Genomic DNA, 61,236 nt, shown 5'->3' with positions numbered 1-61,236 from the left:
CAAGTACAGGGTAAAAGTACATGAAAAAAATTATTTAAGTTAAAAATACTTATGTAGCTTAGAGCCGCATGCAACATCCAACTACATCATAACCTTTTTATAGTCTGTTTAATACAGGAATAGTACAGACTCTGTCATATTAATAAAGAATTCTGCAGATGATGCTTCTGAAAACCCTCTGCTATCTCAATATTTGTAAATGGCCGAGTCTCTGTGGTGGCGTGTTCTGAAGCTTTTTGAAGGGGTTTCTTCTTCAGTTATGATGCTGCTGCTGCAAGAGGCGGGGTCTAATGTTGTCATATTTTTCCTGTCCACTCTTGTTGGATCATCCGACCATCTCCCCTCCCATTATTTATTACTTTTGAAAATATCAAAAAAACAAAAAACAATTACAACTTGTAGATGCATTGCATTGTAAAGAGAATGTAGTGTAGTAAAAAGTACAGATATTTTTTTTTAGGGAGGATTATGTACTGTATGTGTATTGGCAATGTTACTTGGTAAAATGATCAGTAATAATCAATCTTATAATGAAAGCTATTACCTACTTAAAAGTCCCCCATCTAATTTCTGTGATATTTGAGTCATGAATTTTAGTTTAACAGATTTTTTGCTGTGATCATGTTATTCAAACCTCATCACTTCACTCTGGTAAAGTAATGAGTATCCTTCCCCCTTTGTGCATGTGGTACCCATACACTCGATGGTGGTACCGTCATTGTAGGAAGCAGGATATAGGAGGAAAGTTTACATTAGGAAGATGAAAGCAACTCTGAGACCCAATGCTGCCACCTACTGGTTAGTGTGAACAAGGGCCAAGGCATGGAAGTAAATCTGCGTCATCGGGATTTGAAACCAAAAAGACATTGAATTTCTAGCACTGAATATTTATGCATGGAAATTATGTATTTGAATGTTTTTCAACGTTTAAAATTCAACCGCAAAAAATTCAACCTCAAAAAATTCAACCGCAAAAAATTCAACCTCAAAAATTCAACCGCAAAAAAATAAACCTCAAAAATTCAACCGCAAAAAATTCAACTGCAACATCCGGGGATCCAAGGAGGAGCAATCGATTCCAGATTCAAGATCGGGAGCGTGCGTGAGGTGCTTCGGTGAGTGTTTAAACTCTTCTATATGCCATCGGTGTAGTTTGTTTCTGTAAGATGTAGTAATAGACAGCTGACATGTGTACATTCACGGACTTTATTGGACATAAACTAAGTGGAACTTAAACGAGATGACGTTCGGATTTTTTTTCCCGAACGGGCCAGTGACTGGCATGGGTAACCCAGGATTTCAATTTTGGATGGGCCACTATTTAATAGGAAAAATAATACTTATTATATGATCCCTGCCTGACTTGTTTGTGTTTATCTGCTGTAGACAAGCTTTAACAGCGCGGTGCGCCGCTCTCTCTCCCGTTAAAAGTGAATGTCGCTCACCCAGCTCTCTCAATATTGAAAAGGAGTGAGTGTATTTTATTTAACGTATTATCAGTTAGCATAAAATAAAAAAATATAAAAGTTAACTTCACCATCCGATCCCAGATGAAAGTTACCAGGTTTTTTTTATGAGCAACATAGTACATTAACTATGTAGAAGACAACTACATAGCACCTGCAGAAACCCTGTGCAATTCAGAGCCTGATGCTGTGCTTCATTATGTGAATGAATGAATTTAAAGTCTGTTACAATTCTTCGTTAAAATGTTGACTAGTATACCTATATTATTCAAAATGTTACCTGCAATGTTCAAACCCAAAGAAATTCTGAATTTTATTAAAGGTATTAGGATGCTTTATTTCTGTGTCCTTTTAGTGTTGTGTTGTATCTGCTCTACCTTTGGCCTTGCCTTTCTCTGCAGTAACTCCAGAACGATGTATGACGAAGGAAAATCACACAGTTGGCCAGTTAGTCAGTTGGTTGTTTTTTCCTTCAGCTGTTTCTATTGGTCACTCGTACTGGATCTGGAATATTCATTGTAGTTTGCTGCATAGATGTCCATTCACAATGGTGTAGAAGACAACAACTCACATGATGCCGTTGCCTCACAACAAACTGTCTTTTATTATTGTTATGATTAAGAAACATCTTGTGGCCAAAGTTATATATTGAACGTTTAATAAGAAAATAATTATTGTAAATGGTCCTTTTCATGGCAAACATGTTTCTCGAATTAGCCTTAGCCATGACAACGTGTTATGAATAACAAATTAATTCTGTTCCCTATATTTTTAAGTTGTTTTACTTAATACTACAATCGCTTTTCACAGTTATCTTTTAGTAGGAATTATTGATATTTAGGCAACATTTTTCATATTTCTTGATTTCCCTCAGTTGCACTTCTGGTGACTTTGTTAATCGTTTCACGGTCAATTCCCTCCATCTGATGCTGGTGTCAGTCAAAGAAGGATCCGTAGAATTGCGTGAAGCGAGGAGAACACTGGCAGTCAGTCATTTCTCAGAAAACCAAAATTAACATGCAAATGCACATAAAGACTCCAAGGTTGAGATTTTCCCACATTTGTTCACATTTAGCATGTATAGACGCCTGTAACGGAAACATGCGCATGCTGAGGGTAATTGGCTCCTCAAGCTATCGTGAGAACAACATTTGGCTTAATGCTTTAATCCTTATTTGCTGCATTAAGAAATATAAAGCTCCATTCAGTCTGAGTGCCGACTGCGCCGCTCTGTGTGGGTTTACTGAGAATAATCTTATATAAATGCATGCGTCATGCTTCCATGAGATTTGAGATGCCCCAGTAAAGCTCAGGGAGGATCAGAGTGTGGGAGAGAGGGCTGTCTGACCCTGACCGGGGTCACGTCACACAGGGGAACGGGTTGTGAAAGTCAGTGACAGCCCACAGCGCACCATAATCTGCCAGATCAGATGCTGCTCGACTCAGCTTGTTCCACAGTGCGACTCGTAGCTTAATTATCCCTTTCTGTGGGATATGAGCCCTTATCCATTTACCATGGTTATCATGGAGATATTGTGATGCCTAATTGACTGCTGGGTTGTGTACGAGAAATAATTGCGACTATTTATCCATCTGATTTTGGCTAAAAATAATCTTGGATCTTTGAAAAGAGAAGCTGATTCTTTAGGAGATCAGACAGTTTTTCAGTTGGTTCTTCTCAGACACGATAAATGTCTGTCTTTCTTTCTGGGCTGGATGTGTCTGAAGTTTGTTTTCATGTTTTTCAACTCTGCATATACATCACCATAGTGTACTCTCCGCCTTATAAGATGTATGTTTAGCAAAATGTCAAGTATGTATTTGCAGCTTTCACTTTCATTGCGCCAGGCTCAGGTATTTGAGCACTTTTAAACTCCACTAAAGAGGTTTCACTTTCACCCCAGTCCAAATGTCTGTTTGTTGGTTGCTTTGTATTGATTGTAAGAAAGATTACATGAAGACTACTGGAAAGATTACTACCAAACAGATGGATGCGCCGAGGAAGAACCCATTCAATGTTGGTTTGGAACCGGATCATGCGGCAGATCCAGAATGTTTTATGTCAATTTGTTTAACATTATGTTTTTCAATAATTGCATTGAGAATAATTAATGGGTGGAAAATCTGGTATATTTAGTATACTGATATCTGGTGTTGAATTTGGTGAGGCGGATTTTACCAGCAGAGCTGTTAAAGTTTGTCTTTAAAGAGGGAACTTTGATTTCAAACTTTGTTTTATTTACCAAATCGAAATCAATATGTTTTTTTATTTTTCTCTTCTAGACGAATGCTTCTGAACCACATGATACATAAATCCCCAAATAGTTAAATTATTTAATTCCATCACAGCAGTGGCTTATACAGAGGGTCCTCCTTGGGCAAATGCTGGCCCTGATGGATGTGCTGTCAGTGCAGACATGTATGTGAATGGGTGAATGCAACTTGTGGGCTGTAAAATTCATTGAGTAGTTAATCGGAATTGAAAAGTGTTATATAAATAATGTCCATTTGACCATTTCCATTCACACTCTCTCTTTCTCTCTAAACCAGATGTGCTCTCAGGAACCAACATTTAATTTCAAATGGAATCGGCCCTCTGTAATGTCAAAGCTATTTAGTTCTGAGTTTAAGTTCCAAACGAATTTAACTTGTGAGCAGTAGTGTCAAAGGCCTTTAAAAATTGAAAGAGACCTTATCTTCCTCTTCATATTGCAGGCGATTTTTACTCTGCTGCCTTTATTAGTTCCAAAATTCCATGTCTCGCTATTTGCTCCAAAGGCATTTTGGTCATTGTCCAGGAAGTTATAACCTCCTGCTCAATAAACATTAAAACACCCTTTAGTTATATTTTTAAATGTATTCAAACTTGTCTGCAGGATATTTAAATTGGGGCGTTATCGTTTTTTATTTAATCTCAATTTATTTGAGTTTATTTACATTTATCTTTCTCTTTAACAATCTTTTATTAAATCTTCACCACGTTTGAAAAATATAGTTTTTATATCAGTCCACCAAAGATGACAGTCCTCCTGAGGTGACAGGCAAAATCTATTAAAGTGCATATTTTGTAATTGTTTGCACAATTATTATAAACCACATGTACAGAGGCTGTAGGCAGAATTCCTCGTCTTAATGGTCTGGGGGGCAAAACTTTTTCTCTACGTGTGGAACTTGTGACTAATGAGGCGATTGTGTGAGTGAGAGTAGTATAGGGTGGAATAGTTCACTGCAGAGGTGGTGAGGATCCCTCATAATCCCACTGGCTCTGGCTCTGCTCGTTCTGATACCGAGGTCGGGGAGAGTGGTTGCATTCAGTTGGGGGTATAAGCCCATTACTGAGACGCCTGCACAGGACACTGAATGCACACTCCTGCTTTGGCCTCCAGGCTTCTCCTTGTTCCCAGGCGATTCGTACCAGACAGGGGTCTCTCACAAGCTTCAGAGTTCTATTTGAAGGGGGGTCACAAATAACTACTCACCTCTCCTCGCCTATTTTTCCTCCACATTTACATAGAAAGGAGAGCACACTGCTGTTCTGGTGGAGGATGAAAAGCACTGAGCCGCAGAGACTTCCCACTTCTCAGATGGTTCCAGCCCTTATACACTGTGGTTCCAGCACATAATTTAACCTCCTTGGTTTGAGGAAGCTTACATCTGCCTGCACGCTTCTTTCTGTGATAGCAGCCTGCATAGGACCCACATAGTCCTATATATGTTAGCAATATCTTACATGCAGCTCAGTGGAAGCCCTGCATATGTGTTAAGTGCGTAAAGTTTGCAGACTGACTCATCAAAGATTCCTTTCCTGTGGGACAGGTACTGTGGGCGTTTTTATTACCGCACTGATGAAGTTAATTCCTTAATTATACCAGCTACAAGCTTAGATGAGCCAGGATCTTTCGATAGACTGTATTCAACCTTCAAAATGAAATATGTTGTGCTTTTTTTACAGATTCTTTGCACCACACATTTGGAAAGAGCTACAACATACTCTCAAGCTTGATACCCTGACTCCAAAGGGTAAGGTTAAGAATCTAGCAACAAACGTGACAAGTTTTAACTGTCATTTTTTTAAACTTGTATTACCATTCTTTTTATTCTTATTGTGCTGTAAGGATATATATCTTCCTGGAAAATGAGCTCTTGATCTCAATGGGACTTATCTGTTAAAATAAAGGTTTGAATGGAAACAGAGCGGAAGTAGTTTGTTACTTGCGTCATCTGTTTAATTGTACATTGAACAGAAGCGTAGCGTGCCCTTACTGTCTTCGCCTCAGGGTGGCGCTCTCACTCACACACACACACACACACACACACACACACACACACACACACACACACACACACACACACACACCTGTACTACCTGACCTGAAGATGGTGGGAAAACGCAACAGAGACATAAACAGAGGAAGAACAAGCCAACTACTGCCGAGGAGGATGGAGGAAACACCCGGGGAACCAGAGGGAGCAAATACGCGCAGTGACCTGGAGTCATGGAGCTTCTTTGACCATGCTAACACATGAGGAGACACTACAGAAGTAAGAAGCTAGCTTAACTTGACTTGAGTTCACCAAGTAAACTTCAGACTGCTCAGAGGGAAGGCAAAGAAGCAGCAGCTGGAGGGAGGTAAGACAGTTTCCTCTGCTGTCTGCTAACCTGTGTGTCTTCACACCCTGTCTTTGGTACATGTTGTATTAGCATTAAACCGGTTGTTTGGCCAGTGTCAGTTCGTGTCAGGTTTGGATTCTAAACATCAATTTTAATCTCAGCTGACCTGATTCTCCCCTAAAAGCTCCTGTCTGGTCTTATTTTGAAATAAACCAGTCCCTTAGATACAATACTAACAATAAATATTTATGCAGAGGTTTTGTTTAATAAGCTTTTTTTATGCTTGCACAAGAAACAATTTTCTAAATACATGTGATGCTCGGTTTTCCCTCAAAGCTACAGAGCTAACAGTAAGCAAGGATTGACTTAAATGTGCACCTTTCTGAATCAGGAAATGTGCATGGAGGTTGGACATACAATTGGCAACTTAAAGTGGCCCTTTGTGGCCCCTGACTTAGAAGAACTCCTGACCACTTGCTCCTGTTAATTATTATTTAAAAAAATCCTTAAGAGGTGACAAAGAATTTTCACCTCACTCTTTGTCCATGTAAACTCCCACTGTTTCTATGTAAAGTTTAAAGAGATTTTACTGTAGAAAATGCAAGGGAAAGTCAGGTCATTTTTCATTATAGCTCTCAAATATTAATTATTATTTATTTTTTAATCAGTGGAGTTCCAGATACTGGGGTCACCATGAAAATCCAGATTAACCTTTCAAGGATTATTTTAAAATAACATTTTATATGAGCAGGTGTTATAATGCAAAAGTAGCTGACCTTCCCTTTTAAGTCTCTTTAAAAAAGTTATTGCTGGAAAATAGCATAAATTGTCCACAGGCTAGTGAGGCTACTGGCATCATGTGTTCTATGGACGTCTTTCATCTGTTGTTGAACACACCTCTCAAATCCACCTCTAAGAGGAAGTGGACATTAGAGGAGCTGAGGTTTGTGTGTTTCTGCTGTAGCTGTGTGAAGAAGCAGACCCTCCTGCTTGGATTAGACTGATTAGCAAATACACTTTGTTGAGAAGAGCTATATGAGCATCAGTGTGGGTCACTGAGAGACTGGATTCGTTTGTCACAAGCATTGAGTATGGCAATGAAGTTGTCAACTCCGAAAGACAAGAGTTGAGAAATTTTGGGCGACGCCAGTGTGGAAAAGTCTAAGTATTTGTACGTGGGGGGGGGGGGAGAAGTTCGTATTCGACCTGTAAAGACTAGTAAAAATTCTAAATAAACAGTCTAGTGGTGCATCAGACCATCTGAAGTAGTTTGTCTCCTGATCCAGCAAAGGGCGATCACTGTCATCTTGACCTATTGTATGTCCTCTTGACCTATCAGTAAAGCTGCTACAAAAATGGAGGACGTTAGCAAGCCAAGTCAACAACAGCGTACATAGAACAGTAACGATCAAAAGTGACGTATTAGTCGTCTTTGTATCATGTAGCTGCCGCATCACAAATCTGTGGGTTCACCTGTTAGCAGCAGTTGGAGGCAACTCAGACAAGCGGAGCAACGTCAAGTGGTCAACCTTGTGTGACTGCGTTGTGTGTGTTTGTGTGGGAGGGGTTATTTGAATATATTCAAACTAGAAATGGTGTGTCAGAGAAAAACTCACAGCCCTATTATTCACACAATTCTTCACCACATAACGATTCCATCAAAGATAGGGAAAAGAGAGACTGGGCTGTAGGTTCAGTCTGCCACCGCTGGTACCTGCCAAGCCACCGGTTAATGGCTCCTCGAGTCATTTGGTTTAAAACACTGACATAGCAGTCATAGCTTCAACTTGGATAAAGTAACTTCTTAACAATACCTTCCGTTATATTCTTGAATATATATTTCTCTGACATACATTTCCACCACTTAGAGCTCATTAGGTGACTGCTAAAGAAAGAGAATGGACAAATAGATGATTAATAGCATCTTAACATTAGAGGGAACTAATACAAAATCTTTAAATAAATCTGAAAAAGAAGTCAAAAAATGGGCACGGCTTACAATCATACAAATATATGTTATTTTATTGAATAATATTCCAGAATAAGACTTCTCCCTTCAATTCATGTAGGAGGTATCGTAGAAATGTACACAGGTCTGATGGCAAACACAGAGCCAGGGTGAATCCAGGGCTTGATACTGAGAGGGAATGGTCCTTAAAGAGCCAAATGACGTTGACGTATGCATGCTCTGCAAAAAAATAAATCCCCATGTTAGTCCAGACGATTATTGCGGCCATTGATTGCCTTTGTGGCCTGCAAATCCTGATTGTAGTTCGTTAACCTTGCGGAATTTGTCTCTACTCCTTGAGCGCTGCAGGCCGTTAGCTCTCATTGCATATTGCAGGTCTTCTTTACCTGCTGTGCTGCTGTGGTCAAAAAAAGTCATTATGTTGTCTCTTTTTGTAAGGAGTCCAGCATACGTCCAAACCCCTGGTAACACTCGGGAGCTGCCTGAGGATTCAGGCCTTCTCTCTGTGGCTCTTCAGTGCCAGGGCCCATTTTTATTTATGGCTTCTTTTTTTTTTTTCAAAGTTTCTTTCTTTTTTTTTTCGGAAGACAAGAAGATTGGCTTGAAAGAAATCCAAGTCCTTAACAGTGAGAGACAGAGAGAGAGAGAGAGGTTGGGGGGAACTTTCTGGAAGACTTGCGTGACCGTAACTCGAGAGACCACCAAGGTCAGTGTGTGGGTATGAGAGGACACATGTTGGCTGTAGATGCTGCTGATGTCCTGCCGTTTCCACTCCAATGCATCGCATCTTTCACAAACAAAAAACTCAGGGGCACAGTGGGATTCCGTTTCGCGTGAAGTTCACTCCACCAAAGGAAAAAAACGTACACACCAAAGGGAGGAACATTCATGGAGGAGGCATGACATGGCAGAATTAAAATACAATACAAAAACATCAACAACGATTATTTAAGTACATTTCTGAGCAAAATAAAATAGATCTGACATCCGATATACAGCGTATTATTGACACAACACACATGTTAACTGGTAGCATTTAACATTTAGGTCCTCCACATCAACAGGAGAAATATCAGCCCGCAGGAGCAAAACATACACATACAAATTAAATGGCTTCTGCGGAATGCCCTTTAAAAAAAAGCGGCTGCTTATTTGATTAGACATATTCAAACAGACAAGTTGCAGCCAAGACTCAACCTGGTCAGGCAGTATTTAATCAGTATCTAAAATTGAACAACAGTGAGCATTGCACATTTACATTTAGCAATGTGATTTAAGGACATATTAATACTCTATATTTTGATGGGGTTTGCAATAATCGGTTGTCATAGAATTAGATTTATATATTTTGACCTTTTTTTTTTTTTACCCTTGATTAAGTGAGTTACCTTTTTAGCTCCCAACTTCTTCCATTAGAGGGAGCTAGTTATACATAGATTTTCCCTGTTTGATGACACACCTTTCAGTAGACATGTTGTAATTACTAATAATAAAACAAATAAAAGCAGTGATAGAAAGCTGTTAATCACATTTGTCTGCAGTTCAGCTCTTTTTTAAAAAATCTGAAATAATTCAAAATTCATTCATATTCCTACGACAGAAACAAAAGGCTCCATAGAAAATAACTTGAGATGCATAGCTCAGAATGGTTGCATTTCACAGATGCTACTGTGTGGTAGTGTTGCTGCGCTCAGTGCGATCAAAATGTGTTATTGGTTCTTAATATTACAACTGAAAACAAATGGTACCAGTATTTTTTCCAGAGATGTACCCTGGATGTTGGTTCCTTGTGCAGTGCAATAGAAGCTTAAACACAGATGGCCGCTGAGCTGCAGTTGAATATTCATTATTGCCTGTTAGTCCCACTAATGGGGATGAATTGATTCCCTGGTTGTATACGACCATAACCTTTATAAGAACCTCCTTGTGACTTCACATTGAAATGCATTAGGCAATGCCCAGTGCTTGTAAGGTGCAACGTGCCTCCAGTTTTCCAATGAGGTAAGGTCTACTCTTTGCAGAACAAGTCTGTGTTTTTCATGCATTTTTTAAATCTGTCATCCAGTAAAGATCGTCACGCACAGGACAAAGAAAATGTCATATTAAAACGAATTAAACAAATTTCTGTGATTGAATTAATCCCGAACACATAAAACAAAGTCCCTGGAAACGCTTTTGACAGATGCAAAAATTCCGGCAAAGTGAATCAGTTCCAAAAACTTGAACGACTGCCAAAAGGTGTATTTGTATTTATTTTTGAATGTGCAACAAATTGAGAAGAAACAATTTGGACTTGATGTGCAAAGACCTTTACTCTCCTCAAAGTCTTTTATTTGGGGAGATGGTTCATGTTTATGCACCTGCACTACCTTTACGGACCTGTATGGACAGTGTGGCTGCTGCAATTCACAGCGTTTCAAACAAGAGGAAGCTATTTGTCCACGGCCCAGTGTCAAGGCCTCAAGAAAAAAGCAAAACCCTTTCCCTCTGTTGTCGTCAAGTTGGCGTCTCAATTTTTTTGTTTTTAGTTTACAGATCCTTATCAAACAACAGCTCTCCGAGTTCATTATGAAGAAATAGATTTCCCTGTCTCTGGCTGACCTTGGGGAGATTTCCGCACCTATCCCAGGGTGGCTGTTCTCTCGTTTATGTTTTATTGAGTCTATCGATCAGTGTTTCAGTCTCATGCCCTTTCTTTTTCTCCTTGGCTCTGTCTTGTCTTACCTGACTCTTAATCACAGATACACACACACACACACACACAGACCTTATAAACACCCTGTAAGTATACACCTACGCAGGCGACAGTGTTTAAAAGAGAGTTGAAATAAAATATGGGGATGTGGGTAAAGAGATGTGTGTAGGATAGGGATAACGACTTTAAATCTCTTACGTGTGGGCACACATAATACAACTGCTTTTTTATGCTCCATGGTAACACCTCGCTGTCAAGACCTGACGTCACATACATGTTTTCCCACTGGCAAAGTGGAGGACTTTCTGACTCCTTCAATCAGCAAAAACAAAGGTCATTTTAGTTGCTGTTCTACTCCTTCGCTATCTCTCTCTTTGTGGACCTGCGGCTTCCATCTTCTCACATGACTTTTACATTCAAGAGCGTCACTTAACGACTGCATTCTGTTTGCTTTCATTGCACCTACTTGCTTTCTCAGTTTCTCTAACATTCATTGTACAAACTCTGTTTACCACCTCCTGTTTACATTCTACCTCTACTTTAATTTTTCACATTCAATGTCAGACTACTTCAACTCATCAGACTACTTGACGTTACTGTAATCTCGGTTCTACTTGCAGTATCACTGTCCGACAACCTACTGTGGCATTCTTTAGCATCAGTACAGAAAAGACTGTCTCTTTTTTGGAGGATTTAAAAGGTCTATGGAGGAATTTTGATCTATCTTATATGTACACAAAACCAAGACACGAATTTCTATTAAACGAGGTGGAATAGGTCAGGAAAGTATCCATTCATTTCTTTCTTTAACATTGTGAGATGGGGCATTTTTCAATATTTTCTTTGACTATGCAGAGAAGGATTTTATGAATCTTGAGGGAAAACAACCAGGCATGTTTAGGGGACTTATATTTTCTTAATGTCCAGATCTAAATAAACATATGGATCTAGTGAATTTAAATGTGGTTTCATTTAGTTCAGGGGTACAGTTAATTATATAAATATTCTAGAGATGAAAAACAAAAGTGAAAGTAAGAATTAGTCATAGCCCAAAGGAAAAAATGCCATGATGTCTTATTTTGGCTTGCAAAATTCCCTTGCTGTCACTTTGTCACTGCTTTGCACCTCCAAGTGCTTATGGAGTGAACTTATGATCAACTCCAGAGTGGCACGCAGGAGCTTCAGACAGAATACACAAACACTGAAGACTGTGGGAGTACTTGCTGCTAAAATAAGCCCATAACGTTGTACTCTACATGCTGCGCTCACGCTTTGATATCATACAGTAGTTAGTAACGCACAGTTAGAAACCGTACCAGGATGTACCAAATCCATCGGGGAGAGGGGGAGTTGGCTCATCAAAAATAGATTTGTAATTCTACAATGCAAAATCAGCTACAAGGACAAAATATCTAAAATTGAAGAGAACGATTTTCCCCCTGGAAAAGCCCAGAAATTAAAAGGCGCAGTGGAAGAAAATGCTAAAGCCCTCCAACTAATTTCCTCCATAGACCCCCTTTCATAAATAGCGCACAGTGCCTTACATGCCCCTTTTGTCTCACGTTCATTATCATATCTTCATGCTGCACATAAAACCCTGCCAAGAATCTTGCTTACTTCACTGCAGAAATTCCTTATCAACATTCCTCAAGAATACACCTGCTAATCCCTCACTCTCACAAAATAACTGCCTCCGTGTGCTGACCTCTTTACGATTCAACGCACAATTTCAGACTTCCTTTTCGCCCCCTCGGTACAGCACATTCACGAAGCCACCGCTTCACCTCCTGTGACCCATCTGCACATTATTTCACCCTTAAAATGAGATAACCTCACTGCTGCATTGAAGCTGAGCTTGAGCTCTCATAATGAGCATTGCTCCGGCATCAACACTGCTTTTCCTGACATAGCGAGGGACTGCTTCTGCTGTTGTTGGTGGTATCCATGCGCATTCACTTTGACGGAACATTGTGGTGACATTTTTTTTCCCTTCAGTGGCTTAGCAGAGCCGACAGCACCCGGCAGCCGACAGCACTGAAATAACCTGACAGCTCCCATTTAGTAGCCTCAGCTTCCATCAGGCCATGGCTTATTTTGTCTAACAGTCGTCCCTGCTTAAAAAACCCGGTGTAAATAAAAACACAAGGTAATTGCATCTAAACAAATATGTTAACTTAAGGAATTATTTCCTGTTGGTTCATCCCCATAAGATAAAGTGTTCGGTCCTGATGTTAACCATATACAGAAAAATGGACTACATGACTCAAAAGTGTCTCGATCGACCCCTGGTGGCTGGCTGACGTAAAGGTCATAAACCCCACATCCTCCATATTAGTGGATGGGACAGTCAAATTACACATTAAATAAATTGTTCTTAAAGATGGTTTCAGTCAATTTAGTTTGATCTGAAAATGTAATTATTGACATCTTAGAATCACTCCCCATTGGTCAACATTTTATAGTGTTTGCCCGCCACTCTCTAATTTGCCTCCCCATAGTTTCATATTGACCCAAAACGTTTTACACTTACACTAACCCTCATAATAACACAAGAGATCTATCCTTTGCTCGTGTGCTACCTCAAGCTACAGTGTGCTCACGCAATGGTTCATAACGGTTTTGCTGTCCGTGCACACAGTCAGACCTCATAGCTTCAACTGTGGCATGCAATGCAGTTCGTTTTCTGACGTGAGGACTTCTCTTTCAATCTCTAGTCTTTTATCATCTGTGCCTGACCCCTGTTACCGTCATATATTGAATTTATTCTGTGGGAAACACTGGTCAAGTACGTTTATCGATGGGATTTTGCGGATCTTTCCCCTGACTGTGCAGTCTCTGGCTCCAAATGTGCTTGGGTACATAATTTTTTGGTTTCAGGATTGTGGCAGGTAGTGATAACCCAGCAGCCCATGTTTAAATACAGTCTGTGAAGCAAAAAGGCAGAGGTTACACCTCTATCTAACCTCTATATGCGTGGGCTCATTCACACAAAGAATCTTCCAGGGGCGTCCACACCACAGAAGACATCCACACGTGGGGTGAAAACACAATCACAAAGAGACATTTGCTCAGACAACTGCATTTTTGAGGGAGATTCTTCCAAGGTGAATTGATAAAGCTAGTGCGTGGATAAGCTGCCAGACATCCTCGGAATAACAAGTGCACCAGCGCAGAGGCTCCTCTGGCTTTGATGTTTGGCTTCAAACCTGGCTTTATGCTGACAGCAGATGCTGAGTGAAGTATACACTACAGCTCCTTCTTCAGGTGACTGAGTTCAGAAGCACCCTGGGTTTTAAAACATGACCCACTTGCTCATTTGTTGCCTTTGATGAGATGGTGCCTTGATAAGTGGCTCTCACTCATTCACACACTGACTATTATTTCTTTCCTAGCAGAATAATCTGTTGCCTTGTTGGTACAAATATTGCACAGGCCTTTTGATCCTATTACTATGAGTCTGGATTAAGACCTAGACATTTAAAATCTATTTTATGGCTCATCTTTCCTGGAAGAATAGTTATTTTATTGTATTTCATAATTTTGCAGGCAGCACCTCTCTTGTTAGCTTCATGAAATATTCACAGCATAATTTCCAACCTTATCACCACTGTTCCGTTATCTTGTTGTTTTTGTTCTTATCGTGTTAATCGTCTTTCACAGTTAGCATATCCATTTCCATCTGGCTGACATTAATCCAAAATAGTTTGAAAGGTTCAAACCCAAACCCAAACCCCAAAACAAAACAAAAACAAAGATGAACCCTATTAGTTTGAATGTCATAATCTTAATTTTCTGTTCACAATCTCTCATCCACTCATCTTGCTCCGCTGACCTGACCGGACCCAGGCTTCCTGCAGAGATCTTTCCCCCTCTGGGTTTTTTAATCTCACTGAGCTTTAGTTGACCTTGGTGATTAGCTTAGCTGGTCGGCAGATGGTGGGTGGAAAAGCTTGCGGCGCCACACTGTCACCAACTTTAGGGCTCAAGAGGGGGCCCATGGGTGAGGATTATGGCGCAGAGTCGGCCCTGGAAGTGTGCGAGCTGTGAATTTACAGTACAATAGAGCCGACGGGTGGGTAGCGTGTGTGTGAGAAAAGATGGAATTGTCAGTGGGACAAAGAAGTTGGAGTATGACAGAGAAATGAAACAGACTGTGCATTAAGAAGTCATAGGGGGCAGAGAACAGTGGAAAGGGGAGGTGCTAGTAGTTCTGGCTGGGGCGCTGGACTTTTCTTTCTGTGGGGACAGGTGAGGGGGGGACTCCTCTGTCAGGCCTTCTCGGCTGCTGATGGACGGCTGACCCTTTGTCCCTCAGCATCATGTTGTGCACTTCAGGAACGTGGTGGCCATTCCCTCAGCCACCCTCAGCATATTTTAGTGACGGTGTTCCAAGTGTCACTGCTCTCTGTCCCACCCTCAGTCTCCTGTGCTATGAGGCGTCAGCCTTGGGGGCTTCTTTCCGTCCATTCTTTAGAGAAGGCGAATCAGACGTCTTGACCGTCTTTCGAGGAGGGCTCACCGGTTCTGCGGCAAGCTCGTGTAGAGACGGCTCCTTATACATGGCAACTGTGAGACAAAGACAGACGCTGTTGGTTAATAATCAAGGAGTTGATTAAAGGAGATGTTTTATGCTGTTTCAGTGTGTTATGTTTTTTTTTGTGTTAGAGATCTGCAAAGTTTAAAAGGCCAAAGTCTGCAGTAAAGTGAGATCCTCTACCCCTCAGAAAACTCTGCTCAATCAGTATTGCAGCCGATACTTCTTCCACATCATGATGTCACGTTGCATCATGTTGACCTACATTTGCATAATGTACACCTAGTGGCTACTTTTGCCCGCTGCATAACAATGCCAGGTAAAGCGAGAGCAGAGGCCAACATTTTCCACATGTGCAGGAAGGGGTTGACTAGTTAACACAGAGTGGGCCATTAGCCAATCAAAGCAGACTGTGCTTTATTGGGAGGGAGAGAGGCACTTAAATGTAGCTGTTGAGACAAAGGCTGAAAAGAGGAGCTGCAGAAATGAACAGTATGAGGAAAGTGATGCATTTTCTGAACATTAAAACATGTCCATTTTTTAAAGTAACATTAAAATGATGAACCTGAAAATTTGTATAATCTGTCTCCTTTAATAACTGAGAAACAGATTTAAAATTGTGCTCAAGTGGCATAAAGGACACTAACCCTCTATAACTTTAGGCAGGAAGTGTGCAGCTCCTTTGTTCTTCTTTACCCGGTTGCCTTTCATGACCTGGCCGTCACGATTGATACCGATATACCAGGAGCGGCCAGACTGGGTCTGGCGGTACAGCATGGAGGAGTATGTAACATAGTAGTTCTCAAACACGCTCTCCTTGAACTTACACTCTGGAGTGAAGTGCTCCTGGAAAGCAGAGGGGGAGAGATGCATTCGTATTACAAACAAACAAAGAATAATGTTCAAATATCACAGGAAAACCTTTATATGATTCTTCGAACATGAACTCCGATGCCCGTCAATCCACACAAGAAGAACAAGTACATGGAAACAGGCAGTGAAATACATTAATGAGGTGACTTTTTACTGAGGGAAACGAATGATATAATTATATCTAGACTTGTGTGTCTTTAAAAGCATTAACCTTCCTGGTCCTCGGGGAACAACAAGACAGAGCATACAATATGATGAACAACAGAATTAACATCTCTACTAAACATAACACATCCCCCAATGAAAAGAGAAGGGAAGATGAAAGCACTGAAATAATGACACCTATACACTAACATACTAATAAATAAAACCCACACACATACAGTACATTACATACTGTATATACAAATGACTAATTCTGACATCAAACTGTTTACTGCTTCAGTGGCAAGTTCAGAAAATAGACCTGCCTATAATAAAGAAAACAAGAAAGCCCTAAAGATGTACAATATAGGAAAAATCTTTTGTGTGCAACATGCATTTCAGTCAGACAACTCACGTTCGATCATGTAATATATTTATTACAACAGATTTAGTGTTTGGCGTCTAGGCTCCAACTTAATCACTCCCCCATATGATTACACAGGAATGATGGGAGTGATGATCAGATACTTGTAACCCCCCAAAACTGCACATATTCGGAGCCTGACGTACGGACCGGTATCTGCTATATGTGCGCCATTCACCGCCGCGGTGTGGCAATGCTCCATAGGGGCATTAGCCTGCAGGAGAATATGCTACCTAGTGAAACTGTTATGTGCGACATTCACCGCCGCGGTGTGGCCATTCTCCATAGGCGCATTGCCTGCAGGAGAATATGCTACCCAGTGAAACTGTTATGTGCGCCATTCACCGCCACGGTGTGGCCATTCTCCATAGGCGCATTGCCTGCAGGAGAATATGCTACCTAGTGATCCTGTTATGTGAGCCATTCACCGCCGCGGTGTGGCCATTCTCCATAGGCGCATTGCCTGCAGGAGATTATGCTACCTAGTGAAACTGTTATGTGCGCCATTCACCGCCGCGGTGTGGTCATTCGCTGTAGGCACATTATCTGCGGGGGAATACACTACCTAGCGAGGTTCCCTATACAGGAATATAGTGAACTTGGCACATGGCAACATATGCACCGGAATTTCACACTTTAAGCCCAGCAAACCACCTGAAATGCAATAATATGATCAGTCTGCAAAGCACATACAAATTATTCACTCACATGTTTTGTTTGTATAGCCAATATTCAAAAACATGATTTTTTTCATCATGCTTAATGAGTGCGACATCCTGTCCTTAACCCTCGACAAGAGTAAGGAAAAACTACCAAAAAAAAAACATAAACAGGGGAAAATGTAGAAACCTCAGATGGAGCCACATGTGAGGGATCCCCCTCCCAGGATGGACAGAAATGGATGTATGCCACGGCAAGGGTGCAATGGATCCCTTGGCATCGTTCGCATTGTGTCGTCACCATTTGAGGAGATGAAGGTGCGCCGAAACATGCCTGTGACTACCCCGGACGCGGAGACCTGATGGATCCCGAGATCTGACATGCAACAAAGGAATTATGCAGCAGAGATTACATATTAAAATGTTTGAGAGTCAATATTCCTTCTTGTGGTGTCCAACTTAGCATGAGTAGCCTTGATGATGGAGCGTTGCAGTCATAGCGGTGTCACATCTTAGGGAGTGCGGTGAACAGCATCCAGGTGTTAGGCCTCAGCTCTGGCAGGGATGGCGAGGCTTTGAGGAGATCTGCTACCAGTTGATTCCTTTGGGAAAGGTACTGTTGTCCGGAGACAGGAGCTTCAAACCCATGGCTGGAGATTGGACTACAACTCCAATAATCCTGCTGGAGTGACGTGCCAGTAGGTACTATAACACGAGCAGGCACCCAAGTTTTGTTTACATCACGTGCAGGGAAGATGGCGTGTGATTCAAGACTGAATTGTTTCATTCATAATGTTCAGTGCAGACTTCATTCAGCAGAGGATACCGGATGAAATCCCCAGCGGATCCAGGCGCGCTTCCTCTGCCTCCAAGGGACAACATCCCGAGGTGAGGGAGAAGTTTGTCGAGCAGAGATGTCCCGGGAAGAAGCCGTCAGCGACGCTGCCGGCAGCGTTTGTTCGGCCTTGCGGAGCTGCCTTTAGTCAAGAAGTAGTTGAAACTTACTCGTGGCTCAGATCCGATGAATTAAACGCTTTGGGTGCGCAGCTCCTCCAGGATGTGGTGCGCGCCGAGAGGCCCGCAGGAGTCGTGGCGCAGACGCTTGACGTCCGATTCACACATAGTGAATGCCGAAATTTCGGAAAATAAAGCAAACTTCTTCGGTGGAGGAATCACTCGCATTGAGAGAGACAACGACCCACGGTGGAACAACGGTCACTTGGTCAATTGCTGAGACGCTGAAGCAACAGGTAGCAATACTGCAGCAGCAGTACAAGCAAGAGGGATTGATGGGAAATGTCTCTCTGGTTAAATAGACCACCTGATAAGGTGGGTGTGTATTATAGATGGTTGTGGAGATTAAGGTATGTAGCATGATTGGCGCAGCGCAGCTCGAGTTGCCTGCCAGAACTAGCTCGCAGGCGTCGCCATATATGTGTAAGACTACATTTATCAGTATTTTCTTTAAGATTTTCATATCTTATTGTTTTGCTTAGGAAAACATCATGGACTTCATATTCTAAATCAGGGAACTCAATCATTGTGGTTAAATAGGGTTATTGAACAATCATGGTCATGCTTAAAAAAAATTGACCCATCATAATGCCAGTTGCTTCATAAACATGCTGTTTTGTGGCACTAACTGAAATATCCCATCCTAATGATCGATGAGATGAAAAATAATAATATTCCAATATAAATATCTGAAATTGGTCTCCTGACCCTGAATTATTATTTTTTTAATTCACATGATTTGACAATCTGAAAGTTTAGAAGAGATGGAGGAGAAAAAAAAAAGAATATGTTAAATAGTGCACAGACTAAAGCTACATTAAAAGTACGGCTGATTATGAGTTATTCTGCTCGTCACTACCTCCCCAAAGAGGCCATGTCTGTTTGATTGTAAGCAAGATTTCACTCAAACTAGTTCCACATAACTTGGTAGAAAGATGCAGTGTATGTCAGGAAATAACTTTATTTAATCAACATTTTCAGGGGACGGGTCCTGGATAATTTCTTTTTACTTTCTTGAACATTCATGGAAATAAATTTGAGAATTATTTGTTCTTTATGTCTGAAATATGGAAAAAGCCCAGCGTGATTTCCCAAAGGCCACACGATAAGTCAAATTGCTCTTTTTGCCAGACTCACATTGAGAACCATAAGACCGACAATGCTTTATAATATAGAGGAATAGGACAACAACATTAGCCTTACATTGGAGAAGGTTCACAAGTTGCAATGAATTAATAAATAAATAAATATTCAATCAACAGATTTCTTATGGATCAATTTATTGAACTATCAGCTGTTTCAGCTTGAGAATAGGACTGTAGTATCGAGTGTATTGGTTAATAAACAAGATCTTAATCAGTGTGTAAAAAGGTTCATCGGAAAAATGTCTGTTGATGGAAAATGATTAGGGGTTTTAACTACATATCACTTTATTTAAAGGCGTCAAGAGTAAAAAAGGGCAAAAACCATGCACTGAAAGAAAGAGAATGACCAGTTTAACTACTCTCACTGCTGTCAATCGTCCACAACTGCCTAAATCAAAATAGACATTAGAAAATCTTATTATCCAAACCTGGATCAAATCCAACAATTCAGCTAGTAGTTTTAATTGATCACGTTCTCACAGCACGACCCCTCCCTCTCTGTCCTCAACATAAGGACTACTGAACCCTGCATAATGTTATCGGGTGATATTAACCAATACCGACAGATATACATCTCTCTTAGTCTCCATCAGGGTCTCGGCAGGGTCCTTCCCCTGTCAGAGAGCAAATCCAATCTGCCGGATTGATTAAGTGGGCGCAGCAGGGCAGAAATGGCTGAATGGAGGATTTCTCCGAGACTCGGGATGACAGAACAGGGCCAAAGGATCAAAACTTGGCATAGACGAGCTTTAATAAAGTGCCAAAGGTAGATTGAGAAGGTGTGGGAGACCTCTAGTTTCACACTTATCGCAGATCATCACCTTTCTCCTTCGCAGAGAGGCTTCATCTTTAGCTGAAACGACAATTACTCCCTCCCATCTCCCCCCCCCCCCGATCCACCACAGTTGCCTGTGTAACTGCGCTCTTAGATCTCTAAAAACAAACAAACAACCAGCCCCTACTTAATGCAACAAACTTTTTCTTTCATCGCCACCACATCACAGAGCTATTTTGAGATCCTCTGACTGGTTTGATATCTTCTGCTGTGCTAACACAAAGAGGATGGATCGATAGATGATCCGCTTCATTCATTATTAATCAGGGCAGAGAGCAAGAGGGGTGGGAAGTGTGGGAGACAGAAGGAGAAAGGTAGGAGAGACAGGAAAGGAGAGCGGGAGATCACTCGGAGAGGACAGAGAGGTTGCTGGGTAATAAGGAGATTAGTGGGGAGGAGAGAGGGAGAGTGATGCTTCTTTGCATCTCCCCCAGGGCCAAAACCCTGCATGGCCACCACCAGGGCTTTAGTTGCCGGCAGCCCATGATCTGACACTTGCGTCCCTCTGGGAAGAGTAACCATCAATCCAGTAAAATACCCGTCAGCTCAACCTCTGAAATTACACCAGCAATAACCCCTCTCCCAAGTCCTCCTATAATTACCCTTCATAATCAGTCCCCTGGAATTAGCCCAATGATAGAACCCATAACTTCTGTATTTCATCCAAGCAGTCTCTTAAGGTCTGCAGAGAAAAATGTAACTGAGGCGAGATAATGAAATAAATGTCCTTATAATAAAGAGTTTTTGTAGTAACGAAATTCAATGGTCAATGTACCCACCCATAACTTGACAGAACTATGATTATTTAACAAGTTTTTCCCAAAGAATTTATTTAATCTATGGCAACAACTGATAGAACTGATAGACTGCATTGCATGCCACAACCTCAGAAACGATGTGGTCTGACTGTCTGCATGGGCAGCGGAAGAAATTAGAATATGGCAGACGGTCATAGACTAGATGATTAATAGGAAACACTGCTTTAACAATCCACGTCTCTGGACCTGACCTTGAGGTAACCTCCAGACTTCCTGCAGAACCACAGGGACATCCCAGCGTCCTCTCACTGTGGACATCACCCCAACCATCACATTTACCTTTGAAGTAGAATAATTGCTGGAGATGTGTTTGAGTGTCGCACATTTTTAAGAGTGATTTCACATCTCCACCTAAACGACAGGGTGCTCAGACTTAAAATGAGATAAAAACCTCCTTCTCCATGACTTTTTGAAAGACCTGGGCAGCTTCCCCTTCCATTTGTCTCAAGCTCAAAGTGAATTTAAATGAAAGCATACGAGAAAGGTAATAAGTAGCGTCCGTGCTGAGAATCCTCAAGATGGGAAGAACCTTTTTATGATGCAGAGCGCCATCCCAACTCCCCCCCCCCGCCCACACACACAGCGCCTCCCTCCCCTACCCTCGTTCCTGATAACCTCTCTTCTACCTGCTTCAGGAAGCTCCTCCATGCCACCATATACTGGGATTGCACTCCATACCAAATAAGGACGGTGAAGTACTGATAACACATTCTAGCACTCACAGGGCACAGTTTCTCCAAATCTGACTAATGTCTCTCCTTGCATATATTTAGGATGTAAGAACAGGAATGATAGTTGTGACTAAAAGGATAGAGAATCCATGAATAACATTTAATATCTTGTTTACTTTCAGTTCATCATGCGTACACAAGCATGAAATCAGAAATAATGCCCCTGAAAATGTAGTTCTCTTTCTGAAATTCATTGTAGAATTTCTGAGACACAGTTATTTGCAGTCCCCTGTTTGGACACCAGGGGTCACAGTGTCAACTATTGACTGTCCCATCAGCTCCTTGAGTAATCTATGGGAAGATGTGAAATCTGCCCAGCTGCAGTAATCCCACCATATTCCCACTGTACTGCATTATTGCTGCAGCGAGCCGTTAAAATATAAAGCCCATGCACAGCAATCCTCTGATGCACATGCACATAATCTGTGTGCATGAGTGTTTCCAGTGCAGGGAGACCATGTTGCTGATGTTGACGAGCCAGATGTAGATGCACAATGACACGCCACGTTACGTAAGTCGATAGGGCACAGACGTGCTTATTAAGAGGGCTTTGCGGGGGATGAGATTGGCAGTTAATACTGTCTAACACCACATGTGTATGGCATGTCTCTGATGCTTTATGATAGCCCAGGGAAGCATGATACTCACATGACAAGAGCATGAGTGGATGATAATGTGCTGGGACTCTTGCCCCTGCCGAGTTGATTGACAGCTTGAAGGCTCCTGTCAATATAAAGCAGCTGACAGAGGAGTGGTAGCTGACGTCCCCTCTTTTCGACCCTCAGTGGCAGAGGTGACCGGCTGCACGTGGCCTCTGCTTTGAATTTTCTGGGACACCGAATAATAGTGATTGATTATGTGTCATCATCAGCACCACCATTATATCTGTGCACATCACAAGAGCTACACTCTAAAACATCCCCAATTTTTTTGAAAGGAAAGAGCTTGTATGAGGTAGATGACGAGTCTGTGAGAATGAATAGGTTTTGCCTTCACTAAGTGCTGCTTATTTGCTGCCAAGCACAAAGTCTCCTTATATTCTTCCAAAATTCTGCACCTCATCTCTTTTTTTTTCTTGCTCTGTCCAGTCTCTCAGCCACTCTTCCTAATGTCCAGGTTTCCTGCTGTCCGTTGATAAAAGGGATGTTATCTGGCCACTGGTGTTGCATCTCAATGCAGTCCTCGGTCCACGATGACAATCCCTTTCATACCCTCTGTTCTCGCACGCGTTCACACACAAGGGTCACCGGGCTTCGCAGATCACTATTCCATCCGTAGATGTTCCTATATTCTCTGTGACAAAAATAGTGAACCTATGTTATTACTTTTATTACATGTCATTTGGCTGACGCTTTTGTCCAAAGCAACTTACAATTAGTACACGCAATATTTATGAGGGGCCATTTAGGGGTTCAGTATCTTGCCAAGGACACTTCGGCATGCAGATGGGGAAGAGTGGGGATTGAACCAGCAACCTTATTGATGGAGAACGACCACTCTACCCCCTAGACCACACCGCCCCCAGAAATGTCCAATTGCAAAAGGTTTTTAGATGTCACTGTGAATGTTGGAGCCTTTGCCCCCTGTCTCCTGGAGCTCAGGGTTTGCTTTTAAGTTCATAAGTTGATCACAACGTCACTGACCTTGTGATCAACAAGAGCTCGTTCACAAAGGCAGCAACAACGGATTCCCCAGTTAATTCATTTTGAACTTTGTATTCTAAACAAGCCGGTTTAGAACAGGCTCTGCACTAGTAAACTTTTATTGTTTAATTTATTATTTAGAATTACAGATCTGTAATAAACAATTTTGGTGTTTGTCAAAAACACTCAAATCCAATTATGTTGAATTAAATTTCTCATAAGACACTGAATAGTAGTACAGCCGCTCAAATGATGAATTGGAACTATGTTCTGTTTAAGATGTCTTTATTTTGCTGTTGATCGACAAATCAATGAATCATCCAACCATTGCAGCTTGGCACTACAGAAGCACTCCACTTGCAGTCTGCTCTCACAAATAATCTTTGAACATTCATTTGTGACAGGTGATCAGATCTGCTGGCGGCAACGTTTATCATTTTAACCAGTGATAGTGACGGACATTACCGAGTGAGAAATAAGAACCTGCTACCAGAATGTTTTCTACACTGCTCTATGCTAATAAGAAATATCCATTAGTGTACTTGTATCTTTACAATCTGTTTGTCTGAGCACAGTCAATCACTGGTGCACCCAAATTATTTTTTTCTCACGTCACACACTCTAATTTTCACTTGGGTATGCAGCGTAGTGCTTGCTCTGTTCAGAAGCTGTGGTAATGGAGAGCAGCTCTTAGGGGAGCAAAGAAAAAATACTTTAGATAAAGAAAGGACTAGATTTGATCAGCTTTGAACGTTAATCATGGTCACAGTCATTTAGGATATAAAATGATTGAAATATGAAAAGCTCATGTCTAAACTTAAACCGGCACAACAATTTGAAACTTGTCAATAGTCAAGTCAGTCTCCATCCACACACACTCTCACTCACTCACTCACTCACTCGATTACTCACTCACTCACTCACTCACTCACTCACTCACTCACTCACTCACTCACTCACTCACTCACTCACTCACTCACTCACTCACTCACTCACTCACACACACACACACACACACACACACACACACACACACACACACACACTGTGTCTGTGAGGAGTTTTCCAGAGCACATAGATTATAAAATGGGGGCAGGAACGAGCCTAGCTCTATTTTTGTATCAGGATCAGCCATTTCCTGTTGTTACCTACAGGTAGGTGAGGCTTGTGAGATTTATGTTTGAGACGAGGGAGCAGTGAACTTCCTCTGCTTGTTGCAGAGCCGGGCCCAACAACCCCATCTGTGTCTGTGTGTGTGTGTGTGTGTGTGTGTGTGTGTGTGTGTGTGTGTGTGTGTGTGTGTGTGTGTGTGTGTGTGTGTGTGTGTGTGTGTGTGTGTGTGTGTGTGTGTGTGTGTGTGTGTGTGTGTGTGTGTGTGTGTGTGTGTGTGTGTGTGTGTGTGTGTGTGTGTGTGTGTGTGTGTGTGTGTGTGTGTGTGTGTGTGTGTGTGTGTGTGTGTGTGTGTGTGGCAGGAGAGTGGGATTCAAGAGAAAACTGTCAGCTTTCTTTCTCTCTTTATTAGGATCCCCATTAGCGTCCGTATTACTTTGGCTGTTTTCAGAAGGGTCCACAACACATAAACAAGCAGTTACCATGAAAGACTCAACAAACAAAAACAGCTCATCTCATTGAACTAACATTGAAGTGAATATTACAGTGACTGAGACGTCTTACACAAGTGCACTAATGGAAAAATAAAAATAGCAATAACAGAAACAACCACAAAGGAAGTAAGTGACAACAGATGTTAACAATGAAATGAGCAGAGTCACGTTATGTGGTCAAGTTACGGATGTTTGATTCAAGCCAACATTTGTGAAAACCAGTCCAGCCGCAGAATTATAAGAAACCTGACTGTTCTTCATTCAAATAAATTAATAATAATTGCAATAACAAATCTGTGTCTCAATGACCTTCTATTCATCCATCCTGCTCTTTCACTCATTTAATCTCATATAAAAACACAGAAAACTGGCTTTCATGAGAAAGCAATATAATAACCGTCAGTAAGCAGAAGCAGAGGCAGTATATGCCAGAAGATGATAAAATGGCTCGAGGGAAGCAATGAGTCTCTGTCAGTCTTCTCGGTTTCTCTGAGAGTGACAGTGATGTGCTTATTTATCATAAGTGCAAATATTCCTAGTCGTTGACATGCACTTGCTTGGCTTGCTTTTAAATGTAACTGCGAATATGAACATGCCCTCACAGCGCAGACATATGGATAAAGGACCATATTGTGCCATTTGCACTCCCCGGTACTCCAGCAAATTAGAACATCACACACACTATAGAGAATAACACAAGGCCATGAAACCAAACATCCATAATATTGTACAAGAAGGCAGCTGTTATACAGGACCTATAACAAATCCTTCCTGTAAATGTGTGTGTGTGTGTGTGTGTCATGGAGAGGAAACTCTGTGAAAGAGGTCAGCATGGGATCACTGCAGCTATTGACTGCTGCAGAGGAAATCCCTTTTCCTGGTGTTCACAGAGGCGAGGCACCGGAGTCTAATGCATGCTAATCAAGGGCTCAGAAGATAATAGCAGATGGTGTATATGCCATAAATCAAGATTTAACTCACACATGTACAGACAACGCTCGCTCCTTTATATCGCATATGCATAAAACCATATGCCATATTGCCGATTTTGCATACAACTTTCCATACGCCCAAATATCCACAGAGGAGACTTATTTAAATCAGATTTATCTCACAACACTGACATTCATTTTTACATATGTGTGCAGTAAACTGTGCAATAGTGACATCCTCTTTGATATTTTATTTTAATTTATGCAAAACTGGGAAAACCTTCAAATACACTTCATCCAACTTACAGGTACTCTGGCATTTCAGGTATAGGGATATGATGTTATTTATAGAACACATGTCTAACTTTATAACTCTTGTGCTGTTATCTTTTACAGAACTGGAAAGATAACAGTAAGATAAGAATAGTAAAATGTCCCTGTAATAACCCCATACTATTCATCATGTCATGTATCTGATAACATGTAAATGTGATGTGATTGGACTACATGGTTTGAGACTTTGACACTAACTCTGTTCAGGCTGCTTATTGAACTGATCAACGTTGAAGTTTGGATCTTGATTAAAAAAGGAAAGTTTGTGGACCGTGTTGAATCTTCTTCTAGGACCCTCAACCAAACCGCAGGTCTAAATCGGTGCCAGATGATTTTTACTATTTGATTTGTTTTTTAATTCAACGAAGCAGACTTATACAGACATTCATGGGTGGCGTTGGTACCCCATCATGGCAAATCACTAACAGTAAAAGGACATCATTTGTTGTTTTTTTTGTATTGGGCTGAATTGCACAGCTTTTATTTTGAAAAGCTGTGAACTTTAATATGAAGACTGTTAATTCCTTAACAAACCTCTGAAATAGCTGATGTACAATGTATGAAAAACACCAGTTATGTAAATCAGTCAAACTTATATCAAAGATACTTGTGAACAGTTATAAAGTAAATTCAGTTTAATTTTATGAAAAACATTGACTATAGATTCTTCATTGCAGATAAACCAGGTAGGATGAACACAACATTTTCTAACCTCCCTCTGTACCTTAGACTGTTTATTTAAAGCTCTGCAAACAACAAACACACAATCAAAAGTGTATTGTTTGAGGAGGACTCACTAACGACGAGGAATAATTCTGAAGTAGCTCCTGAGCAGGTTTAGAACAGGCACTGAACTAGTAATTATAATACCGGCAACATAAGCTAGCTAAATAAATGTTAAAAAGCACTGTCCAAGGTGCTTATTAGACTGCACACTAGAACTACCATGTGTCCAGGAGCTAATGGTTATTGAAGATAATTCCTGCTGCTAATCAAGCAGCCTATCCCCCCAGTTTTTATGTTGTAGATTTCATCTAATTTGCAACTTAACTGAATGAAGCCCTTATGGCTACTTACTAATACCCCTCTGACACTTTATTTGGCATAATTGAAATTATGCATAGGGGCTAATGAAGTGCTTTAGAGAATTAAATATATGATAAAAAACAAGTTGTGATACTAACACTGTGCCACGGGTATTACACTTCAAAGAGGTTCTCCATCTCTCTTCTCAGCCTCCTGCTACTGCTTCATCTATGTTTTCTACCTTTGTAGTATTATTTAATAGACCGAAAAGTCACCTGAGACTAAGATATGTTGATCTAATAAATCAATCGGAACAGTTTGTATCTGCAACTGATGGCCTCTCTATTTGCCTGCAACATCAGAGACACATAATCTAATGCATTAACTAATGAATAACTGCAGAGCTAAAACCTGACCAGACAGAGTCTTGTTATCAACATGCTTTCTATCATCTAGTCTTGTTTTGCCTCTAAAGGCACCTCGCAGCTTAATATTTAGCATATGCATCAAAGGTTAATGAAAGTAAAATAAGTTTACAGGGCTGTAAAAACTTTAAATATACAAACCTAAACCATCAAACACAAGATAAACAACCCCATAATGTGGATAACTGTCACTGTTAAACTTGTCTTCAACAAATTAATTGATATTATTAATTAAGGTTCCCAACACATTCAGAACACGATAAAAAAAAAAAAAACATCTTCAGGACATTTAAGCAACACATATTTTTGCAGGACAACCATTTCCGATCATCTGTCCTGATCATAAACAGTCAACACTTCCTGCAGGCAGAGACCTCAGAACAGCCCCAGACATATTAATGTTTAAAACCCCTGCTGTCCCTCTTCCTCCCTGCTTGTCTCTCCTATACTAACTGGAAAAGTCATGCAGGTAGTCTATAACGTTGTCTATCTTTTACACCTCATCTCTCTGTGTATCACTTTTCTCTCCCATTTATGTAAACCTGCTTACAAAACCAAAATGCATGCACCTCTTTGCTTTGATAATAACCTTTTCCATAAGTTTTGGCTGATGTGCCTCTCCCTGGAAACTAAAAAAATGTCTGATTGAAAATGAGCACGACTTTGCAGATTCCCACCCGCTAGTGGTGGCAGAGCCGCCCACCTTTGATAACAGGGTTTTATCATTTCTAAATATATATATATATATATAAATGTCATTATGTAGAAAAATCCCAATGCTCTTGGTAAGCATTGGCCCTGAAAGGTCCAAGACAATTTGAAACCCTAGGTGGCATTTTGAGCCATGTTTAACCCATAAATGTGGATCTATTTATAAATGTATTAATATTAACAAATACTACATCAGTGTGCATTATAACTCTAACTATCTTAAATTTCCCTTCGAGATTGTAAGTTTCAGATATATATACACCACTTACTGTATATACACATAATAAAAACTTTAGGTTATTTTAAACAGGTTAAATACTCGCAGTTATATTAGTATGACACTTAGTCCATACACTGTACTCAATATGACCTATATAAATATGAGGAGTACTACTATACCCTTGAAATGAAAATGAGAAATTTCTCCTCTTCGTATTTTGTCTGTAAATTTCATTGTTAGTGATGTGGACAGTTAACAGCTTCTCTTACGGTACGTAAACAGAAGGCTTTTGTCACAACCTGCATGCTTAGTTATGAGAGCAACCATATTTTTATGTTTATTGATGTGGTGTCACGGTGGTTGATGAAATGGCAATTAGCTTCTTGTATACACACACACATACCGAGGTGTAGAGGTATCCTTCACTATTCATGGCGAGGTACAGCCCTGTCTTTGCTCCCTGGATAGCCACGATCCGCAGTCCCACTGGAATCAAGTTGAACTGTGCTAAATTGGGGAATAAAGAAGGAAGGAGAGAGATAGAGTACAGCAAAGAGAGAGAGAGAGCGGGACGGAGAGAAAAAATAGAGAGTCAAGAGAAGATTGTGAAATCAAACTGCAATACTGAAGCTGTAGCGGGCTGAACGGCTGAAGCCTCCCTGCCGCATGCTATAGCTCTCTTAAAGCCAAATGCTGTGGCCTCTCAGAGTTTATGTTTGTGTAAACACAACACCATGTCACCTTCACTGTGCTTTACACTGCCTCTAAACCTGGGTAATAATGGAGATGCTCTGCCACACCAAATAGAGCCTAGAGCAAAGACAGGTAAAAGTGGGCAGGTGAAGGATAATGTAGGTTGTAGAATGGATAAAAAATGTAAATTCTTTAAATACAGTTTGAAAAAGGGCTTACGTCTGAGTGTGGAAGGTCAAATAAGAATCACAAAGAATGATACCCGGAAAAGAACATTATTTTCTGGTCTGAAAACCAAATTGAGACAGCTAAAGGTCATGGTGAACATTCATCTCAGCTGCTCAGAAGCCCTTTAAACTCAAAGTTGTAGATTCAGTTACAGTTTAGATGGATGTTAGGGATGAGAACCAAGCACTTCTGAGGGTGAGCAAGGACATGTTAAATTAGCAGGTTTAACGTGATGTTCCTTCCCATTAAAAGACAAAAATAACATTACAAATTGGAGCAAATTTGACAGATAAGCTGACAAAACCCAAATTTCAGCTGCAGGGATATAGTACAGTGCGTCTGTTTAGCTCACTGAATACAGGGCAGCACTTTGCCAAAGCTGGATTTTGTGCTCCCAGTGAGAGTATCAGCTGCTCCAAACTCAAGCAGAAAACTGAGTGTTCCCCAGCTTAGTTCCTCTAACTGCTGCTATAGAGACTAGACTGTGAATAATTTAATTAAAAATGTCAGAAAACGACCACAAGCAAAGACATGGAGCCTACAGACAGAAACACTCACAAAATGAGCTGCTTTCATCCCTCGTGCTGTCCATGGTGCCGTCAGGCTGCATCTGCAGGTAGTATCCGTGTTGGCTGTATAGCCGGGTAACAATGCCTTTCAGCTGCGGATCTGCAAGGGAGCACAGGAGAACAACATTGTACTTTTTGCGATGACATGTCGAGAGTAGAAATTATGTTCACAGAACTTGGAAAGGTAATAGGTTAGTCAAACATTTCTGAGTTTAGAGCATTGACGTTATATTGAGATGGACGACACGTCTCCAAGTCCTCTCATTGTCCAAAAATGAAGGCAAGATATACTGAATAAGGGTGGATTGTGGTTTTGACATAATTTGGAGCCAGAGTCTTTGCAGTGGAACCGATGCTCAACAAGTCAGTGGATCATGATATTTCACATCTATTTTATATCATCAAATGACCAACTAAAGACAGACTTACTGGAAAAATGAGAATTTGAACATTTGTCAGTGTGACAAAAATAACCTTAACTTATATAAACCGTCTTGAGCAAAAGTTATTTGACGGGTACTTGACTTTTTGGTTTGGTCCATGTCCCGTCTGCCAACATGGAGGGCAGGGTTTATGACCTGTCCTGCAGCCAACCACCAGGGTGCAGATGAGGTTTGCTGAAGAGGTTTGAAGTTAGATAATGTTCTATATGTATAAATGTAGATTTATGTGTAATGTGTTGTCATGTGAGCATGTTAACAAGCTGATGCTGACATTTAGTACAGATCAGTGCATTGCTTAAGTACAGCAAGCATGGCTGTGTTAAAGGGGTAGTTCACCCAGAAATGACATTACACGAGCAGTAGGGAGGCAGGTTATGTTTTTTTCTGTTGTCTTCATTGCTTCTGAAGATAGGTCACTAATGTCTACAATTGTATTGGATTCGGTTGCAACACTGTTTACACCTGAGACTCCATAAGTGTGTTGTGGACTCCAGCAGTTCACTAACCCATATACGCATATGGGTGAGTAGATAATGAGTGAATTTTCATTTATGGGTGAACTATCCCTTTAAACAGGTCTAGATACATTACAAAAAGGCTTTTTAACTCACACTCTTCTGCTCTTTTATTTCAACCACATTAAAAACAAAAGCATAAATGACCTTGCACACTTTAAAGTCATGAGAAAAGCCTATTGGACATAGGTCTAATGGCTCAAAGTAGAATGATGCCTGGCAAAACCGGTTATGATTGATCCCTTACATCAATACCATAATAGAGGAACACTTATCCATTCTTATACACACTTTACGATTCTGCTGAAAAAAACTGAATACATCCATTTATGTTTTGTATTTGTTGGCTTTACGGAGAGAAAATATAAAGATATTTAGCACTAAAATGAGGGTTCAGGCGTTCATTATTCAATAACAATTTCCTAGTTAATATGTGAATTGCCCATTGTTGAGCTAATTCATATAACACTGGGCCTATATAGCATACAGTGAATCTGAAATGCTGTTGCAGTCAGCAATTCAGCAAAGTGGTGAATAAAGAGCATGTATAACTTAAGCAAACACATCTGCCCACAGTCTTGTTACCAGTATTTTTAGTGAGCGATGGGGCCATCAGAGGGTGAAGTCAAGTGAAAGAGCAACTCAGTGTCCCGCTAAATAAAATATATATAATCAAGGGGCCTGTGTGCTGGTTGAAGAGAGGGGATGGAAGGTGAGGAAAACGGTTGAATGTTTCATGAGTGGAGTCCCTGCAGCCTACTTTGCATTCATTTAAGAAACAGACAGAATCCTTGCATGCAGAAGCTCTCAGGCATCACCAGTGCCCCACTTAGTCCGGTCAGGCCCAGCGAAGTGACCAGTCTCCTTCAATGCAGCTTTAATGAGAGCGATGAGACGTGGACGGAGGAGCTGTTTATAAAGTGGGCCTCCCGGAGGAGCGCAGGGCCATCGGGGAGTTCCCCCTCCGCTCAACTCCACCCATGCCCTCGCTCACGCCCTCCAGGGAGGGACTGAGGGCACTGCGCAATCTACCTGTCGTCTCTGGACTAGCACAGGGAGCAAGAGAGTGGCAGAGGATGCAGGAACAAGATCTGTAGGACAATTTCCCACAGGAAGTGTGCCAGGGTTGAAACATCAGTGGAAGTGTGACCTACTCCCATTGTTCCATGCATATACATCTGCAGCACTCACCCACCCTCTCTCTTTCAAAGCTGCTTGTCAAAACATTTCAGTATCTCTTGCTCTTGCAACTTCTTCCTCCTCTTCTTTTCTCCCCTTTTCCATTTCATATCCTTTGAGTTATGCACGCTTTCATCCCACCTAATAACATCATACATCATCCAATCAGAGCGGGAAGCCGTTCATTACTTGTCCCCACAGATGCGAAAGAAAGGGATGAGAGAGGGAGAGGGAGAGGGAAAGAAAGGGGGAATGGGTGAGCAGAGGGACAGCAAGGAAACAGTGAATGAGATGACACTGTCATTTCATTAAGAGCGACGGTTGTACGTGCTCGGGAAACAAAAAACACATTCGGGCAGAAACTCAATAGACAGCTTTTGCAATATGGCTGCAATCAAAACCCCCTTGCTCTGTGTCAGGGACACTAAAACTAATGTTTCACTTAGCGGATCCGGCTCCGACTTCAAACGGCTCATCCCACCATCCCGATGCACGATAAATTCTGGTCCTAAATAATGAAAGTGTGCTCCGAGCAAAACCCACAACAGTCTAATTTTACTGCAAGTGCATCAGAGATAACAAGACTTTTCTTCTTTGGACTCTCTGCACCTTATTATCATACAAATATTCACATTTGATCTAATTAGGCACAAATTCAGAAGTCTGTGTTTAGTATTCTGCTTCTTTGGATAACACCGGTTTTGCCTTGACCATAGGTTGATTGTCACAGTTGTTCTTTTAAACCAAAGTGTCACATTTTCTAAATGTAAAGTTTTATGCTCATAAACTAGGGCTGCACCTACCAATTATTTTGTTAACAATTATTCTAGCGATACATTTTTTGATGAATCTAACAATCATTTTGTATTACTTGATTAATATATTAATGAATTTGTGAAAGTATAAATTTAAAAACTTGTGTCTTGTCATCTTCTCTCAAATACAAGCAAACTGACGCAAAGTAGGTTTTATAGGCCTTATTCCCCAACAAAAACTTGCCCATTCTAGACAGCCTTTTTACAGTTCCATAACAAAATCTCTCCAAAATAAAATGAGTGCAAGAGTTTGTTCCAGTCAAATAAAAGGATTATATCAAACAACATTTAGCCGTCGAGCAGTTAAATAAATGCAAACCAAAGTAAAATCCAAGTAAGTGTCTGGAGGAATATCAAAACACTGTGTAAATTCAATAATACAAAATATTATAAATAAACAAAGTGCTTAATTTTAGATCAAAACATTAAGTTTTGATGGTTTGAGTTTCCCCTTTGCCTTTTTTTTTTAAATATAACATCATTACACATATAAGCAATCTCGAAATATTAACAACTAAACAGATTTAACTTTACTCTTTGATCCCACTTCCTCTTAATTCAGTTGTCTGCCTCAGCCCTATCATAAACTCAAGATTTGGGGGTTTTAGACCGGTGGTTTGACAAAACAGGACGTTTGAAGATGTGACCTTGGGCTTCTGGTTTTGGGGGAAGGTCATATTCCTTTGAAAGCATCTCGCACTAACACCAGTCACAATGGAGATACATGGACATTATGTCATAATCAAACACTTGGAGGTTTGCCAGTTTCGTTTGGCATATGAGCGGATTTTTTCCACATCTTGCAAGAGCATATTCATTTGGAAGCCTGTTGGGTGGTCACATTCTCGCTTGCTACATCTTCAGCATTGCAGTTTGATTTCATTATCTGCTCTGACTCTATTTTTTCTCTCTCTGTCTTTGCCATACCTTATCTTTCTCCTTCTTACTTTATTCCTCACACATTTCACAAGCTACATATTGACATAACTATAATTTTCACATAATCGTTTTTAGCAACCATTTGATCAGCAGCTACATTTGCCTGTACAACCAATAATACAAGTAGGTTTGACTTTCCTGAGATACATGATGACATCATCTGCTGTATGACTGATTTTTTTTAAAGATATTATTCTTGAAGAATTGTGATCTTATGGAACAAAGACGTGTAAAACTAAAATATTCAAATTCCTAAAGATATTTTATGCCTTTCTGTCCGTATTTGCGTCAGCTATAAACTGGTGAGGCTCCTCTTTTTGCCTCTAATAGTTCAGTGCTGCATCAAGGCTTTTAACAACATGCAAATTAACAAAACTGTGCATAATCATAACACTGACTCAACTCTGTGTCATCAAATAGCAGAGATGCACTACATCCCCATGTGTATTGTGCCAACTGCTCCCCTCTCACTGTTTTGACAGCAAGTGTCTGCATAATGCAGTCACACACACACAAATACACACACTCACCAGACACCATTTTTCTCTGCCTTTGTCGTTAATGTTGCAGTATGGAGGTATTTGGATATATCCATGAGTGCTCCAACAAAGCATGTTGCATTGTGTCACCTGTGTTACATATAGCTTTTATCATATTCATTCATTCATCATCAAATACAGAGTAAAATGTAGTACACATCACACCAATGTCAGATTTGTCTTTTGAAGAGTTGTGAGAATAAGTCTTTCCTACAAACAATTCCCACCACTGATGATTTGTGTAAATCTGGATATTCTTTTCCCTTTAAAAATGTAAAAAACACATTAATTTTCCTTTGCTAAGGAGGTTTTTACCCTTTAACTTTTTGTAGTTGGTGTCATGTAAGCTAAATTTAGGAATAACTACAAACGGATTTCCGAAAATCTTAGAGGAAGGATGTGGTAGGGGTCAGGGAAGAACTCATTAAATCTTTCTGCGGCTCTGGATCAGGAGGCAGATTTTGTTGGCTTTGGGCCTTGGCATAGGTATGCACTCTGCTGAGCCAAGGTGCGGTTTACATCCACATCTGTCTAGACTAACAAGATATATGTGAATGTGATAAAGGAATTTAAGAAAAGGTATTGTGGATGGTTTCGTAGTAAGCAAAGGAGGGATTGAGTGATGGCTAAAACCATGTTTTGTAAGGTCACAGTGACCTTGAAAAAATGTAAGAAATTCCAAGAGACACATTTTTTTAAAACATGTCTCTTTTAGAAGAGTCTATCTACTAATTAGAAGAGTCTATTTACTAATTACAGAAATATGTCTGTCTGTCTGTCCTGTGGAATGCTGACTTGAGAACCGTTCATCTAAGGGTGCTGATCTCTGTCATGGCAACAACATTCATTGAGTCAATTATTCTTTGGCTATTTGTCTACAAAGTAAATAATGCTCATTTTGTCACAGAAATGCTCTATACTTAATAATTCATAATTTTTATTTTGAAGAGTTGTGAACCTTGATCTGAAGACTGTGTCAATTGCTTAACAGACCTCTGAAATAGCCGACATTCAATGTATGAAAAATACCCCCCCCCCCCCCCCCCTCCATCCTTCATAAGCCCTGGAGAAGTACACTGACAGATACTGACACACTGTGACAGCAGTCTACCTCTAGTTGGATTAGCAAAGCACACAGAGTTGTTCACGAGTAGAGAGCCTGTGTTTGTATCATGAGGCTGCACCGAGTGCGCACGTGCCTCGACTGCTCCACAGGGGTAAACAAACAAAGAAAAGTCTCCAGACTCAAAGGTCATGTTTGCCGATTTGGTTATGTTAAGGCCTGCTTGTATTCAAACAGTATATCACAGGAGGCCAAAGGCAATTTTAATTTTAAATAATGTATAAATGCCTTGTTTGAAGTGACGCATAAATTCACTGGTAGAAAGTACCTGAGTACTTCTACTTAAGTTGTGTACTACAGTTGAGTATTAACATTTCATGTGTTTTTCTGATGCACAACACCAGAGGGAAATATTGTACTGCATTTATCTGACAGCTGTAGTTACTTTTCAGATTAACGTTTCACAAAAAAACAAAAACATAGTAAGCTTAGAAAATTAAATGCTTTGATACAGATTAAATCAGCGGCTCAATCTTTTTTTAGCCTGTGACCCATTACAAAAAGCATGTGTGTCTAGCTGAGGCCTATTATCACATTTCAGATGTCTGAGATCTTAGCAGTTCCACTTAAACGACTGTTAAAGGCACACACAAGTAAAACTCTCTGATACTTTACAAAGATCAGAGAAGATCAAAAGAATCAAATAAATACATGTAGAAGAACTTTTTTTTTTATCAACTCATGAGCCCCCAGATCTATTTGGCAGTCCTTGAAGTGACTCCGTTGGGACCCAGTGGCCTAAAGTTTCAACTTATACACAAACAAGTAACTGATTGGGGTAAATCTAGCAATTACAACAGAGAAATGCTATTCACATTTACATCTCTGAATCAGTCTTAACAATAATTATGTCACAGGACATTTCTCTATTAAACTAATACTTTAACCTACGATACTTTTAGATGCATTTGATAATACCTTGCACACAGGGCAAATCATTCCTATTACTGACTTATCTGTAAGGTGCTTTCTCAAGATATGTTTGCTGCAGAGAACACGATATACCCTCATGTAGTGTATGTGGTAAAAATAGACTGTTCATTAGTGCATTGTTTGTGTTCGTGTATTGTGTTTCTTATTTTAAATGTTGTCTTTATTATATTAACTACTTGGTCTGGTTTAATGTAAGCTGAAAGCAGAAATATAAATATTTACCATGTATTTCTGATAACTTTGACATACTTTGAATTCTGATCTAGTCCCGGACCACTGCAGCAAAAGATGCTCAAAACCGTTTCTGATTTCTCCCCAAATAACATTCATACCTATGCCAATTAATCCACACTATACCTTACATATTCTTTAGCTACAAATCTTTTTTGTAGGTCGGAACCCACAACTTCTGCGGGTTGGCACTGGATGCCGGACCTTAGTCCAAGTCATATTGTAAAAAATGTAATGCAATGATTTTAAATTAAGTGACAAACTTGTAGTTAGACCTAGCAGTGCTAACCGAACGTAGAGAAATGGGTATATAGCCTCCATCGTTATTGTTGTTGCAAGTGCATGCTCATTACACAGAGCAACTGTGGGCTTACGTGAAGTAAACTGTGATGTCATAATTTTACCATTTTACAAGCACACACAGATACAACCAAAGTTTGAGAAAAATCAGCTATTTTAAAGATTTAGCAAAAATGTATTTAGCGAAATCTGTGGTCAGATCGTCCGACAGTGTATAATCATGTATTCTATCATCTCTCTGGGGAGGTGCATACCAAGCTCAGCAGAGCCTGTACATTATCTCTCGGCCTGAGCACACCTAAATCTGCCCTGGCAGAACTTTCCAATAAATATGCCAGCAACGAAACCTGCAGCCTCGACTGTCCTGGGTATTTCCCGTGGAGAGGAGGCGTGTGACTACATCCATCACTCCGGGGACACATGTGGGCTTGAGCGACAGAAAACATTCCCTGATCCAGGTCAGTGGAGTGTGGGTCAAAGGGAGCTCGCTGTCTGTGTATGTGCATCAGCACACAGGTGTTGTCAGCACAGCCAACAACATGTCGACTCATCAGCAGGCCCTTTTATTCCAAGTGACCTCTCCACACCAAGAACAAAGCAGGTGTGTAGATATGGAGAGTTTTAAGGCTTTACGGCTTCAATAGATTGCGTATGTGTTGTGAGCTGTTAGTTAAATTTGTTTCTTATCTGATGCTGAAAATTGCCAGTTGCTCAAAGATGCATAAAGTTAAATTCAATACCAAGCCCTTATTCGATGGACCAACACGAGGAGGTGTTTATTTTGGTTCTGTAAGTGTTATACATTTTGCAAAAGCATCAGACAGAGTCACAGGAGCATTTTGTTTATTAAATTTGGTTTGTCTCTAATCCCAGCCGTAGCCGCAGCCCGGTCTTCACAGGGATGCCCCTCATCAATTTACATTTGGTGATGATAATCATTTTGAAAATACCATGGGGGAGTCCGCAGCCTAGACCTACAGTAAAACCATTCACACAGCAATTATGTATGTGTCTGTATAAATGAGGTCAGTGCACATAAGAACCCAAGGTAATCACTTCATGCATCACGGCTGCTATCAAGGACATTTAAACCCTTAGCTGTGGTGTAATTGCTCTGGAAAAATAAGCGTTGGTTGAGGTTTATCTCTAATCAGGGTAGTGTATACCTATAGGTGTTGGTTATCATTACACTAATGTATTTATCTGGCCTGATTTGAGCTCAGTATGTCGTTGCTGATCTCCCTCCTGCCGCGCTGCTCTTGATAAGGGTGGAGGTAATTACTGGGGGCCTGCATGACTGAGCAGCCAAGGGCATTTCTTCTCCAGCTCCGACCAAACCAAACAACAGGGGTTTTCCTCTCAGCTTAGATTTTCAGGACTCCCTGACTCCCCCCGTTTTCTTCCATCATGCTCGCTTTCAATTTCAGCCACTCTCTATGTCTCCCCTCTCCCTCTTTCTGTATGCATGCATGCATGCGCCTAGATGCATGTGCACTGCATGCATGCATGCATGCAAGAAAGTGGGATTCTGTCTCTTGTGTGGTGTTTGACTCTGCTTCTAATAAAAGGAGAACAAGGTTCTTTTTTTCTCCTTTCCTAAACTGGGCCATGTGCTCCACAGTGCTGCTAGTAATTATCAATCTTGTGGGAAGATAGAGGGCGAGAGGAGAGGAGTGAGGAAGAAGGAAAAGTCATAAACGCTAGTTAACAACATGGAAGAAAGACTGAATGCTTCACGATTTTCCAATAATAAAGGAGGAAAGGATGGGGAGAGCAAAAGAAAAGGGCAATGTTAGAACGAGAGAAGGACACAAAGATATAGAGTGTGACAAGAATGAGAGGGAGGGAGAGGAGATAGGGGAAGACAGCTTGAAAAAGGATGATGTAGAGGAGGAAGAAGAGGGATCGTGGGACAGGGGGCGAGGTTAAAAAAGGAATGAGAGCGAATGAGGTGCATCATGTCACCTGCAACTCCAACAAGGGCCTCTTCATTTACATCCAAGGCTCCATAAATCATTTCTCGTGACAATGGCAGCGGTTCACCTAAATGAAAGCGAGTTAGTGCCGCTTATTAACGGTGCTGACAGGAGCATGTCAAACATGGGCAGAAGCAAATAGGACTCGCACTGCCTCCCTGGCAGACATTCAGTATTCACATATGTGAATCATTAACATATGACAGGAACATATCAGTGGTAGTTAACAACATGCTAAGCACAGGATGGATAGAGAGTGATGTGGTTTGGCCTCGCAGCCTCATCAATAACATAGTGTACTATACAGAGGCACAGGATCGGGACCAATGTGCCGAACAGCTCCCCAAGACAACTCACCTATCCTTTTTTTCTCATGGACCCTCTAGCAAGGACATGAATAGGACCTTTAATATATTCCGAACAAACAAACACAAACATTCCACTACACTCCCAAAGGGGTCCGGACCTCTGTCAGATCGTGTGATGATCACACAAGTAAACACACAACTGAGCTTAAACTGCACAGCAGACGGAACAAGAGACGACTCGGTATTTGAATCTGCATTGGTTTTTCTTGCTGAAACTCTTTTCATATAGTCCTCACACGGAGCGATTTTCCCACACAGAAGAGGAGGAAGAAGGAGAAGGAGGAAGTAGATCTCGAGTAGAGACGCTTAAGAGCAGCCTGGCACCAGAGGAGGGAATCCATTGAAGGATTGTCTGAGATTAAGTTTAGCTGACACAGTTTCAATACTCATGCAGCTGTATTTGAATAGATACAGCCAGCAAAAGCCTGAACGATAGGTTTCATCAAACTCAACAGGATTACACAAAGATTATGTTTTAAATGATACACTGTTTTACAGGCAAAAATAGAGTAGACATTTTTAGGCTGAGTGTTAGAACCTTCTATTCGTAGTGTGCATTAATGTCTCACCTGTTTCTGCACGTTTGAATAGATAATACGAACCAGTACCACTGAAAATCATTGGGGGCAGTTTGGTCAATAGTTCGAGCAAGACGATCATTGAATCAATTTCAACAATAGGGTAACTTCGAGAGGCGTGGATAGATGTCGGCAGTGACGGTTACATCTTTTTAAACATCTGCATTTCTTCACGTATGTAAGTGCAGCATTAATGAGCCTTCAGAATGTTTGCTTTTGTCTCCAGGGACTTTCCTCTGCTTTCTGAGTCAATTCCTAAACTGAAATTGTGAGTACTGATTAAGATAATGTAGGTCAGGACGCGTGATTAAATAAGCCCTGAAAAGAAATTTGACGTGGTTTTGTAATACACTTGTCCATTTAAACTGTAGATTGTGTTCACAATGCCGGGGAGTTTGTTTGTAGTTCGTTTATTTCCCTCTAAGAATGATATTTCCAAAGTCATGTGTCTTTTCTGAGTTATTTTCTCTCCTGTGGTAATTGTGCAGTGTAAACAAACTGCTTTCATTTCTCCAGATGAATAATTTATCTAGAGACAAGATTGTCAACATTACAGCTTCCCAAAAGGCAAGCCAAATCATCTTGACCGACCTTCCCCATGTTAGTGGATGGGACATGTCTAGAAATGTCCTACCATTGTTATTTCGGGAAGTGCAATACTTGGGACAATTCTAGCTTCTAGCTACTATGATGGTGCCTAGAAGTGTCCCAAGTATTGCACTTCCAGAAAAAACTAATGTGGGTCATTTCTAGGCATTTTGGTTTAATGTGAAGTGCCTACAAGTGTCCAATGTATTGTACTTCCCTAATTAAAGAGTGGGACATTTCTAGGCATTTGGCTTCAATGATAATTGCCTAGAAGTTTCCGGCTCATTCTGATTGGTCGGGACATTTCTAGGCATTTTTGCTATAATGTTATGTGCCTAGAAGTGTCCCAAGTATTCCAGTTCCGTAACCACTAGTGTGAGACATTTCAAAGCATTTTGCTTTAATGTAAAGTGACTACAAGTGTCCCACATATTGTACATCCTTAACACCAAGAGTGGGACATTTCTAGGCATTTTGCCTGAATGATAAGTGCCTAGAGTCCCGGCTCATTCTGATTGGTTGGAACATTTCTAGGCATTTTGCCTGAATGATAAGTGCCTAGAAGTGTCCGGTCCATTCTGATTGGTCGGGACATTTCTAGGCATTTTGGCTATAATTTAAAGTGCCTACAAGTGTCCCATGTATTGTACATCCCTAACCACAAGTGCGGGACAATTCATGGCATTTTGCTATAATAACAAGTTCCTTCAAGTGTCCCAAATATGTTACTTACCTAACCCCGGGAGTGGGACATTTCTGGGCATTTTGCCTCAATGATAAGGGACTAGAAGTGTCCAGCCCATTCTGATTGGTCGGGACATTTCTAAATATTTTTTGCTACTATGATAAGTTCCTAAAAGTGTCCCAAGTATTGCACTTCCGTAACCACTAGTGTGGCACATTAGTAGGCATTCTGCTTTAATGTAAAGTGCCTACAAGTGTCCCACGTATTGTACTTCCCTAATACCAAGAGTGGGACATTTCTAGACATTTTGCCTCAATTATAAGTGCCACAAGTGTCCGACTCACCCTTATTGATCGGGACATTTCTAGGCATTTTTGCTATATGAGGGTTAGATAATGACATCATGCGAATGATTGGCAATGTAAAAAAACATCTAATATATTAGCCAATATATCTATATCAGGAATATTTTACACTTGCCATTTGCCCCCAAAAATTCCACAATCCGTTCTGGCTCTTTTACTTTTAAACACGGAATGTTCTGAAAAGGTAAAAACTAGAACTGTGTAATGTGAGATTTTAATTAGGTATTTCAAAAATGTAATGATTACATTTTCATAGTAGTGCCTTTTTTTGTCACTGTGCACTCATATCTTTTTGCTATTAAAAGTGGTTTATGCTTCTGCTTCTCTGACAGCCGTTTTGCCATTACCTCTCGTCCTCCGTCCTTGCTCTCCTCCCCTTGTTAGAGGTTAATTCAATCTGTCCTTGTCTGCATTAATCAAAGCGCCTGCAGATTCAATTTAGCAGGTATGTGTGGGAGATTAAGGTGCCATCCCCCGGTCGACAAGAAACAAAACGATGCTCTTTGTACACACATTCCTCCGCCGCCTGGCTCTGAGTAAGACTTAAGGCCATTGTCAACAGCCTCTCTACGGCTGAATATCTTTTCACAGGCCAACTCTAAAGTCTGACCGCAGTAATACTCGCAGAGAAAGAAACTTATCCCCCAGATCCCTTCATGTCTACCGTCTTTATTTGCAGAGCGTCTGAGGAGCTTCTCCAACCCAGAGACACAAACGCAGATAAACCTTTAAAACTAAAATAATATCTAAGTGCGTACCTTAATCTTGTATGGATTTTTGCCTCATATAACAGACTTTAGGAGATTAGTGCCCAAACTTTGATGTTTCACTGTGGATTAATCTGATGGGTATATCTTGGACAAAGTTTAAGGAATAAACTAGATTGCCTACTTCTTAACGCGTGAACAGCTGCTTTGCCATCCTGCCATCCTCATCAACACCATTTGGGACCAGACATTTTAAATCCGACCGATGAAACGAGGGTTGTACAAGAAGCCCAGACATCGCTGACCCCAGCAGCCGTCGAGCATAATCTTTTGTTTGTCCTGACTAGATGTTCACAAAACGGAAATCATTTTTTTTGAAAACTGTTCAGAATTCCTTGGAGCATTTTAGTACTTTTATAATAACCTATTTCATCACCGTTAACACAAAGATACTTTTTCAGTATTTTACAAAATTTTACATTCAACACCCAAAAACTTGGTTTATTCTTTACTCATTGGGACTGTATGGGTGTGGTTTGATCAGGGTTGATTGACCTCCTACACACTAAACCCTGCCCACTACAAACCAGTGCTCAGACAGGAAACGAATATGGGTGTTTGTTTGTTATGAGGCAGTGTATGTAATTCTTGGATTCTGATATTCCCTCATATCCGTCTTACTGACATAGGTCTGACATTGCACTCTTTACAGTATTGAAAAGGTATTAAACCTGCAATAACCATGAGAAATCTCTCCTGTGAAGCCAACAAAACCTCTGCGGGAAGTCGTAGGAGCCCGTTTCTTATCTTTGAGAAGGTAAATGAGATTATGTGTTTCAGGGCCTATAATGCAAACGCAGGTCTCAAGTGTTGAGAGTCCTTAAAGATAACCTAACACTGTCAGGCCTCCAATAATCAAACCAAGAAAAACCTAGTTCAAATTTGTAACTAGAAGGACACTATGAGTTCATACCTCCACTTAGGCTTAACATTCCTCTTAATGAACCTCATTCAAATTCTCCAGTTACAGATATTTATTTGGACGTGCAACAAATCACACACACTCGTATATATCGCTCCCCTAAACATGCCGGATTTCTGTCATAAAAATTCCATGAATTTTTCCTCAAATTCAGTGACAAAAAATAAATAAAAAAGCCTTACAATATTAAAGAAAGTGGAAAAAAAAGCTGGATTCGCCCCCATTGACAAGCATCTGCACCAAAGTGGATTCTTTCCAGTCCCACATCACATCCTTCCACCAAGTTATCGTGGAAATCTGTCCAGTACTTATTGCATAATCCTAGGAAATAACAAACAAACAAACAAACGAATGCAGAGGAAAACACAACCTTCTCGGTTAATGTGATCAAAATCACACTAAAGATACTTTAATAAGTTTTCATTTTGTAATATCAATCCCTGCCTTAACACACTCACCAGACTGTATTCAACTTAAACAGTAGCGACATTCTCAACCCTCTGTTAAGAACTATTTGTGTTCTTGGACAGATTATTAAACAAGAGAAGTTCATGTCTGGAGGAAGCTGTTTAAAAGTGACGCCTCACATCCATCCCCACGGTTTCACATCTCATTTTCTTCTCCACATGCTGCCTCCATGACGGGCTGACTCACAGCTCTCTTCATTTCCACCCATCGGCCCTTTAATCTCCGACGGTATCTCTCAACGCTTTGCTCTCTGCATTTCTGATTATCTCTTCATCTGTGTCCACCCCCGTGATTGCCCCCCCGCCTCCACCTTATGATACAGCTTTCCCTGACATCAGTGTGATATCTTTACTTTTTCCTTAAGCCTGTGTTTACCTCCACTAACTCCCCCTCCCTTCCTCTTTCCCTCTCCCTCTCTCTCTCTATCTCTCTCCCCGTCGCTCTCTCTGACCCCTGTCACAGTCAGTGAAGTTCTGATGAGAAGCTACCTAACACTGCATTGTCTGATCAGGTGTTGTCGAGTAAGCAAGTTAGCGGCCCCGATCTCTCGGGGTCAGCTTAATGCTATACTCCGTTGGATCTCGCCTTGTAACCTCGTCTGCTATTCCTCAGCCGGGGGCCTACCCTAGTGCTCCGACAGTGGACTGGCCCCTTGGATGCTTACATCTATAACATACTACAGTGCACCTCCACGCCAAACAGCCCACTCGATGCTACAAGGTGTCTAGGTCTGCACTATATTTGAACTCAGTCATTTCTAATGACTCAGCCCTCTTAGGTGTGTTCTATGGTATTACTACCATGAGTGGCATTTCCAGACAGCTCTTAAAATGATGTACTCACATATGTGGCAGATTTAAAATCGAAATATCTGCTGTATATTTTTCAGTGGCTGACAGTAACTTAGTACATTTATTCACACACTGCACTATATAACACATGTTGTACTTTACAATCGTATTGGCATTTGTGAATCTTTCTACTTCTACTTCACTACATCTCATAGGGAAATGTTTAACAGTTTACTCCACTACATTTTTCAGGAATTAGCTGGGAAATTCACCATCACAAAAATGAAAACAGGTTCAGCCGAAGATACAAGGTTCTCACAGAGATATGACAATCTTAAAGAATATTTTGCATTGCTTTAGGTGAATCTACCCAACGGTATATAAATGAGCTCAATCTTTAACATCAGTAGCAGTAAAATGCAACATAATGCAGCAGTACTAGTAAGGTTATTACACTATAATAAACTTTACATGACTTTAAGTACATTTTGTCAAAAATACTGACATCCTTTCACATTAAAGTTTTGAATGCAGGGCTTTTTCTTTTGATAGTAGTACTTTTACTTGAGTAAATTATCTAAATAACTCTTCGACCACTAATAATTTAATGTTTCTTCGGTTCCATGTACTTGTGAGTTGTGATTAAGATTCCTTTGCTCTAACCTAGAGAAAGGTGATACACAGGGCAGGCGGCTCGATATCGCTCCCTTTTCAAGTCAGATTCCACCTTGAACAAACCGGGAGGGTGATTATTGATTAATCGCTATACATTAATTAGCTGAATTGATCTAAAAAGAGGGCAACAGTGCAGATTACTGACAGTGGGAGAGTTTTTTTTCCCATCGGTCAGGTCAGCTCTTGAAGGGGTCACTGGTAAGGTAGGCTGATGAAGGGGAGAAAGAGTCAGGTTGAAATGCTGCGGATTGCTTTGGAACGCGCCCAGTGTGAGATTTGGGCCGGCCACATGTTTAAGCAGCATGGCTTATGTCCGTCTCTATCGCTCGAGTAGGCTTTATGACAGTTGTAAATATAGCTTATGTGTGGTGTTAATTCGACAGCTGAAAACTCTCCTCTCAAAATCCACAGATCTACAGAATCCTGCTGCGATGTTGAAATGGAAATGTACGCTTCCCGCTAACAAGGCATTAACTCGAGCAAATGACAAACTGCAATGTGCAAATATTGAAAAAAAGTATTGCCCTTGTGATGAATAAATGTGGAGGTATAATCTCTAATCTCTAAGCCTGTATCAAACCCACAGACCTTTTCAAAGTAAATATTTTCTCAAAGTCTGAGAAAGTCTTTCAGACGATACTTAAAAAAGTATAATAATAAAAGATGATTAAATGGATTTTTCTTTGTCCCTATTTGAAACCAAATGAGAAGAATAACACTCACCACCAGTATTTTAACTGCAGCAGGTATTTATGTACATGCCTATAGGTGGCAGCAGTAACAGCTATACATTACAACTGGACGATAAATTACCAAAATATATTTTTGGGATAGAATTATTTTAATAATCAGATAATGATGCATATCGGGATGAAGCTAAAATTTAATGTCAAGTTTACTGCAGCAGTTATCTCCTACAATCTTAGAAAAAAACATTTTAAACTAGGGATGCACCGATATGGAAATTCTTGGCCGATACCGATACCGATATTTAAAATAACAATCTGGCCGATAGCCGATACCGATACCGATATTTGTTTATTTTCTTTTTGTTGTTATTCATTCACCCTTTTGTGCCAGAAAAATAATTAAATAATTATTTAAAAAGCACTATTTAAAAAAATGTCAGCCCTTCATCACTCTTATCTTTTAATGAGCACAAATTTAATCAGATTTATGAAACAATCTTTGATTTAACTAAGCTTTATTTAACAGAGACATATTATGCCCATTTTACCGCAAGTTGAAATGGTTCCTTGGGATCTCAATGAAATGACTGTAACATATTTTGGTCAAAATACCACAAGGATAATTTAAAACAGCACCTTTTTACCCTGTCTAAAACAGCCCTGTCAAAGTATCATTATAGAGAACGCTCTTCTCATTGATTTACGGTAGAAGTATTGCCCGTTTATTAGATGTGTTACGGCTTCTGTGTGTAGGACGTATGTTGTCAATTCCCTTGTTACCTGTGCATGAGACGGCTGAATAGAGCCGATGCACATGAGAATAAAGTACTTAAACAGACGCTACGCTCATACTTACACTGTTACACAAGTTACACTGCGTGAGTCAAGATAACTTGTTTTTAGTGTCGGGCAGTAATCACATCGATTCAAAACCCACGCGAACAGAGGGTTCCCCCAGCGGTCGCTGTAGCTGAGGTAATCCACGAGAAGGGCCCGACACGCGTCCACAGTGGCCGCCGCTGACCGCGTAGCCAGTCCCCTCCAACATGGACACCGCCCCGCGGTCCAAGAGAAAGAAAGCCCCCGCACCAGCGACGCTGTGAGGTGCCACCGGATGAGGACCTCCCGGTGCCGCACACTGAGCCTCCGACTGCTCCCCCAGCCGCGGCACGTGCCCAGCGGTTTTACCACAAATATGAACATCGGCCAATGATATCGGTGAAAGTCAAGTTTATTACCGAGTAATAAACTTGACAGTAAACAAGGCGAATATCGGCCGCTACCGATGTACGGCCGATACATCGGTGCACCCCTATTTTAAACGCTTCTTTCAATGTACGATTTAGGGGATTTTTTCAAGCACTTGATTGTTCTGTGTTGGATCCGACTCTCCTGTTTGACATAATTATGACCTCCAGATTATGATTTTGTCTGTGTTAGTTATCACGATTACGAATAATCAAATCAATCGATTTCCATTAAATGTTGTGGAGGGATAGAGCATGACCTCAGAAGAACCCATTACATTTTGGTGCAGATGTCGATCAGCTGTTGTGGATCACAGAGTTTTTTTTTACCCCTCATTAGTTCAACATTGCACGATTTTCAGGCGTTTTTCAAATTTTTCACAGGGGAATAATTCGCTGAGGTCCATGCAAAATCAGGCATATTGAGGGGATTTATATTGGTGGCTTGGTGCAGATTATAATATAATTCGGATCTAGTGGAGTTAAATGTTGATTTATACTGTGCAATTCCAGCTGCATATTTGGTAAAAGAGGAGGGTTGTTTTGACGGGTCTGCAACATAATTTGTAAGGTTTTGACATTCTATGTAAAGTGCCTTGAGATAATATATATATATATATTTATATTAGTGCTGTCAATAGATTAAAATATTTAATCGCGATTAATCGCATTTATGTCATAGTTAACTAGCTATTTGAGTCCTCCCCATATTTGTGGGAAATGTATGAAATAAGAAGTACCCTGTTTTTAAATAAATAAAAACATATAGCTGCAGCCTAGTAGCTTAAAAATATATATTTTAGTTGGCGAAATATTAAAACAAAAAAAACATATATATATATATATATATATATATACATATATTTGGCGCTATTCAAATACAATTGTATTTAATTAATGTGCGAAGTCCAATTTTCTGATCCCCCTCCGTTTCCTGTTGGACATTTTCAGCTATTTGTCACGTTCACTCTCCTTTGTGGTTATTTGTGCTGCAAAAATCCCTGAATGCATAGCGACATCCAAATGATGAAAAATATTGCCGTACAGCGTTGTGTAGCAAATTTGCATATGTAGAAGGGGACTAACAGTAACTGAAAATCACTCCTCCTTGTGGAGAGAGTACAGACTGCCTAGAGTGAGTGAGAAGATTTTTGAGTTTGCGAGTGAGTTGTTGAGCCTTACAGAGCCTTATGGCTCAGGCAATAAATCTCAGGGAAGGCCAACTCACTTATACCATTCTCATGAAATCATGATAATAATTTCATGAGAATGGTATAATAATGATGTGAACACAGATCCTATCCCCCCCCCATTGCTAGCGCAACACCAGACCAACATCTGGTATCATTATGTCAACAACCTAACTTTCACGAAAAAAAAAATACATGAACTAAACAAAACAGATGCAAAATAATCCACTTTTTTTTTCCAAGAAATAAATCTGCGTTTACACAGTATGTTGCCATTGTTATGTCACATTATTGAAGGCACCAAATCTGTGTGTCTGCAACAGAGAGATTGAGGTTTTCTGTGCCACTGACGTGCAGGAACCTGATTGGCAGGAAGCGATTCTCCTTTTAATGACAGAGGAACTTAAATGCACTGAGCCTATCATTCTTTAAATGAGAGTCTATTCTATTACAACTCTACAAACTGCCACTTAGCATGTGTCAGGACTTGAAGCAGTCACAGACAGAGCATTCAGTAGATAAATAGTTGACGGGATCAACTTCCGGGCATGTGCTGTATCCAAATTCAAAGTTTTTGACTCCCAGAGTTTTATGGAGTGGTGCAGAATGAAACAAAAGTCCTCACCAAGCACAAAGCTCTGCTCATCACTCATCATTCTCACGTTCCATCTGCTCAGATGTTGTCTTAACTCCCGCAGGGAACAACAACAACAACAAAAGACAACTCTAAATAAACTGTTCCTGCCTCAATCAGCCATGAAAGTATTTGGCCTCTGGTTTGTTCAGTGGCATTTCTGTTATATGCATAATTTAACCAAAGCATAACCAAACTTATCAATTGTGCATGAATAAAGCAAAACACTTCTCATCGTGAATTAAATAATGAAGCAGTCACACCAAAGGAGAGAAGAATAATGTGAAAAAATATTTTGGGGGGGGGGATTACTCAGTTCTGTCTCCTGAATTAGTTCATTTAGAAACAAAAGTGCATTTATGAGAAACAACACAGGGGCTTTTACATGTCAAGAAGTTTGGATGAGAGAGAGTGAGTTTTGGCATGACATCACATACTTTTCTTTTCAGAGGCTCCGGGTTGAAGTTGCGCTTTCAAAGAGAAACACATCAGAGAAGCTGACATAGTTACACAGCACAGCACTTGTTTACACACAGTTAGTTGTGTTGCAGGTGTGGATGTCTTATTTGACGGTGAGATGTTGTCCATTCCACCAGAGTCAAAGGATTTAGTTGTATTTGATCAAATATTACAGGTATATCATTCCACAACAGTATCTTCATTAATTTCCAAGTCAGAATCTTATTAACCAATTGTGTTCTCCCTCACCCACATGTTGTGCTTGTATTAGTGTGGATGCTCAATGAATACATTCAAATCAGAATTCCACACATGTGCACCTCTATACGTCCAACTGCTGACATTTATTTAACATTTCAAGTTTGTGAGCCCATGCATGAGAATATTCTTCACTGCGAAACTGCACGTCTTGTGTGCATGATAACTGGAAATTGCAAATTCTGCTGCATGTGGAAAATAATTGTACAATTGATTTTGCATGCATCTGCAGTTATGCATACAACTGCAGGAAGTACTTAGAGAATACATCTGCAATTGTGTTTTTTTAAGCTAATTGCAGAGTTGATTGTTTCTGCAGCTCCATGAGGTGCATCTAAAGTCAAGTCAGCTTAATTTTTCATTTGATCAACTGCAAGATTGAGCTGCACTGAAAACCACTGCTAATAGGGAATTATTAGGGTTCATGATTTATGGCGTGAATGACTGGAAATAAAACAAACATTTAATAAGCTTTTGATGGACTAAATAAAACAATTCAAATTTGGTTTAAGAGGAAAATGTACTTTTTACTCAAATAAAATGCAATCATTATAAAATGTATTGAATCATGGAAATATCAAATGTATATAAAAGCTCTTTATTAAATTAATTGAAAAAACTTCTCAAAAAGCGGTATTCACTACAACATTAACACCAAGTTTCCCAACATAGGATCAAGAGAAGGAACAAGCAGAGGAAGATGACAGCGGTGACTCACCCGGTCTTTTGTCGGTTCGACTCTTTCGACCCCCACATAGTCGAACTTTGGAGATCAGGACCAGGATCTGTTTCTGGCACAGGGACTTGTTGCTCTTGGGACAGGGCTTTCGCTTGTTGGCTACCGGTCGGTTGCCTGGGTCCTCCTTGACCGCCCGTTTCTGTCTAATGAGAGAGCTGGCGAGAGCTGCCATCTTCCCCCCCTCTCGCCTTTGGGAGGGGGGGTGCCGTCCTTCCCTGTGCCCCCTTTTTGTTGGTTTAGCTCTTGTGTTCCTCAGAAAAAAATTAAATTAATAAAAAAGAACTAGAGTAGGACGGTTGTTTTAGAGAAGCCCCCACAGGGGAGATTGAGCGTCTAAGTGGGTTAACTGGGAAGAGTTTAGATTGCGGGTCCCCTTTGGAGAGGGATGGACTGGTAGAGATGCAAGTTCACCTGCAGTCCAACATGGAGCCTCCACTCTGACCAAAAAGAAGTCGGGCACTAACAGAGCACACAGAGGAAAGTGCTACAGTTACATTTTCAGTTTTAAGAAAGGATATTTCTACACCTCCTCCCCACTCACATCAAAACGTGCCTAAAGAGCCAATTTTTACAAATGTTCTATTGCAAAATAAGTCACCTACTTTATACGGACAGCACCGATGAGGAGGAGCTCAAACGGTTTTACATATAAAAACACTTTCACTGAAGAAAAGTGGAATCACTTGGAACGCTAAGGATCTTCTAAAAGCAGGAGAGGAATCAAACTGTTTGTCACCATTTCTCGTGCAGTCCACAGAGGTCCAACTTTGCCTCCCATTTAAATGTGGCAGGGTGGAATAATGAGCGGAGGGTCCGGGCGGTAATCCAGCCGACTCAGATCCAGAGGTGGAGCAGCGAGTGGGACGCTGGCCGTCTCTGCGGGGAGGCAGCCGGGAACACAGCGGAGACATGGACACAGACGGACAGACATTCTTCATCTGCCTCCGAAGGCACGCTCCTTTCCCACAGTCCTCACCGAACCCCCTCCTCCTCCTCCTCCTCCTCCTACTCCTCACCCTCCACCTCCACCACCTCCCCCTCCTCCTCCTCCCATCCAAAGTCAGCGAGCGGTTGTGAGAGTGTGTGCGCGTGAATTCCAGCAGCCACCATCAGTAGAGGTGACATTCATGGGAGAGAGAGAGAGAGAGAGAGAAAGAGAGAGAGAGACAGGGAGAGAGAGGGAGTGGGTTGTGGGGGAGCAAAAAAAAGAGCGAGGGAGACAGGAGGGAGGGAGGCACAGGGGCTGTGATGTGTGAGAATGAGCTTGGTTGGAGAAAAGGGGAGGAAAATGTGTAACAGCCACTTCACAGAGGATATAGTTTTGTTATTTTTCTTCTTTTACAGCGACATCTCCCCCTCTCAAAAAGCCCAAAAGAAAAAAAGCTCAATCATTTTGACTGCAATAGAGAGACAGAGCCAGAGGGAGGGAGAGGGAGTGCTTAAGATGCAGATTATGACAGTTCTCTGTCTCCTACAGAGGGAGAGTATCAACCATGTGCTACCTTCCAGTCACACACACACATTTGTACATACAATTGAGGACACAAATTGGCATAATGCATTCCCTAGCCAATTACCCTGACCTTAACCAACTAAATGCCTAAACCTAATTCTAACCCAACCCTAAAACCAAGTCCTTCCCTTCAAACAAGCCTTTGAATGGTCCTCACAATGACGGTATTAAGCCTAAATTGGTCCTGATAACTATTGATAGACTTACACACACACCACATCAGCATGTTTTCCCCACTCTAATTGTGCATCTCCAGTCAGTCCTCCCTGACATCCCCCCGCACAGTCGTAACCTCCACAGTCTCTCCCTGATTTGTTTCATTCGGCTCTTGATCATATGAAATGAAAAGAGATTTAAAAAATGTTACATTGTTCCCAACCCAAAAATGGCATTTAGCGTCTGGCATTGCGGACTGCTGGCTTAACGCTAAACCTGACAGAAACATGAGGTCGGACAGTTAGACAGCTTAACCTGCCAACACACACACACACACATACACTCACACACCTGCTCTCTCATCACCGGCATCCTTCTCGAAGTGCATGCAGTATTTTTGCCTCCATTTGGGAACGTGTTCAAGGGCTGACATAAGAGATTTTTCAATATTTGGGAAAAACAAACCAAACTTCCACAAGCGTCAATGGAGAGCACGTATTGTGCCAGCGTGCTTTTGCAAAGTGGCCGCTGGTAAATGACAGTGCCCTGCAGTCAAGCATTTCGGATCCTGTCGAGCAACTAAAGCAAGGTTTGTGCTTACCTTACTCATTCTGTGACGACCTCATGTAAAAACAAACGGGGCAAGGATTTTTTTTTTTGATTCTGTAGAATGAAGCGAACGGCCTGCGCTCTTTTGGCTTCATGTGTTCGCTTGCGCTCGATGTTAATGTCCACCGGTACATTACAGTGCATTAACATGATAAATCACGGCCATTATGTGAAGGGCCTGTTATGTCTCCACCTCAAATCTGTAATACAACTGCACATACAGTAAGAAACACTATCATCTGTCATCTGGTCCCGCCGACTCCGAGCCAAATGAATCAACTTATCTGAGAGCCAATCAATCCAAATTTATTTGGCGTGGCACCTCTTTTACAGGCCAATTTCCAAGGAAAACCAGCAGCGGAAGCAACTTGAAAATGCAAGGTCGATCCAAATCGTTTCTAACAATGCCGAGCAAGGTCACTGTCTGTCAGGGCTTGATTGACAGGTGACAGCCGGATGTTTGGTCTCCGCGGAGGGATGGGGGGGGGGGGCGGTGGAGGCAGAGGCGGAGGCGGAGGGGAAGGGAAACACAGATGAGATAATGCACTTTGTATTGACGAGAAAACAGAAAACAGATTCTCTTTTTATTTCTAGTGGTTCGTTCCTCCGCTGCATCGTCTGCATGCTCCTAACGAGTCCGTCTCCTGACCAACGGGAACATTACACACGCTTGCCAAAGATTGTTCTACGTTGTTTTTTTGTCCAATCACAATCCTGTGCCAAGTTATACCAAAAGAGAGATTAGTGGTGATTCATGGGACATTACAGTGTCTCAAGGTCAATAAATATTTCCATCATTATAATGAAATTTCCTGCCCCCCCAAAAAGTGGACTGATTTAGACGAGGACAATTTGATTTCTTTATAAGAGCTCTCACCTGTATTAACAGCAAAATTAACAACTAGACACCCACTATGACAGGAATCTGAGTTATGTCCAATATATTACCATATAAATTCAATTTTTTTCTTAATATAGAGATTAAGCACACCCATAGCTTCACTTCTCAACAAGGCTCTTTCACTCACATCTAATCATATTCAGGATTTAGTGTGCAAGCTACCTCGGTGCCAGGGTCATTATTGACATCTCTGTGGTAAAGTGGAGGGAAATAAAAACGCTGCATGAAAATCAAAGTAAGGAGAATTAAAAATAGCAAAGAAGCCTATACGGTTACGTAACCGTATATGAATCCTCATCATCTGAACACGCCACAAAAGGGGATTAAATGCAGATGTTTTGCTGAAAACAATCCATAGCACAATCCCTGCGTGCACATCCATTTACATGTGAGCCGAGGGCATTAACAGCACATCTGGTTAAGTGCTTTAGGTTAAAATGTTTTTTCTTGGGTCCCCAGGATAATGGTCCTCAGGTTGGATTGCACTCTGTGTTACCTAAGAAAGTCGATGGATAATCTTTCCGAGATGAGATGAGTTTATGACTTAAGGTTAGAGGTTGAAATTTGAGGGATTTTGCTTTAAGGATTATACGTCTCCAGTCATATTTCTGTCAGTGGTGGGAAGTAACTATAAGTACATTTACTCAAGTATGATGCAATTTGAGATACTTGTACTTTGTGTTTCCAGTTCATGCTGCTAACGTCTATATATTGACTACTATATATATGACCTTTTCTCTCCATTAGGTTTATTAAGTAATTTTTTTCAGAATAAGATATGACATTTAAATGTAGTAATGTAGTATTATATTGTACATTCAAACTTAAAAATAAATAAATAGAATACATCTTTAATATTAAACTAGTGGCAACTTTGACTATTGATCACCTACCTGACTTCTGTTTTTTAATATCACCTTTGTTGTAGATAACAACAAGTAATTTTCCATTTCAATTTCAAAAAGATCTTTTTGTAATTATTTGAGTAAATGGAAAATAAACTGATCTAATATTTCACAAAGCAAAATTAAGTGAAATCAGTTTAATTAAATATGTTCCAATCTTTATCTTTGATCTTTTTTTGTGACTCTTTGTATGCAACCTGACCCACAGGTTGTGAAGCCAAAGATGAAACTTCCAAACTGTATAAAAGAAGGACTAGCAGTAAAATTTTACTTATGCAACAATAATCTAATCGTGTTATATAAAATGCACCTTTTCTCACGTAGGCTCTCAAATCCAGGACTTTTCCTTTTATGTAAAGCCCCCACAAGGAACTTTTCCTTTTTGTTGATTTTGGCAGCTCTGTGGACAAAAGTGGTACTGTTTCCATTGTCTCCTGTAGTAAATATAAAAGCATGTACATCTGTTTTGGAAGGAGGGAAAAAAAGACACCCGTATTTTTGAAGGATGAACAGCGAGGAGTTAATATATATTGCTGTATGATTGCTAACTGTAATGTGACATCTTGTTTTTAATCCCGTTAACACCAACCCTAACCCTGCTGTGAAACATTTAGCCTGACGACTGGTGGTCCGACACAACCACAGACTTTGAGAATAGTTGATAGAAAAACTAAATTGTTCTTCCTGATCGTCTTATTTGCTTTTGTAGGTCATAAAGAGGCTTCAATATTTAAATTAGACAGTTCCATAACCATTTAAATACTCATTCATAATATATAAATAATTTAAATTTCAACTTCAGCAAAAACTATTTTAATAATTGCTGGTCTAAGACCTACAGAAACAAATGTCTTCAGCTTTAGACTTATTTATATGATAAATGATCGAATATCATTATTGGCTCGTTATTTGGAGAAAACCAGATAATTCGGTTTTCCCACAGAGGTACTTTGGGCCTTTGTGAAAAAGGAAGATCATTGTTATTGTTTTATATTGTCGTCAGAAAGAGTCACAGACTAACTAGTAATGCAAATGGTTGTTGTTTACAGCCCAAATAAATACAATACCAATTAGCCAGAATGTCTCTTCACCTTTGTCATCCGCCCTCAGTCCAAGCAGTGATGTAGCAGTGTGATTAGATGTCTTAAGCGTGTCGACCCAGACTGCAGTGATGCAGAGTGGCTATTTTGAATAGTCACAGACTTAAAGGCATGTGTACACAAACACACAAAGCCAGGAAGAGTTAAGCACATCGCAACAATTGGCCTAGTTCTGTCTCTTTCTCACTCCTCTCTCTCTCTCTCTCTCTCTCTCTCTCTCTCTCTCTCTCTCTCTCTCTCTCTCTTTCTCTCTCTCTCCTTCTCTCTCTCCTTCAATCCCCCGCTCAGCTCATCACGCAGTCCACAGATGACAGGAGGTATTCTTCGTTAATCCCCCCCCCCCCTTCCCCTCCTCCATTATGCGACCATGTGCAATCTGAAGCCAGCTTCTTGCACACAGAAGTAATATTTTCAATGTCCATGACCCGTGGGTGAGTTGCTCATTAGCTGTGAGTAGCACATATCATTCCGAGCTCCATTCTTTATTTAGCCTCGTTCAGATCAGTCCCTGGTAATTAGGTTTTAATCGTGAGAATTAGCTGGTGGCTGAGACAGATGCAGATTCTTCTGTTTCCTGTGTACACTATCTCCTGATTCCCTTTCGCTGGGAGTCTGGCTTTTCTAAAACAATGCATGGCTGAAATGCTTTTGCTTTTGAGCGTTGCATTGAGTTATGCTGAATTTTCCAACTAAATGCAGAACTCATTCGATGTATTGTTGTGTTGTCTGGTGAATCAGAAACGTTAATCTAGCACCAGTATTTTACCCATTCTACTGATACTAATTATTCAAATTACTCACGTCAGACTGTGGTCTTAAGGGCTGCCGGCCCCCGCTGCTAAAAGAAATCCTAGAGGAAACTTCAATGTGCTCTATATATATATGTACAAGGTAACAAAATGCTACATTCACTCATTACAGAACTAGAAATAAAAAATATGCACTTCATTTGAATTTTTTTTTTTTTTACTTTCGTAGTTCAACATGTTTCCAACACATAACTTGTCAAAGCACATAATTCAAAAAAGTTTGAGATCGTCTTCATATTACCGAGCCCTAAATATATATGCATATGCACAAACAAACATACTAAGAGCCCGACTCTGCAAAAAGTTTACTTTGTGGAACATGTATTTGCTTAACCTGCCTATAACTAGACTTGCACCATGATTTCTTCTTGGTTTTTAAACAGTCATGCTGCCTCCGTTCTCCACCTGCCTGTTTGGAATGGGCTGTTTTCTTGGCCTGTGGTAATGCTGGTTGCAGCTTTCTAACTTAAGCTGAACACGTGGCCTGCATTAACTGAGTCGGGTCAAGTAAAGACAATGAGGTGCCAGTGTTGACTATGCATGTTGTCATGAATCCGTGTGATCAACAACGTCACTTGAGTCCCAAGCACCACTTCTACAAAGCCTGGTCGCCGGTTTATTCAAAGTTTATTTATTTCTAACAAATCAAGTATCCAAATCTCTTAACAATACAACAAGTGTGTAGCTGATAAGATGAACTGTTCTCCAGAGCCAGAACACTTATTTAAAATTGACAGATGCCAGATATTCATGAAAATGTCAGAAGAGATTGAATATCTAAGAGCCTGTCAGCAACGTGCTATTCTGTTTAAGCCAACTATCTGCTGTGAGCCACTTTCCAAATCTCACCTGAGATTTAAAACTCAAGAGTTTGATGACAGAGACACATCAGTGCTCCTCTACTGCTTCCTGAATAATTCAGCTCCAGAACTTGTGGCAAGATCGTCCACTATGACATCAGAGCTCAGCCGTGTGCGTCTGTGTGCTCTGCAGGCCGCCGAGGGTGTTCTCTTCTCCAAATATTTACCACGACTTAGAGAAGTCTTAAAAGGTCAACTGCATATGAGTCATGAGCCTATATGGGCGTCATGAGCCATGTTCAGCCCATAAATGTAGATTTTATTTCTAACTTGGTGTGTGATATTAAAACCAACATCAATGTATTTCATTAAAGAATCGTCAAACACTGAAGATGTTCTTTTGACGCTTTATGTTTGCATGTTAGTTACAATATGTGGAGTTAAAATTATCATTTGAGTTTTTTGATAGATGTTGGTGGGGATTAATTGTGCAAAACCTTGTGCCCATTGTCTATAACCAAATCTATGCTCTGTGCATCACATACACAATAACATTTATAACAATAGAGATATTTGATTCCCAGTTTTGTTTGTTTTCCCATTTTTCGAGGACCTGAAATCTCTTCCCACTGTTTACACAGTGCGCTTCACTCACTGTTGGCTGAGTGGGTGTTTTCATCCACTATGTACTACGGACAGAGATTACACAACGGAATGAGAAAAATAAAATCACGCATGCACACTACTTTCCTGTTTACAATCCTACAATGCAATGCTATGCATTTCATAGATGCAAAAATGACTGTTGTTCTTTTGGGTTTTCTTTGAAATACAAATGTTTTGTTTCATTGTTCTATATTTAACTACACCCACGATGTCTCTGGAGTGAAAGGTTGTGGCAGTTTAATGTTTGCTTTCCTTTTATCTGGTTGTAAATTAATTATTTCCCAGGCTTTGATCTGTGTCTGTTGAGAACCAATCCTTCATGGGCCCCGTGCTTCACCACATCATTGATGTTTTTCAGGTTATCTACAGAGTAAATGACTTGCTGTTGCTGCATATCAGTGAAAAGGGATGCACGTTTTATCTAAGCCGGTGCTTTTATTTCGACGTGAATAAAGTTATCATTGCTGTCACGGCTGTGTTTTTCATAGCAAGTGTTTCAGAATGGAAGTTCGCCTAATTTGTTAAATAAGCAATATGCTCATATACACGCTTTTCTGCTTCTCCAATGTTTCTGTCAGTGAGCGAGGCTTCATCAAAAATGTATGTGTGTAGTTAAGATACAGCAGTCACTTAAAACTTCTTACGTTTGAGTCTGAGATTAGTAATTTCAGAAAAGGATATTATATTAAAGGTATAGTGGAATGCCTATTGTTTGGAATGGGCTGTTTGCAGTTAGTTAAAGACAGAGAACAGAATGCTGAATTCACCACTTACCCCGCTGCTGCACATAGAGCTGTTCACTTCCAATCAAGGAGGCTTTTTTTCCTCAGCATTTGTCGGCAGGATTATACAAAAACGACAGCTTTTGCCACAGTGTAACAGCTCTGCACACAACTATTCAATAGCGGAGCAAAACCACAAGTTTGAGATCTCTTACGTTATTATTAGAAGTGTCAGTTTTTTTGATCATTATGAAACTATGCCAGGACATAGTAAAATATGGAAGACTGCTACAGTCCAGACCAGGGGCGGACTGGGGGAAAAAAGTGGCCCGGGAGTTTCTGTCAGACCGGCCCACTCAATACACGGCGCGCGGCCCACTAAGTAGCCGCGTTGCCCACTCAATGGATCGCGCGTATCGAACAGTCAGTGGCCTTCTGGGAAAAATACCCATACACTTAACATTATTTTGGATGATTACAAAGAAATTACATCATATATGTATGTTTGTTTTTTAATAACATTTGGATCCACCAATTTGCCTGGATGGACACATGGAATAAAATGATTATTGGCTATTGTAACACTCCAAGGTAGGTATAGTTTGCTAGATGAATATGCTTAACTCTTTGCTAGTATCAGATGGTTATACAAGTATAACTACCAAGCCTTAAGGAATGAATGTCAGCAGAGAAAGACCACACAATAAAGAAACTGGAATCAGTGGGTAGAATTTGTATGAACAATATATTAGAAATGAATAGAACAGAACATACGATGGGGTGTGAACATCAGTGGTATCAGTAGTGTTGCATGCTGGGTGTGTGATTGTTTGTGTGTGTAGGGGTGCTGAAGGTGCATAACAAAACAGTAAGTTACATAACAGAACCTAAACTAGCAGCCCAGGTTCTTTAAGGTCATAAATAAATAAATATATATATATGGTTATAAATAAATATATATATATATATATATATAGATATAAAAAACAATATCAGTATACTCCATACTATAACAGTTTTATTATAAGCCCACTACATGAGTAGTTTTTGCAGCAGCTCACTCTTTTCTGCAACACCGTCAATGATTTTCTCACTGTCCAGCATCTGCAAAACATCTGTTTGAGTAGCCATCAACATAAAAGCCTCCAGGTGCTGTTGAGAGAGTGAGCTCCTGAGCCTGTTTTTTATGTATTTCAGGGTTGAAAAGCTTCGCTCACATGCTACCTGTGTGACAGAGAGGGTAAGCAGGAACCTGTATGCAAGGTAGATGTTGACAACAACACCAGCTTGCTTATTTTACCAGATCATAACGGTCTATGGGGTTAGGGTTATCTTACCTTTTCACTGTCACCAGTCGGTGGTTTTCCAAAGAAATTTGATATTTTTAAATGTTTTGAGGCACCTTTCTCCAGACATTTTTTCTTTTTATCTCTTAGCTTTTCAGCTCCACCTTTTCGTTTTGGTGCCGACGGCATGCTCTCGCACTCTCCAAAACAACGAAGGCAACGAAGAGCTGGGCCTCATGGGTTGTGCGCATGCGTATAACTGGGTGCCGCGTTGCGTGTATGTATGCAAATCCAAATTCTCTACACTTCGGCTGTGTAAGAACCAATTTAGAGGTGTTTATTAATAAGGTGGAGATCTTTTCTTACTTTGGACTTCCGAAGTCTGTAAAACACATATTAAAAGACACTTAAAAAAAAATCGAAAAATAGTCACCATGAGTGTGAAGACCGATTGCGAGTAGCAGTATAAAAGCAGTCAGTGCGAATAGATAGGTATAGCTCTTGGAGAAAATTACGCTTGTGCCGCTGTTTCAACCATTGTAGGGCTGATGCGATGATGGGCGTGGGCCGGTACATCATAGTGATGGGCCGTTGGATTTATATTTTCGGCCATCGGCCCACCGGGGATGTCCCCGGTATTCCCGATGGCCAGTCCGCCCCTGGTCCAGACAATAAATGGGAATTAAAGCTTTTACATGGCGAGATCGGGCATTAGCCTTGGTGGAGGTATGTGCACTCAGAGTGCCCTTCTGTTTCAAAGTTCAAAGTTTTCGTTAAGCTTGGATGTGTATAGAAAAAACCTGAACTGGGGAATCGATCTACTTTGATGTGATCATTTAAAGTTCACCAGTCAAACACCCCTGCCAAGTTTGAAGTAGACTCAATGAGCGGTTTTCGAGATGCAGACATATAGAAGTTCCTTGCATTCTAACAAGATGTATTTAAAATTATATTAAAAGGTGTAACTTTTCTCAGATTTCTTGTATCAACAAACAAAAAAGGAACCCAACTCTTCCAGTTTCAATTTCGTATGCAGGATATTGTCTTGTC

At 40.6% G+C, this 61,236-nt stretch overlaps 1 protein-coding gene across 1 annotated transcript; it reads right to left on the bottom strand.

Moving 5' to 3' along the window:
• Nucleotides 1-15,171: 15,171 nt before the first annotated feature.
• fgf11b (fibroblast growth factor 11b) lies at nt 15,172-30,407 on the bottom strand. The gene is made up of 4 exons (XM_062406320.1): nt 30,293-30,407; nt 29,217-29,320; nt 15,924-16,122; nt 15,172-15,308 (listed from the first exon to the last, which is right to left on the bottom strand). Exons 1-4 carry the CDS (start codon nt 30,342-30,344, stop codon nt 15,172-15,174), a joined length of 492 nt encoding a protein of 163 aa, XP_062262304.1. The 5' UTR covers nt 30,345-30,407.
• Nucleotides 30,408-61,236: the final 30,829 nt, after the last annotated feature.

The sequence above is a fragment of the Platichthys flesus genome, chromosome 15 (assembly GCF_949316205.1).
Source record: "Platichthys flesus chromosome 15, fPlaFle2.1, whole genome shotgun sequence".
NCBI classification, from domain to species: Eukaryota; Metazoa; Chordata; class Actinopteri; order Pleuronectiformes; family Pleuronectidae; genus Platichthys; species Platichthys flesus.
The sequence above is the reverse complement of the archived record's forward strand: the minus strand, read 5'-3'. Positions and strand labels throughout refer to the sequence as shown.

What these genes read in the sequence shown, in the direction of transcription:
- fgf11b (XM_062406320.1), bottom strand. Translation starts at nt 30,344, where the DNA reads ATGCAGCCTGACGGCACCATGGACAGCACGAGGGATGAAAGCAGCTCA. An exon ending in AAGGATACCTCTACACCTCG is followed by an intron (nt 16,123 to 29,216) that starts GTATGTGTGTGT and finishes TCTGCTTTCCAG; the next exon opens with GAGCACTTCACTCCAGAGTG. An exon ending in CCTGCCTAAAGTTATAGAGG is followed by an intron (nt 15,309 to 15,923) that starts GTTAGTGTCCTT and finishes TTTGTCTCACAG; the next exon opens with TTGCCATGTATAAGGAGCCG.